We start from the raw sequence: 71,087 nt of genomic DNA on the forward strand, positions 1-71,087 counted from the left end.
AAAATAACTCCCTGTCACCCAAAACATTGAGAATCTCTCATCCTCTATATAATTCCATCTTAGATTCCTTGAGAAAGCTCAGAGCTGTGGGAATCCCTACCTTGTCAGGAGCCATCAGTAATATCATAGTCTACAACTATACTCAGGAAGGAATGGGTGGGGGAAAGGTAAATTGAAAAAATATGCATTCAATTCAATTAGTGTCTATTTAGAGCTTCTGGAAAAAGAAAAAAAAAACAGAACATGACACTAGACACTGCTGAAAATAAAAAGATGAATAAGACCCAGGCTTTCAATGAACCCCCAGCTTAGTAAGGGTGGAAAGCACATATACAATCAAATTGCAAGCTGATTGGGTGAGCTACTGGATATAGGAAGGGACACAGGAGTACAGAAAAAAGAAGGAGAAATCACATGACCCAGGTCTCAAAACACTCCAACCATAGGCCCACTCAGAGCTCTCATCTTTGCTGTCATTCTGCCCGAAACTTTTATTTCATATATCTACGCAACTTAGACCCTCATCACCCCCAGGTCTTGTTCAAGTTCACTGTCCTGTAGAGGCCTTTGCCAAACTTCCTTATTTATTACTTCTACCTTCCACATATCTGCCTCCCCTACTTAATATTTGTTCCTAGCCTTTATCACCATATAATCACTTATATTGTCCTTGCTTCTTTTGTTTATTGTCTGTTCTTCTCACTAAAACACAGACTCTGCAAGGACAGTGATTTATTTTTCTCTTTTCTTCCCCTTGAGGGAGATAAAAACAGAAAAAAAGAGTCTGATATACTGAGCTCAAATAATACAGCTATTTGAATATCAAGGGTTTGGGCGCCTGGGTGGCTCAGTCAGTTAAGCATCCGACTTCAGCTCAGGTCATGATCTCGTGGTTCGTGAGTTTGAGCCCCATGTTGGGCTCTGTGCTGACAGTTTGGAGCCTGGAGCCTGCTTTGGAATCTGTGACTCCCCCTCTCTCTTTGTCCCCTCCCCAGCTCATGCTCTGTCTCTGTCTCTCAAAAAATAAATAAACGTTAAAAAAAATTTTTTTTGAATATCAAGGGAAGAGGATTGGAATTTCTTCCACAGGTAATGGCGAACAAGAGAAAGTTTTGAGCAAATGAATGACATAATCAGATCGGTATTTTGAGATACAGCAATTATTACTCTTTGTCCGGGTCATTTAGCCGTGTCCTATTTCTTTGAAACCATTATTTGCTAAATCACTCTTGAGCAAAAACCTTTCTTTGAGTATTAGCCCTGATCATAATGGATTCGTGGCAGTTTACGTAAGCAGTACCCTCCAGCTCTGTTTCCAGGAGCACTGGTTCTGGCAGGTATTAAAAGGTGTTCCAAGAACCAGAGTTTCCAGCATGAAAAATACACTGTCAAATGCTATAAAATCAAGTCCTTTTCACAATATTCGCAATTTCCAGTTATTCTTTAAATTTTACTTGAGCACCTCCTACATGCCAGGGACTGATAGGAATACCAAGTGAAATACAGCTGGGAACAGTTTTGGGTCCTCCAGAGAACCACTGTGTAAAGAGAACCAGTCTGACATTGTTCAACAAACTAACATATCTGTGCCATAAAAACAACTACTAAGCTGAGAAATAACTTGCTAAGGTCTTTTGAAAGGTGCTATTTTAGGATACGTTTGAACATGAGAATCTGAAGACAGTACAACTTCCTCAAGGGAAGTATCCGCATTTCTACATGGCACCAGGGAACAGGTCACATTAAATCATAAAGGTTACTTTTTTAAATACACAACATAACATAACAACATAATGCAAGCTGACATAACATAACATAACATAATAATGTAACGTAACGGTTAACATAACACAACATAACATAACATAACATAACATAACATAACATAAGGGGCACTTTTTCCTGGATTAAACTGAATGTTTCCAAAATAAACTTTTGATTGGGCCAAATCAACTTTTTACCAAATTAGTATCAATTTAACCTCAATATGGTATTTATTTGACCATGAGAGTTGAAACCCTTGTTTCGGATGAGGAATGAGGAGGGCTGAGTTTTAGTCAGACGATCTGAAGAAAGTTGAAATTTGCTATTTTACTTTACTTTGTTTTAAAGATTTATTTATTTTTGAGAGAGAGCAAGCAGGAAAGGGGCAGAAAGAGACATCTGAAGCAGGCTCTGCACTGACAGCAGTGAGCCCCACACGGGCCCAAACCCATGCGCCATGAGATCATGACCTGAGTTGAAGTCAGGTTCTCAACCGACTGAGCCACCCAGGTGCCCCTGGTACTTTATTTGAACCACTTTTTGCTGCAAAAAATCTGTATGACATATTGTGTGTTTGTTTCTTTGTTTGGATAACTGTTTTATGTTACTGATTGTAACGTGCGTAAGGCTTTTAAAATCGAGAGATTCACGCTTATTTCTAGCTTTTGTTTGACTTTGTTCCGTGCATTCTACACTCTAGCAACCATCTTGCCTTGTGCAATGCCTTAAGAACGATAGGACCGCAGTATATGTTGGTTTTGTGGATTTATTCTGTTCTTTGGTTTTATTCACTTGGTACGTGTTCCTTTTCAGATTTTGGACTTTCCTGTACCTGTAAGGAATTGTGGCTGTTATTTTTCCCCAACCCAAAATGCTCAGTTTTCCTGGAAAGTATTTCCTTACCATGTGAAAATTCATCTTAGTCTTCTGGAAATTTCTTGCTACTTAATCTCCCAATTATTGATAATATATTATTATGTCATTACCTTGAATTCTTTATTAGTAAAAATTCACCACATTCAACTGTGAAAAATTTACTACGTCTCCTTTTCATTTTTGTACAGTGCTCCTATGTTAATTACAATTGCTCTAAATAAATTTTCACACTTGCAAACTTTCATTTGTAAAACACACCCGTTTCTTTTACCACAGCAGCCCTCTCCATAAAACCTCGAATGAATTCCCAAAATGTGTGATGGTAAAACTAAGCTTTATAGTCGTCCTCCAGCTATTTTCCGCTTCTTACCAAATATACTATTGATCCTTCAAACCAATTTTTCTGTCTTGAGTTCATGCTTTTGTTCTTCACCTGGAACATCATCAAATCTGGAACTCTCCATTTGTTTCCCCTTCTGAAAATTGCTTAACTCCCACGTTCTCTAATCTCCAATGAAAATTTCTCCAATGTGGGGGAAACAAAGTGTGAATATTAACTTTCATCCATTCACAAAAACAAACAAAAAAAATTAAATGGAAAATGAGCAATTTATTATCCCACTAGATACTTGGTAATTTATATTTATTAGATTGAATGTATCCAGTTCTATCGAACAGCCACATAAAAATCCAATGCCAGCATAATATTAATGGAAATTCCTTTAGTTCAAAGTCAGCGTTCATTACATGTGTACTTTAAAATGCGCATATAATTATAGTAGATTACATCATGGGCAAGAAATATTTAATAATTATAGATTTATGTAAATAAATACATTTAATTTTAAAAGAGGATGATTGCATTGAAAATAAATCGTATCTCCTTTGCACTTCTCTTCCGTCTCAGGATGAGCTCGTTTTTTCTCCCCTGTAGTCCTTACCCATCCACCAGTGTAGCATCCTACTTCGCTTCCACTTTTATTTCTTCCTGGCTCTTTCTTTGTCTGTCTCTTCAATCCCACCTTCTGCTGATTACTCCTCTCTAAGAGATTTTTAATGCTTGCGTGTTGTTCTGTTCTGTTTTGTTGACAAGCCAGTGACCTGTTCCCATTGTATATTTCTAATCCTCAGCTGTATTCCCCACCATTTATCACCTTTTTCAAACCCTTTTCAATACTATCCTCATTCTCTTTCTACTTTCCCTCTCAGAGCTTTTCTTCATTCACAGCTCTGCCTTCATGCTAACTGCTAACTCAACTGCGGGGAATCTTCCAAGATGCAATTCCTTGATCTTACTCCCTCGGTCTCTTCCTCTGAATTCTCTCATTAAATACCATTTTGCACTCCTAACACAGTCCTGACTCACAGAAGGTGTTCAATTAAAACTTAAGGGATAAATATGCATTTGAATAAATATTTTCTCCCAGGTGGACAGCTTTCAACAACAAATCCATACTCGTCACTTCCAAATTGGTAAGTCATGTACTCTCTCCTCAAACCTACAAATCTCAGCTAGAAAATTCCCTTCTTGGATGTTATCATAACCTCAAATCTGTGTTTCTAAAACCAGACACTTCTTTGCAACAACACTGACTTCTGAAAATATTTCTACCTGTTAGTAGCCCTACCTCTCCTGATGATTACCCAGGTGCAATATAAAATGCCACCTTCAGTCATTTGTGTCACTAAACCTAATCCTCTCCCACTGGGCGTGTCACTCTCTTACTGCAACCAGTCCCAGTCTCCTCACTCATGGATCTCCCAGTGGAACTTGTGGCTCCAGGCACTGAGGCCATCTTGCATTTCCCCACTCCCTTCTATCCTATGCATTGTTACTAATTAATATTTCCTATCACTGATTTCTTCTGCTTAAGGCTCTGGATTTCATACTGTGCTAATTCCAAATCTTCTGCCTAGATTTTCATAATATACCTCTTCAGCAACCATTCTAAACCTGTTCACTTCTCCAGGTCATGGTACTCATTGAATTATTTATTACATTCATACATACACAAGACACCAGTCATTTTCCAGCCCAGACAACTAATTTAATGCCCATTTTCATCTCTGCCTGGGTCCCCAGGTGGTTGCCCCATCTTGCGTGTTTCCTTCTTCTCTAATCTATCAGACCAGTTATTCAAGACCAGTTCAAGTTTCCCCTTCTACAGAATCTTCCCGTGATTACCAGAAGCCTCTGAACACCTGCCAACCTTCTTGTGTGTGTCACATAGCTGTGCCACTAATGCACTTGTTTGATTGCATTTGTTTGAGAGCCTGAGTTTCTGAAAATGTGGTTCATGGACCAGCAGCATCAACATCACTGGAGAACTTGTTAAAAATAAAAATTTCCAGACTCTACCCCAGACCTACTAAATTAGAAACTCTTATGGATGGGTCTCAAAAATCTATGTTTTTCAAGCCCTCTGAGTGATTAGGATACACACTGTCATTTGAGAACTAGTGCTGTGGATCAATCATCTAGTTGCCAGAGCAACATTTCTAGATAAAATAGCAGTGAGTGACACAAATGATTAATTTACCAAGCTTTTATTTTTTGAGAACATTCTGACCTGCTTAAAACAAGGCAAACGGTGATTAGCAATGTACTTTTTGTGATTCACAAAGCTCTAAATGATAATGGAAACAGTGCAATCATTCTTCTAAATCTAAAAGGTTTTGCAGCGAAGGTTAGTATTCCATGTTTCTTTTAACTTTTGCCTTGTTCTCCCCCAAAACTAGCTTTATCATGAAGCTCAAATTGGAACCTAAAGTATGAAAGTTATTGTTGAAAACTCAGTCTGGCTTCCACATACTTCAGAATATTTGGAAAGGTTTTAAGACCTAAACATTACATTTCAGTTAGCCCATCCACCACCCCTTAAGGATAACCTCATCTTTGGGGCTCTGAATAGGGGTGAGATCCAGAACAGAGACTGCAGACACTGAAGCCAAAGACCCCAGAGAGGCCATTACATGCTCAGAAGGTTTTATGGGTAATTTAGGGAACTCAGTGTTGATCGGTAATCTGCCCAAGGGTCGAAATTGTACAAAGGGAAGCCATGAATCCCAGAGACTAAGCAGTTAATTTCATTTACACTTAATTGATGGTATATTGGTCCTGGTTCTTCAGAGAAATAGAAACAATAGGAGATAGATAGGTAAGTAAGTAGGTAGGTAGGTAGATGATGTATATAGGCTATAATAGGGGGTATAAATGAAATATACACAATAGAAGAGATATACAGATGTATATATGAGATATAATAGGAGATATATACAGTATATGTAGGATACAGTAGGAGGTCTAAGAGACAGATTTGTTTTAAGTAATTGATCACATGATTTGGGGGCTGTCAAGAGCTTTGATGAAATCATCAAAGCAGACTGGAGACACAGGGAAGAGTTCATGTTGAAGTTTGAGTCCAAAGACAGTCTAGAAAATCCTCTCTTCCTGTGGTGGACTTCAGTCTCTTATGGCCTTCAACTGATTGGATGAGGCCCATTCACATTATGGAAGGTAATCAGCTTTACTCAAAGTCTAGTAATTTAAATGTTAATCTCATCTAAAAAATACATTCCCAGAAATGTCTAGACTGGTGTTTAACTGAACATCTGGGCTCCATAGCCTAGCCAAAGGGACCCATAAAATTAACCAGTGTAGATGGTACAATGCCTGAGTCCTCAGCAGTTGTTGTAGGGTAATTCAGGTTCTCTACGTATATTTAACAACAGAGGGACTCTTTTGAATTTAACCTCAATCAAATGGAAAACATGTATTTCCAGGTGGCAGTAAGGAAAAAAAAAAAACCAGATCTGGCTTTTTGGGGGGAAGTTCTCAATTCCTGGTCTGAGGCACAATTTTTCTCCAGCAGGCTTTGAGGTAATAGGGAAGCTTGTTTCAATTATGAAGGTGGACTAAACTTCCTGGGGAAGCTTTTATAACATGCCAACAGTCTCACTTCAGACCAATTAAATAAAAATCTCAGGGATGGGGTCCAGACATTTGCATTTAACAAAAGCTCTCTAGGTAAGCATGATGTGCATTCAGATTTGAGAATCATTTACCTAAACAAAAACTTCCTATGCCTGTCCTATGTACGCAATCATCAGGTGAATCTGATATCTTAATATTTGAGAAAAATGCCCAGTAAATAAAGGGTACAGGGGAGTGTGGTCAGAGCACGGAGTGGGAGGCCTAGGATAATATTATGAATTCATATGATCAGTTTAAAGGAGATAAAATGAAATTATATTAATTGATCTGAGAAAGATATTTGATAAAATTCAACACCCATTCATAATGAGAAAGTTATTGATAAAACTGGTGAAGAATATCTTTTTCAAAACAGGTTTTAGTTGGAGAGTATTTATCTTTCTTTAAACAAATTTTGACATCAAATCTGTTGTTGAAACCCTAAAAAATTCCCACAAATGAGTAAACAAGACAATGGTGTCCAAAATCACCACTGTTTCTTTTAGCATTACTAGGTAATAAAGGGAAATAATGAATGAGAACTAATACAATCTACAGATGAGTTGGCGATTGAGTCAGAAGCCACTCAAAAATATTGTAAATAAATATGAGCTTATCAAAAGAGTCAATTATAAATAAATAAATCCAAATAAATACCAATGAAATCTGGTAGAAAATATACTAAAAATAAGGGTGAAGTAAGGAGACCGAGGGTCACCCACTTACTTTATGCCAGGAGTTCCCAAACTTTAGTCTGTATAATGATCTCCTGAAGAGCTTGCTACAACAAGGTTGCTGGACCCCAATTGCAGGAAGGCTGATTCAATAGATCTGAGTGGGGCTTGAAAATTTCATTTCTAACAATTTCCCAGGTGATTCGAACACTACTGGTTTCATTTTATCTCCTTTAAACTAATCATATGAATTCATAATATTATCCTAGCAACCCAAGAAAGAATACCACTTAGTCAAGGGGCTTATAAAATGCAGTTGTAATTGTATTTGTTAATATTCTACATTTTTGCCTCAATAGTGAAGATACTATTTTTGTATTCTAGTTGACAAATTTTGAAACTTTCCTACCTTTTTCTATGATCTATAGATTATTCTAACTCTCAAAATTGTCTCTTCCTTAAAATCTTGTGTGGCTGTCTTTGCTGTCTGGATAACTCTAAGGAGTGGATGTTGCACAATTTCCTCAAGAATTCCATAGATATTAAACTACAAAGCTCCTATTTTAGCAATATTCAGAAATTCTAAGAAAATAATAGATTGTCTTCCACATCTATTTTTTTTTTATTTTTTTAAATGTTTATTTATTTTGAGAGAGAGAGAGAGAGCATGAGCAGGGAAGGGGCAGAGAGAAAGAAGGAGAGAAAGAATCCTAAGCAGGCTCTGCACTGTCTGCACAGAGCCCGACCTGAGGCTCAATCTTACGAACTATGAGATCGTGACCTGAGCTGATATCAAGAGTCTGATGCTTAACCAACTGAGCTACCCAGGTGCCCCACATATCACTTTTTATTCAGTCCTCAGTTGACCGATCCTACATCTTAAAGTAATTTTATTTTGTTTTGCTTCGCTTCTATCAAAGATACATTAATGATCTCCTTTCTGAATCTTTGTATATTTGAAAATCACTTACTAATATCTTGATGTATGGGACAATATTGAAGGAGGGAGTAAATTCTTGGCTTAGCAACTCTTTTCCTCAACATATTGTAATCAGTGTTCTACTTCCTTCTGGTATCCCAGCTGTGGAAGAGACATTGAAGAACAGAAATTGTTTTTGTTCTCTTCAGATGACATTTCTTCCGCCCAGTCCCATGTAGAAATCTCGGTTTATACGTGAAGTTTATTAGTTCCCACCAGTTATGCCTTGTTACTACCACTTTTCCTTCATTTTGGTGGGCACCTGCAGTGCTTATTATCAATAGATTTTATTTCTTTGGCTTACTGAAGTTTCATTTACTTTGAATACTTTTCTTTCTTATTTTGAATTGTTTTCTTTAGAAATACCACTTCAGGGGTGCCTGGGTGGCTCAGTCGGTAGAGCGTCCGACTTTGGCTCAGGTCACGATCTCACGGTCTGTGGGTTCGAGCCCCGAGTCGGGCTCTGTGCTGACAGCTCAGAGCCTGGAGCCTGCTTCAAACCCTGTGTCTCCCTCTCTCTCTGCCCCTCCCCCACTCTCACTTTGTCTCACTCTGTCTCTCAAAAATAAATAAATGTAAAAAAGAAAAGAAAAGAAAAGAAAAGAAATACCACTTCAGTTGATCTTGGAAAGCATCATCTCCTGGATAACATTTAATTGGACAGGTATCATCTTCTGACCACTTTCCTCCCCATGGCTTTTTATTTTGGATTCCATATATTTTTCCATGGCTGGCCTCTGTCACTGACATGGTTTTACTCCATATTAGTTATGTTTTTTACTAAGTTCATAGTTCTTTTAAAGATCTTTATTGATATTATTTCTTCCCTCTCTTTCCTGTCTCTGCCACTATCTTTTCTTATCTCAATATAGTAACAGTTAATCTTTTATTGAGTTAGTGTTCCTAAGATGTTTTAAAGTGTTAAGCAGTACACTTTGTTTTCTAGTATAAATCTTCAGAAATATTACTTCATGTACCTTTCCAGTAAGACATTCATCACCTTTGTTTTCACAAAATATTGACCCCAGTCCCATGCTGCTGTGTGCTTTTTAATCTCTTCAGAGAAAATTCATTCAAGGCTGTTATCTTTCATAAAGTCCCTGTTGTTTACCTGACGATATTCAAACACTTTTCACCTTCCTGTTTGGTTTGGAGGCTGCAATTCCACCACCATCTTGCACTGAATACTTTTCCTTTCTTTCAGTGCTTTGAAGTATTTCCAAATACACTAAAGACATATGTGGAAAAGTCTAGTGGTATTACGTGCAAAAGTTGAATTTTTAAATTAATGGAGAAACTCAGGAACCTTGTCAGAAACCACAAGCATATAAATATCTGGTCGAGGCAATTTGGTAGACCTCTGAGGGCAAATAACTCAAGTGATATCGCCACTGCAATCCTGCTCCCTCATCACACCAAATGTGTATGAGCTATTATCTCTTATCACAAAGGCTGCCAACATAAAATTCACAGCACAACAAATGAGAAGATCCACTGTTTCCCCTTGCAAGACCTACTGAGCATAGAGGTGCATGCATGCTGATTTTTAAGTGTCAAGAATTAAACAAAACTTGGGTTTGAAATGTTTGAAAATCAAAGTTTAATTTGACATAAACCAAATAAGCAATACCACAGTAGCTTGGGTTTATAAAAAAGAACACAAAGATTATAGCAAATAACTTAGATCTGATACATATTTTAAAATAGATTTCCTGGGGCACCTCGGTGGCTCCATCTGTTAAGCATCCAACTTCAGCTCAGGTCACGATCTCACAGTTTGTAAGTTCGAGCCCCGTGTCAGACTGTGCTGACAGCTCAGAGCCTGGAGCCTGCTTCTAGATTTGGTGTGTGTCTCTCTCTCTGCCCCTCATTCTCTCTCTCTCAAAAATAAATAAACATTTTTAAAAAATTTTAAAAATAAAAAAAATAAAACAGACTTCCTATGGCAAAGAAAGCTGGTTTAAGAAACTCATGCTAAGCTTCTGTTCCTAGAATATACTCGAGATCACAATGACACAGCAGAATCAACAAATATGAGAATTTTTTTCCTGAATGCATGAATTTTTATGTCTTCTAAAAATGAAATATGGACTCTAAGAACTGAAATCTTTTTGTTGATAAGCAAGTACTTAACATCAAAATATTTAGAAGTGACTTGCAAACTTGTATTGAGAGGAAAAGCATTTAAATACGAGGCCAAGGAAAGAAAGTGTATCTTAGAAGATCATGTCAACATATACAAAGTGTGTTGAAAGTCACAATATAGGAGAAAGATAAATGGCACCTTTGGTCACTGGTTGGTCTGTAGTCATAGCAACCAGACCTGTAGACACAGCAAGAGCAGGCTCCTTCCCACAGTCTTTTTTTTTTTTTTTTTTTAACGTTTATTTATTTTTGAGACAGAGAGAGACAGAGCATGAATGGGGGAGGGTCAGAGAGAGAGGGATACACAGAATCTGAAACAGGTTCCAGGTTCTGAGCTGTTAGCACAGAGCCCGACGCGGGGCTCGAACTCAAGGACCGACTGAGCCACCCAGGTGCCCCTCCTTCCCACAGTCTTAACAGGAGCTCAGGGGTGGAAGCATGAATGCATTCATTCCCCACCCCACCCCCTTCCAGCAACAGGTGTAGAAACTTTATTTGTATTCGTCAAGGGCAATGGGTAAATGGGAAATCTCTGTCCCTTTCCATCAATTTTATTATGGATTCTACAACTTTCCTTAAAAAATTTAAGTCTTAATTAAAATAAATGCACTTTGTTATCTACCTGATACAAATAATATTTTGGTAGTCTGATTTTTAAATCTTCTGGCTATGATGGAATTTGAATACCTGTTAATACATTTAGACGTTTATATTTTCCCTACATGCAATGTCTACTCATTTCCTCTGCCTAATTTTCTATTGGGTTTGTAGGCTTTTTGAATAATATTAAGACATTAACATTCATCTGTTATCTTCCGTTTTGCTCATCTATCTTTTTGTTCATAGCTTCTAGCTGTCTGCTCTTGGCAAAGGTATCCATTTTCTAAAAATGATATATGTATTCTCTTTGATTTTCTATTTTGCAGGGCTTTGTTGTGTTTTGTTATTTTTGTGTTTAGTCTTTAATCCTTGCAGAATATTTTTTAGGTAGTGTAACTGTAATTGAAGATGCACATTTATTGTTTTCTAGATGGATAGCCTGCTATGTGGGCTCTACTGTTAAATAATTTTTTACTGTTTTGTACGATAAACTTTATCACATATTACATATTAAAATGTACTTTTTATTTCTAAATTCCTTATTATATCTCTTTCTTCTATTTCCTATTCTTAAACCAAAATCATATTCTTCTTAATTTTTTTCTTGTTAAGTATTAGGGATATATTTTATGTACATTTAGAATAATCGTATTCAATGCAGAATCCGCTAGACATCTTAACTTAAATATTAATTTGGAAGATTTACATTTTATGATGTCTTCCCATTGAAGTTGAAATCCACATTTACATTTTTTCAGACTCTTTTCTTTAATAAGATATTCTATTATAGTGTCCTGCAAATAGGATTTTTCATCTTTCTTATTTTTTTCTGAGAATTTTATAGTTATGCTATATTATAAAAATTATTTTCACCATTTTATAAATCTAGTCAATTAGAAAATTGTTTTCAGTGTATTTTTCAGTGTCCATATATCTCACAAAATTCAGATTAATTTTCATACTTTTTGACTTTAGTATCTTGTGTTTAATCTGTACACAAGAATATAATCATCAAAAAGATCATCTTTCCCCAATGTTTTTGCCTGTTATTTTCTTCTTTCTCTATAACTGATGAGGATCATGATAGCTGCCAACTCTGTCTACTCCCTCATTTTAACTGAAATTGTTTTATTATTTGGCTGCTGTAGATAAAATACTTTTCATTGCTGTTGTTAAATCGCCTTACTATATTTAAATGGTTTTCCTAGTCGGCATTTTATTTCAAGTATTTTTTGGTAAGAATTATTTGATTATTTCAAAGACTTTATCTTGTTTAAGTATACAATCAGCACCAATACCCATAGCTTCTATGTCATTTGAACTATCTGGCTCTTGAGAAAGGGTGGGATATGAAAATTTCCGGAAAACAGCCCCATGCTCTTAAAAACCTCTGTGCTTTGATCAAGGGTATCTGCACTTTGTTTGCCACATAATACTAATTGCAAAAAAAATTCTGCATTTCCACCGCAGAAATATACTCATCTCACAGCATGTCCTCAATGACAACTTTTCATGATAAAATATGCAATTGTGTTTTAATGTCTAATTACATTGTTTTAAATCCCTGTTGCATTTCATCTCTTAGAGTGAATTTAACTTTCTGACTACTAGTGCTCATTCTCATGTCTTCAAAAGACCCCAAGTAGTAATTTTCTGACATTTTCAAATCCTTGTTTGTCAGCCTTTGCCACAATGTTTAAATTGCCAATATTTAAGAAACATGTGTTTTTCTATTTTAGAACCCTTTTTCCCCTTAGTTATGATCACTTCCCTTTCCCCCATCGCAAGATTGCAAAAAAAAAAAAAAAAAAAAAAATCGTTTTCCAAAAATTGGTTGTTCTGTTTTCAGAACTTGTCTTCCTAGAAAATTTTAATTCAAAATTGAAGCTAAATATGTTAAAGTGTAACATTTTTTATTAATACAAAATCTTTCTGGGTGCTTTATATTCCCCTTATGTATGGTCATGTCACCTACAGAAACAGTCACTAAGTATCATCCTATCTTCTCATTACGGAATACATGCTACTTCCTATACCTGAAATGGAATCAAGTTTTGATGGCCACCAGCCTTTGCCTCTTTTAAGAACTGGATTATATTACTCATCTCCAGGTTAATTCACAAATCTATATAATGTGGAAAACCTTTTGAAATCAGGGAGACCCAGATCGGAATCCTGGCTCCACCATTTATAACCTTAAGAAATGTCTTTTTTGTTTGTTTGTTTTTTCTTAAGAGAGAGAGAGCATGAGCAAGGAAGAGGGCAAAGGGAGAGAAAGAGAATTTTAAGCAGGCTCCACACTCAGCCTGAAGTCCTACATGGGGCTCGATCCCACGACCCTGGGATCATGACCTGAGCCAAAATCAAGAGTCAGACGTTCAAACAACTGAGCCACTCGAGCACCCCAGAAATGTTCTTAAGCTAATTGATCGTCAAGTGAATACATGTCTGATAGTATGTACCCCATGTATTTGTTCAATCTCTATTAATTGAACTTTAATGAAGAAAACACATACAACCAAATCCTGAGAAAACTGATTATCCTAATGCAAAACCAACTATACTGTGATTGAAGCATTATACAACAAATTGTTTCTCAGAATACTATAGTAATTCAATAAACATGGGGTAACATATATTCAATTCAGTAATTATGAAAGCCAACACTTATACCTATAAAACTTCTGGCTTGAAAACATTTTATGGTTTCAATATGTAAAACAATTGAGATCCTTATTTCAATTTTGGTATCACCAAAAACATTAACATCACAGGAAAACAGGTTATGTTGAGACTGTGACTGTCTTTTAATATATTCAGAATTTAAAATCTTGCAGCTGGGGAGTTAAGTGAATAAAAATGTTAATTATAAAATATCTATCACTAATTACGGAATATGTCTCAGAGGGTTGTGTGAATAAATGTATCAATTAATCTTTTAAAGATTTGATTACTGCTTTCTCTTTGCAACTTCCCATAGAGCAAAGAAATTCATTCTAACAAGTTTTTTATAATGGTTTATGTTGCGTGAATTGCCTTTGAAAATATTAAGTCTGAATCACCCCCACAATATTGGGAACATATTTTATCCACATTTTCATACAAAGAAATTGATTTTTAAGGAGAAATTACATTACTAGACCAAAGAAACAAAGCTAATAAGTAACAAAGTGCTATGTCATTCTGCATACTTACCGCTCGCAGATGATCAGTTCATCTGTCTTTGAATAGTTACAGTAATGATGTCTGTTTCTCAAGGCAACTGAACTGTTGTGACCCACATCATATCTCATAATCTCTCAGCAATCCACAATGAGTAGTTCTCGATATCCCTTCAAGAACTAGACTATTCATCATCATATTAATCCCTGACCACCGTCATGAATTCTTTTGCAAATGCTTTACTGAATCTGGTCTCTCTCTTTTCCCTGCTCTGGGGATCATCTGTACAAATTCACAGAAATCTGGAAATACTGACTCAAAGTGAAGGCTTCAAAGTGTACCTCAAATCAAAACGCTTCTTCCTGTTTCTGCTACAGAGTGGGGCATTATTTTTTTCTGGCTTTCCTGACCATATCATCCTCATTCAGGCTGCCTGAACCTCACTCTAATTTATTCTTTACTTATAGAATCACTAAATTTCAAAGTAGAAGTGAATGGAATGAATCAATTAATCTCATGTTCTGAATGCACAGCTTTGCTCACTTCTGCAATAAGAGGAGATCCAAACTCTTGAACAACTTCTGGGTAGGGATGCCTAGAAGTCTACCAATCACAGGGTACCTAGGTGGCTCAGTTGGTTGAGCGTGCGACTTGGTTTTGGCTGGGGTCATGAGTTCAAGCCCCACATTGGGCTCTATGCTGACAATGTGAAGCCTGCTTGGGATTTTCTCTCTCTCTCTTTCTCTCTCTCCCTCCCCCTCCCCCCTCTCAAAATAAATAAATAAACTTAAAAAAAAACCATTCCTCTAGCCATTAAAAACATTTCTTGTGAGGTCTATTTGTCTTTAAATTCTACCCATTGGCTCTACTTCTCTTTAGTAGAAACATGTACAATAAACCTAATTTTCTGCCATTACGATAAAAAGGCTTCTGAAATATACAGAGAGATATAAGTGAAGAGAGAACATCATAGAGAATCACAGACAGACTCTTACACATAAAAACAATATACAATAAAGATGTACCACCAGTCATTGACAAAGGATGGACTGTTTAACAGGTCATATTGGAGAAAATGGCTCAACACAGTGAAAAATAAAGCTGAAGCACAACATATAAAGATAGACTCCATGTGAATTAATTATCTAAAAGGAAAATGCAAAACTTGAAAGTAATAAAATGTGGAACATCTTTGACATAAAGGTAAAATAGGTCTTCTTAAATAAAGCTTCAAAATCACAAACCATAGAGTTAAAAATTTGTGTTCAGTTATGCACACTATGAACAAAGACAAATGACACTTTAGAATAGGCAATGAACTCCAACAAATCAATAAGAAAAAGACAGAAACCCCATTGAAAAAAATGGGCAAAGGATATGGAAGAAACAAACAAAGTTTGACACGTATTTGAAGTAATACAAAATATTCAAAGTTTTTAGTAATCAAAGAAATATAAATTAAAACAAGATGATATCACTTTCATTTATCAAATAAGTAAACATTAGAAGGTTAGATAATACCAAGTTTTAGCATAGATTTGAAAACATAAAAACTATAATTTTAGGGTTTTGAACTGGTGTGGACATTCTAAAAAGTAACCTGTTTTTTTCACTGCAAAGGCAACTGTCCACAAAACAAAGGCAACCCTCTGAATGGAAGAAGATACCTGCAAATAATATACCCAGTAAGGGGTTGATATCCAAAATACATAAAGAACACTACAACTCAACAAAAACAACAACAAAAAAAGTCTGATTAAAAAGTGTGTAGCACTGGATGTTGTATGAAAACCAATTTGACAATAAGTTTCATATTAAAAAAATAAAAATAAAATAAAACTAAGCAAATGCCAAAAAAATAAAAATAAAAATAAAAGAAATTAAAAAAAAAAAAGAAAGGAGTAGAGGACCTAAATAGACATTTTTCCAAAGAAAATGCACAGATGGCCAACAGACACATGAGAAGATGCTCGATATCACTAATTATCAGGGAAATGCAAATCAAAACTACAATGAGCTATCACCTCACACCTGTTAGAATGGCTAAAATCAAAAAGATCAGAAATGACAGATGTCGGCAAGGATATGCAGAAAAAGGAACCCTCATGCACCAGTGGTGGAAATGTAAATTGGTACAGCCACTGCGGAAAATGGCATGGAGTTTCCTCTAAAAAGTAAAAATAGAAGTTCCATATGACCAATCACTCCACTATTGGGTATTTACCCCCAAAAATGAAAACACTAACTAGTAAAGATATATGCACCCCTTGCTTATTGTAGCATTATTTATAATGGCCAAGACATAGAAGTATCCATTAATAGACAAATGGATAAGGAAAATGTGGAATCCATTTTAGATAGATAGATGATAGATAGAGGTAGATAGAAATAGATAAATGGAGATTTGTGTTTATAGCAGTTTGAGTTTGGACAGGGCACAACACAAGTTTGTCTTCTAGTTATAGAGGGTTAAGTTTATACTCCTCTGTTTATAACATGTTATTTGTCCACACTGGGCTCTTTTCTTTCTTTCTTTTTTTTAAACCTATTTATTCTCTGTTATTTTTCTTTTATTTTCATTCTCACTCTCATCCCTCATTTGCTGCCAGCCTGTATTTTATGTGCAACCATTTCATTTTATATAATACATTTTAAACTTATATAAATGACATACCTTTTTCTTTTTCCTTTCTTTTCCTTTTGCCTTTCCTTTTGCCTTTCCTTTCTTTTCCTTTCCTCAGATTGTGCCATTTGAGACAACACGGGTGGATCTCGAGGGTATGGCGCTCAGTGAAATAAGTCCGACTGAGAAAGACAAATACATGATTCCACTCATAAATGGATCTAAAAAATGAATAAACAAAAAGAAGAAGAATCAGAGCTACCAATATGGAGAACAAACTGATGGTTGCCAGAGGGGTTGGGCAAAATGGGTGAAGACGAAAGAGAGATATAGGCTCCAGTTACGGAAGGAGTAAGTCCCAGGAATAAAAGGCACAGCATGAGGAACACAGTCAATCATATTGTGATAGCAAAGTAATGGGACAGATGGTAGCTACATTTGTGGTGAACAAAGCATAATGTTTAAACGTGTCAAATCACTAAGCCGTACCCCTGAAAGTAATAAACATTGTGTGTCGACTCTACTCAAATTTTTAAAAAAGTAACCTAGCCATACACATACCACCTGCCCCGGCAATTCAGATCCTGGGTTGATTCTCATAAAATCCCACAAAGGAACACGTGTTTACTGATGCAATGTTATGGTAAAGGGGACCTGAGGGCAGTTGTGTGAATCACCGAGATATTGAATGAGAAAAATCGTGTACATGCACTACGTAGATCTTGTATATACATGGTACACAGAGTACCAGGCAGCAATAGAAATAACATTCTAAATGTACACACAACAGTAGAGATGGATCTGTCAACACAAATCATGCTGAGTGAAGGGAAAGGAAAGGAAAGGAAAGGAAAGGAAAGGAAAGGAAAGGAAAGGAAAGGAAAGGAAAGGAAAGGAAAAAGGAAAGGAAAAAAGGAAAGGAAAAAGGAAAGGAAAAAGGAAAGGAAAGGAAAGGAAAGGAAAAAGGAAAGGAAAGGAAAGGAAAGGAAAGGAAAGGAAAGGAAAGGAAAGGAAAGGAAAAGGAAAGGAAAGGAAAAAGGAAAGGAAAGGAAAGGAAAGGAAAGGAAAGGAAAGGAAAGGAAAGGAAAGGAAAGGAAAAGAAAGGAAAGGAAAGGAAAAAGGAAAGGAAAAAGGAAAGGAAAGGAAAGGAAAGGAAAGGAAAGGAAAGGAAAGGAAAGGAAAGGAAAGGAAAGGAAAGGAAAGGAAAGGAAAGGAAAGGAAAGGAAAGGAAAGGAAGGGAAAGGAAAGGAAGGGAAAGGAAGGGAAAGGAAAGGAAAGGAAAAAGACATGTCATTTATATAAACTTAAAATATATAATATAAAATGAAATGGTTGCATATAAAATACAAGCTGGCAGCAAATGAGGGATGAGAGTGAGAGTGAAAATAAAAGAAAAATAACAGAGAATAAATAGGTTTAAAAAAACAAGAAGGAAAGAAAAGAGCCCGGTGTGGACAAATAACATGATATAAACAGAGGAATATAAACTTAACCCGTTATAACTCGAAGACAAGCTTTCATTGTGCCCCTGCACAAACTCAAATCACTATAAACACAAATACCCATTTATCTGATTTTTTGCTTTCCCCGTCTTTTGTCCTTTTCCACTGATATTCAAGACCTATGGGGTTTTGGCACACACTGTTGGCTGACAGGCAGAACCTCTGTCAACAATTTCTTTTTCCTTACCCACCTTCAGCTGAGAGTGGCCACATGACACAGTAATGGTCCGTAGAGGTGTAAGCAAACGTCTTTTTATCTGGGAAGTGTTCCTCTCCCCCCCCCCCCAAAAAAAAATTTCTTTTTTTAAAATTTTTTTAATGTTTTTTTTTTTTTTATTATTTTTGAAAGAGTGAGAGACAGAGCACAAGCTGGGGAGGGGCAGAAAGAGAAAGGAGACACAGAATCCGAAGCAGGCTCCAGGCTCTGAGCTGTCAGCACAGAGCCAAATGCAGGGCTCAAACACACAAGCCATGAGATCATGACCTGAATTAAAGTTGGACACTTAACCGAGTGAGCCACACAGGCACCCCAAAGACAACATTTCTTTAAAAAGTCAATGCTGCTCACCTTTTGTCCTTCCTGCCTTTTCCTGAATGGAATACGAACATGACACTGGGCATTTACGGAATCCACTTATGGTTTTAGGGGTTTTTTTTTTTAATTTTTTTTAATGTTTTTATTTATTTTTGTGACAGAGAGAGACAGAGCATGAGCAGGGGAGCGGCAGAGAGAGAGAGGGAGACACAGAATCAGAAGCAGGCTCCAGGCTCTGAGCTGTCAGCACAGAGCCCGATGTGGGGCTCGAACCCACGGACTGTGACATCATGACCTGAGCTGAAGTCGGACGCTTAACTGACTCAGCCACCCAGGAGCCCCTTGGGGTTTTTTTTTTAAGTTTATTTATTTTGAGAGGAAGAGACTGCAAGGGGAGGGGCAGAGAGAGCGGGAGAGAGGAAATACCATGCAGGCTCCATGCTGTCAGTGCAGAACCTGACTCAGGGCTCCATCCAATGAACCATGAGATCACGACCTGAGCTGAAACCAAAAGTTGGATACTCTGGGCGCCTGGGTGGCTCAGTCGGTTAAGCGTCCGACTTCACCTCAGGTCACGATCTCGCGCTCCGTGAGTTCGAGCCCCGCGTCGGGCTCTGGGCTGATGGCTCAGAGCCTGGAGCCTGCTTCCGATTCTGTGTCTCCCTCTCTCTCTGCCCCTCCCCCGTTCATGCTCTGTCTCTCTCTGTCCCAAAAATAAATAAACGTCAAAAAAAAAAACAAACAAACAAAAAATAATAATAATAAAAAAGTTGGATACTCAACCCACTGAGCCACCCAGGGTCCTCCAATCAATAAACACACTTATCCAAAGTTGTGGTCTCCCATATTTCTAGGAGGACACAAACCTTGAAACCAATGATGGCTGTGATATAAAGAAAACCAGACTTCTCAGTAAATAAAAATATTTTATTAAGAAATTACTATTTTTGCTCCATTTTAGTATATTCCAGTTGGATAATCCTCCTGTGCTTGTACAAATAGCCACAGTACAGAGACAAATATATAAGAATTTATGATTGAAAAGTGATCAGAATAAGATCTTCTCTCTTCAGTGATGTGATGAAACTACTTGGTCTCCATCACCTGCAAAGAGCTTCTTCGAAGTGTAGGCAGGTTCTTGACAGACAATAATAATTCTTTGCTTTGCAATGAAGTTCATGGATGGGGAGATTTCCAATTGGACTTGGACTTGTAGCGATCGTTTCAAAGGGGCAGTACAAGAATATCATCTGTAGCAAAATGGTTAGTAGCCACAGCCATAGCCGCAGCCATAGCGGGAGCTGAACCCACAGCCGTATCCGCCTTTGGAGCCATATCCACAGCCAGAGCCAGAGCCACAGCCATATCCGCAGCCATAGCGGGAGCTGTATCCACAGCCATATCCGCCTTTAGAACCATATCCTCGGCCAGAGCCATAGCCACAGCCAGAGCCACATCCAGAGCCACAGCCAGAGCCACATCCAGAGCCACAGCCAGAGCCACAGCCAGAGCCACAGCCAGAGCCATAGCCGCAGCCATAGCGGGAGCCATAGCCACATCCATATCCACAGCCACAGCCAGAGCCACAGCCGCCACAGGAGTTTCCGTAGTAGTTACAACACATGGTGTTGGGAGGTGAGTTTTCAGTTGAGGTGTAGGAGGATATTCTGAAGTCTGGATACCACCTCCTCTTCCAGGACCTTTATATACTCCCAGGGATGTATGGCTCATACCTCACATGGGCTCTGCTCTCTCATTTTACAACTATTTGCCTAATATTAGCTCACCCTGTGTACAACAAGTTTATTTAAACGCCCTAATTTACTTGCTAAACTAGGAATTTTCTAAGGCTTTAAAACCAAATAAAGATACATTTCCTAAGCACCCCAAACATATAAGACCATAATTTTCACTTCTATAATTGCATTTCATGACCATGACATATCACATCACCAAAATATGTTTGACCTATAAATATAAGTTTGGTTGGGTTTTTTTTGTTGTTGTTCTTTCAATACCTCAGAAATCATCCACAAAACACAAAGTTCTACTCACTACTATTAATAGCCTCTGTACCATCATCATCATCATCTTCATCGCCATAATCATCATCATAGCATCTTGGTGTCTTTTTTACCCTTTCTTAGTATTTTGTTTTTTCCATCATAATCACTCTGAAGCACTTCTCATGGATTTTGCGCAAGCAATTAAATATTTCAACACGTTATAGCCTCGCCTGGAAACATTCTTATTCTCTCTGGAGGAGTGCGAGTCTATCCCAACCTTTTCCAGTCAGGTTATTACATTCTCTTCCTTTTTTTTTTTTTTTTTGTATTGTATTTTGTTGTTGTTGTTGTTTGTTCTTTTGTTGTTGTGGTGGTGGTGGTGGTTAAAATCCTGATGAGTACATTATTTAATATTTATTATTTAAACAGAGAGCAAACTTTTCCAAGGGTTTCAATTTAGAGCAAGAAAAATGCCTTGGTTCAACAACTTCTTTGTTAAAGTCCATTTCTTTAAAAAAAAAGTGTTTATTTATTTTGAGAGAAAGAGACAGACAGCAGGGGAGGGGCAAAGAGAGAGGGAGAGAGAGAATCTCAAGCAGGCTCTGCACTATTAGTGAGGAGCCCAACACAGGGTTTGATCTCACAAACTGTGAGATCATGACCTGAGCTAAAATCAAGAGTCAGACACAACCGTCTGAGCCACCCAGACACCCCTAACGTCCAGTTCTTAAACATAAGTCTGTTCATAAGTTTTCTCACACTGCTCCCATCTTTGTACTATCTATCCATACTTCCCACTAACATGTAGCCACTCAATAATTAATTCTTCCAGGCTCTGCAATATTTTTTGATTTTCTTCTCACCTGTCTTCTCTGACAAACAATATTTTAATTATGATATTTACCTGTACTGCTTTTGTTGGATGCCTTTCATCATGGCATTAATAATAGTGACCTTTCCATGGTATTTATTATTCATCCTTACTTTTAATTTGATATCCTCTTTTACCACCATTTCCCTTATGCATGGGCTTCTGGTCCAGGACCTCTCTCTCATTAACAATCTTTCCTTGCTTTTCCCTAAGTTTTGGGCTTCTTGTGGCTACTTTATCCTACATCTTTGCTTTTCACCTTATACACTATTAAATCTTATCTGCTGCCACTGATTTGACCACTGTAAACACACAGATGACTCCTAAAACTAAAGACCTCTATATCAGTCTGATTCTAATCAGGAGACAGAAACCACATAGTAGGATAAACAGAAATTTTAATGTGAAACAAAATTATTAAACCATGATAAAAGAGTAGCTATACGATATGAGGAAATTCTATATGGTACCCTAAGAATGTGAGAGACTACTCAAAAAATTTAAAAAAAAAACTTGAAAAGATTAGTTCAGCCCACTAGAAAGCAGAGAAGTTCACCGGTTTGGCCAGACCAGGGTAGTTCCGCAGTCATTGACCAAGCAGGAGACAACTCTTTCTGGAACGCAGATGGAAAACAAGCAACCGATGGTGTGGGCGTGTAGAGGGCCTGGGAAGCTCTGGGATACAGGCAGACGGGGGATGGGGAATTCCTGTAGAGGGAATCTGGGTGTCTTTGAGGGCAGGAGGTCAACAGGGATTCGTGGAGGAGAAGTCTTCAAGGTACAGGTTTCCATACAGAGGGGAGCCAATAAAGATTCTTGTCAGTCTGAGGCTCCGGCATCACTGAGGATCCCTCACATCCTCAACTCTTGACTGAGTAGAGCTTCCCCAGATGTCTTCACATCCACACTACCGAACACCCTCCCCTTCCCTCCAGTGCTGCACCCAAAAAATTCAGAACCACTTCCTCGTGCAATGTCCCAACACCCCCCGCTACTGAGAAAGCTTCATACCATGCTCACAGCAAAGAAAAAAAAATGCCTAAAGGAATCCCATGTATTATCACAGAGCATCTACTGAAGGGGAGTTTGAAGCTGAGAGGCAGTAAATTGATGACTGGTACATGTCTCCCCCAAGTTTCAGAGGCTCTGTAATAGAAATAGCTTTCCATGGCAAACAGATCGATTCCCTTTCCGGCTGAGCCACTTGCTAACAATTTGACCAGGGAAAATGTCCTCAGATTTGTGAGCCTCCGTTTTTATAACCTCTAAATTGGAACAAAAATAACTACATGTATTTAAAATTTTGTCAAAATGTCTGTAGAAAATATATAGGAGATACAAAGAGTATAGCACAGATCCTGATGTATAGTGGAGACTCAATACATTCTACTTTTCCTTTCCCCCTTTCTTTGATCCACATACAAGGATTCCCAAATAACAGCAGCTTTTCAAATACCTACATTTACTTATACCGATATATTTATTGTACTAAAATTTTAAGATGTTGTGTAATGTTGCTCTGGTTTCAAGTGCATCTGTGTTAATTAATGTTTTCCACAATAACTTTTCAAAAGTGACCCAACTCCCTCAGAAAACAAACTACCATGCAATTGGCCTCAGTGCATCTTGTTGGGTGCATTTTAAATCATATTTTTATAAACATGTAGTATCAAACCATACATCACAGGGCTTGGCTTCATAGCATATTTTGAAGATCAGTGATCATAAACATCTATTGAGGTTACAGTCCCCTCCCTTGGGAATAGGCCTATGTATTTAATAGGGAGAAAGTAAATTTCTGCGCTCCCAGAGTTCCAGAGTTTACTATGGAAGAGTAAAGTCAGGTGCTGCTTGGCGGTGTGACCATACTGCAGCTGAATGTTTCAAGAGTGATGAGTAATGTGTCGTTGTACGGGGGCTCCTCCTGATTCACGAGATTATACTCTAAAAGTTCTATGAGAATCACACTGACAGCAAATATACTTTTTCCCTCTTTCCCCTCTTCCTGCTTAGATGTCAATTGAATCTGAGTCAAAATGTGATTTGGTCCAGCTCCTCCCACACGACTAGGCAGTATTCGCTACTGTAAAATGCTTTATTGGCTGAAAACATTCCTTTTCCAGTTGTCTGTATGTGAGCCGTGAAACCATTTGGTGAAACTATCAGATTGTGAATTTAAAATGTCATTTAACAGAGACTGACACTCAGAAGGGTTCAGTGCCAAATTAAAATTGCATTTCCATGTTTGCTTGATGTGACATATAATCTGTACTATTGTATTACATAATAATATAATAGGGAGATACAAGTAACCTCTCTTTTAATATTTTCAGTGTTGGGGAACTCTCAATTTATTGTTTCAAACAATCTCATTTTATTGTGAAATCTCTTTTTGTTAGTAGTTTCTATATGATTCAAATCTCTCAGAATCCTCCATGGAAAATTCCTAGTGTAACTTAAGATCCTTGCAAATGCCATATTTCTTTTCCCTACTCCTCCCTAGTATTTTCCCCCATGAAGTCTGTAATGCAGGCTTTGGTTAATATGGAATATTTCTATCTTACTTTGTCTAGTTTTTTTTCATGTTTATTTTTTTCTTTTTATTTTATGTATTTTTTTTATTTTAAATTCCAGTATAGTTAACATATAGTGTTATATTAGTTTCAGGTTTGCAAAATAGGGATTCAACAATATCAGACATCCTCCAGTGCTCATCACAAGTGTACTCCTAAACCCCCATCACCTATCTAACCCACCCCACGACCCACCTCCCATCTGGTAACCATCAGTGTATTCTCTATAGTTAAGAGTTTGTGTCTTGGTTTCTCTCTCTCTCTCTTTTCTTTTTCTAATTTGTTTTGTTTCTTAACTGTCTCTGCACAGTCAAGGAAACCATTGACAAAACTAAGAGGCAACCTACTAAATGGGAGAAGATATTTGCAAATGACATAGCCATTTAAGTGTTAGTACCCAAAGTATATAACGAACCTATGCAACTCAACACCCAAAAAGTAAATAATCCAATTAGAAATGGGCAGAAGACATGAACAAACATTTCTCCAAAGAAGGCATCCAAATGGCCAACAGTCACATGAAAAGATATTCAACAACACTCAGCACCAAGGAAATGCAAATCAAAATCACAATGAGATATCACCTCACACCTGTCAAAATGGATAAAATCAAAAATACAAGAAACAACAAGGGTTGGTAAGAATGTGGAGGAAAAGGAACCCTCTTGCATTGTTGTTGGGAATGCAAACCGGTGCAGACTTGTCTAGGTTTAAGCTTCTGCTGATACTACAGCCTTACTTTGCTAATATGGTTACTATTGCCATATTACCTCAGCCTCATGCCTTGTCTCCTTCCTATAGGATAAGGTAATAAAATATATTCATTATCTCTGGCCATCTTCCAAATCTATAAAAAGTTTTTCATTTCACTTCTCTCCTATCATTGTTAAGAACATTACCACTTTTTTCAGTGACTCTGATTCTATGCCTTGCAGGCATTGTTTACATTATAGGATCAACACTTTTTAAAAATTAGAATAGGATGAGATGTTAAGAGTCAGCTGAATAACCTCTCTGACACCAAAATCCATTTTTGCCTGTTATGTTTTAAAACTGTCACATATTAAGATGTTAGCCTCCTTTTAATTCCATACATGTTCATCTAATTCTGGTTCCTGGAGCCAGGAAACCAATATTAATCTCTCTTCCATGTAACAAATATTTTAAAATATGGGAAGAAAATGGTGGTGTCAACACAAAGTGCTATGAGGTCCACACTTGTAAGTACCCCCTCTCATAGCCTCTTCCTCCCTTCCCCCCGTCTCCAAGCTGCCCTTACAAATTTCCAAGTCCAGACCAGAGACTATACCCCCTTCAATTATTCCAACATGCTCCAAACAAGATACCTTTCTTCCATTCTTCCATAGTCCAATCCACACACGCGCAAACATGGAAATGGTGTGAATTTGTGTTTAGTATTGATATGAAAGATGGAAAAAAGACAGAAAGGAAAGACGTTGCAAAGACAAGAACAAATGGCTGGATAAACCAATAAGTATCTTAAAACAAAATCCAAGCAAATCTTAACACCTTATAACACAAGGCTTTGCGTGACCTGGCCTCTGCTCACCTCTCCAGTCTAGATGGTTTCTGCTCTCCTGTCCCCAGACCTTACAGTCCCTAAGCATACTAACCTCCCATCTGCTGAGAGCTTTGCGCCTGTTCTCCCTCCTGCCTCCAACATTCTTCCCCTTATTCTAGCATCTATCCATTTGCCAAATATCAGCCTACTTGTCACTTCTTCAGACTTTTAACCTGATCTTCCTATCTGAAACAGCACCATATTATTTTTTTAACTGGACTTCACATTTTATTTTATATTTTTCTAAGGTGGCTCCACGCCCAGCGTGGGGCTGGAACTCACCACCTCAAGGTCAAGAGTCACATGCCTACCAACTGAGCCAGCCAGACACCCCTGGACTTTACATTTTAGAGCAATTTTATGTTAACAGCAAAATCAAGCAGAAGGTTCAGCTCACACAGTGGTTGCCCAACCTTCCAGGGAAGCCACAAATACTAACGTCGGTGATGAATCTGGCCCAAAGTATTCAATAACTTTCAGGAACAAGTGAAATTTCTGTATTGAAAAAATATACTTTTATCCCACATATGGAGTTTTTATGCTCATGGACAATACAAAACCATAGAATAGGATAACCAAGAATTTACATTTTGAACATAACCAGAATCAAATCTTCTGTCTTCATGTAACATTATGGAAACATTCATAATTCCTCAATAACAGGTTCTCTGAAGTAAACACAGGTGGTATCCAATTCTTACTTGCATGTAGAGATAATAAAATGAAGCATCTTTTAGGGAAAAATGTTAATCTTGAAATATTCTTCAGAGGCATACAATATTCTAGATATTCTAGGACGATGTTCTAGCAGCAAGAAAAACAGCATTTTCTGTAGCAAAATGGTCAGCAGGTACAGCAGCCACTTCCATAGCCACAGCCATATCTGGAACCATAGCCACAGCCACAGCCAGAGCCATATCCACAACCATATCCACAGCCATAGCCACAGCCACAGCCAGAGCCATATCCACAACCATATCCACAGCCATAGCCACAGCCACAGCCAGAGCCATATCCACAACCATATCCACAGCCATAGCCACAGCCACAGCCAGAGCCATATCCACAACCATATCCACAGCCATAGCCACAGCCATATCTGGAACCATATCCACAGCCAGAGCCATATCCATAGCCACAACCAGAGCCATATCCACAGCCACAGCCAGAGCCATATCCACAGCCCCTGTAAGAGTTTCCATAATAGTTGTAACACATGGTGGCAGAGGGTGAGGTTTCTGTTGAGGGAAAGAGTGCTTCCAAAGTTTGAATGTCACCTACTACCCTGGAACCTTTATATACTGACAAGGAAGGGCCAGGGCATGTAATGAATTTTGTGATTCATGCAATAAATATTTATTTAATATCTAGCATGTATAAGTCACTCCTGTCAGTTGATAATGAGAGGACTTGATCTTTTCACAGCTATAGCATCTATCTTAAATGAAACAATTATTATAGACTCCAGTTTTATTGGGAAACCATGTTTGTTTTTTGTCCCCCCAGAATTGTCTTGAGCCAATTACAAATCTGTCGAGAAAGTTTCCATCAATTATCCAATCATCTGAGCACATGATTCCAACGATATATGTAACAAGGCTCTGTGGAGGGTAGCAAAGTTTAGGTTTGGAAATATGACTATTAAAATAAGCTTGACTAATTACATTGACTAGCTTACTAAATACTACATAGGGGATTTCATTGGAACTTAATGCTGCCCAATTCAGAACCTCAACATTCTATGTTGTAGAGTTCCTATGAATCCAAATACCCATGCATATGATATTCTGATAATTTTACCCCAAGAGCCATTCCTCAATAAATTTTTATCAACTCCAGGTATTCATTTAGTTCAAACAGAACAACACACACACATACAAATACCCTTTAAAGACTGTTGAGGCTCACCTGGGTAGCTCAGTTGGTTAAGCATCCAAGTCAGCAACTTCAGCTCAGGTCATGATCTCATGGCTCGTGAGCTCATGCCCCATGTCAGGCTCTGTGCTAACAGCTCAGAGCCTGCAACCTGCTTCAGATTCTGTGTCTCCTCTCTCTGTCCCTCCCCCACTCATGTTCTCTCTCTCTCTCTCTCTCTCTCTCTCTCTCTCTCCCTCTCAAAAATAAGTAAACTTTAAAAAAATGTTAAAAAAAGACTTGAAATTTTTGCAAATCACAAAATTTCCTTCAGACATTTTAATCTATGTGACCCCAATAAAATTGTGAAAGAGGTAGATAACTTGTAATATGGAAATTGGAGTACAAAGAGGTTTAGGAACCTTACCGAAAGCTCCACAGTTAATACATTACAAAGATCAAGTGTCTGTTCTTCGTTTCATTACATCAAGTGTCCCTTTCTACTCATTAGAGGCTTAAACACTTATTGTTTCTTATGGTGACCCATTTCGCTGTGAAATTACTGTTATAAAATCGCCACACGCTTTCAAGTCTCATTATTCCCAGTGTCACTTTGGGTCCTAGGTAAAATTTATTTCAGTGTTGTGTTCACAAGCCAGTCTCCTCAAGTATGTCTGAGAGCGCCTCTCAACCTTTCTTTCACTTTCTCTCTATAGCGGTCTACTCTTAATACCTACTGGTATGACTGTCTCCTAATCTCTGTTGATATACAGAAATGCTATAGAGGTCACCCAAGTCAACCACACCTCTTACCAGATAATTTAGAGAACAGTAGAGAAAGCCTGTTGTAAATTATCACACACACACATACATGTGAGTGCCCACGCAAATAGCACCTCAGGACAATATACACTTATTCTTACCAGTCTAAGTGGATCAGAAGTCTAAGCACAGCCTACCTAGGATCTCTGTTCGGGTTTCATGATATTACACTCAAAGTATCAGCCAGGACATCTGAAAAATCTCTTTCTGTGAAACTTGAGTTTCCAGATTTAGCCAGTATGCCCCAAATATTGCATGAAACATACTAAAGAGTTATCTGGTTTTCATCTAAAATTCAGATTTATTCATCTTGAGTTTTATCTTCTAACCCCAAACATAACATAATCACAGGAATGCTATCCCATCATCTTTGCAAAGGTAAAAGGCAAGTTACAAGACCTGCTCACACTGAAGAGGAGGGAAGCATACAAGGATGCATGTCATTAGAGGTCACCTTTGAATTCAGCCTACTGACACCTGTGAATTTATTCCTTAAGTCCAACTAGTGATTACATTTCCTCCAGCTTTGATGATATCTATTGCAATAAGGCTCTAGGCTATAGACCTTTCCTGAAACGTATTACATCTTTTTTCCCCTGTTCAGAGGCTATTTCCCTTTATGATGGACCAACTTCTATTCATCTTTCATATTTCAGCTAGAAGTTTCTCTCTCTTTCAGAAATATGCCTGACTCTTCTTTGTTTATTCTTTGTCTTGGCCTCTCTTCTGTTTTATCCTTCTGTATTTTTCAAACACCTTTGTTATAATTATACTATAGCAATATTCTGATCTTTGTAGCTTGTAGGGTTTTGTGTATGTGTCTTTTCCACACTTTTAGAAAGTGGGGCAAAAATATTTTAATTCTCTGTCCATAGAACATAATGAAATGTCCCTTATTAGGTACTCAACAAATGTGTGATGATTAAGACTACTCATTCCTCTAATTTATAAGAAGTGATCTATTTCTTCCAAGGAGAATAATCTATCATCATCCTCTTGTGTCCTTCTTTTTCCCAAGCCTGCAATTTCTTTCAAGATTCAAGGAATACTGGGACGCCTGGGTGGCTCAGTCAGTTGAGCATCTGACTCTTGGATTTGGCTCAAGTCATGATCTCATGGTTCAGTGAGTTCAAGCTCTGCATTAGGCTCTGCATGGACAGCGTGGAGCCTACCGGGGATCCTCTCTCTCTCTCCCTGTCTCTCTTACCTTCCCCACTCCCACTGTCTCTGTCTCTCTCAAAATAAATAAATAAACTTTAAAAAAAAAGATTCAAGGAATATTAAGAACACTGAATTTATTTAACCATGGGTGAATTTTGACTCCAGTTCTAACAGTCTTTCTGCCTCCCAAATGAAAATAGGATCTCTCAATCCAAAACATATTACATCTGGCTTCTCCCCCTAGATTTGGCAACATAAAAGTTTGTGGTCCTGTATTTTCCTGGTATTAGCGTCACCATTATCACAATCAGGTCTCAAAGCTCAAATCCATTTCTAACCTATAGCATCCTACAATAGAACAGGAAATGGATATGTAACACTGGTTAATTCTACCTCTCCCCCAAAATAACCCTAGTAATAGGGTTTTAGATCTATCCCGTGATAGAGCACCTAATGAGGGAATCACTCTTGTTTCAGATGGTGTCACATTGAAAGATCTCTTGTGTTGAGAAATTTGTATGTTATGATCACCCATTCACCCCACCCTGATTAGTGTCTCTGGAAAGACACGGAACACATCTGTAACGTTAGTCTTATTGATTTTGCTATACCAGTCTTTCAGATATATAACTGCATATACTACCCTGAATTCCGTACCATTCTATGTGCAAAGAAAAAATACATACTTTTTAGATATTACCTTCTCTAGGATTTTCTCCCATCTTCTTCACTGATGATGTTTAAGATCTTATAGGTTCTACCTTCACAAAGTCCCTGATGCTCATCTGTTCCCTTTCATTACCTATACTACCATCTAAACTCAGGTTCATTTAACCAGTCCCCAGGTCATTTCTGTACCTAATTATTGAGCCTTCTTTCCCTCCCCTTACAGCCCATTTTTTTCACCAGCATCATTTTCCCAAAGCAGATTTTCTTTTTTTTTTTTTTAATTTTTTTTTCAACGTTTTTTATTTATTTTTGGGACAGAGAGAGACAGAGCATGAACGGGGGAGGGGCAGAGAGAGAGGGAGACACAGAATCGGAAACAGGCTCCAGGCTCCGAGCCATCAGGCCAGAGCCTGACGCGGGGCTCGAACTCACGGACCGCGAGATCGTGACCTGGCTGAAGTCGGACGCTTAACCGACTGCGCCCCCCAGGCGCCCCCCAAAGCAGATTTTCGAGGTGTGTGTGTGTGTGTGTGTTGACTACATGAGTGTGGTTAACACGGAAAGAGTGAAATGGATAGCTCCAGGATCATGAAACACAAATGCTTAAAAACAAACCTTTGAGTAAAATGAAGTAAGAACACATGACTCAGCCAAGAAGGTTCAATATTTTAGGGATGAAATACAAGATATGTAATATTCAGTATGTCATGGATACTGACCAGTCATAACGGAAGCCGGACATACATAACCGGAACAAAGAGTTTAGCATGAGCCCTGTCAATCTCTGAGGAGGTCACAGAAATAATACACAAAAATATGTCAATGACATGTATGACAGAAAAGATACACAAACTTGGGAGGAGCAGTAAAACGTGTTTTATTTGGAAATCATCACAATAGAGAAACATAGAATAAGAAGATAACAAGTTTAACCTTGGACAATGGCAAAAATGAGGTCTTCCTTCCAAAAACAGAATAACTCAGACCCCCTCAATTACAATGAAGACTTTCAAGAAGACAGTCAATTTACTGCAGACTCTGACTACTCTCTTCATTCAGATCTGGTGTGATTATGGAACACTGGCTTGGAATAATCGTCTTAGAGAAAAAGATGTATTTCAGTTATGTTCTAGCAGCAAGATGAATAACATCTTCTGTAGGAAAATGGTCTGCATCCACAGCAGGCAGAGCCATAGCCAGACTTGTATCCACAGCCATATCCACAGCCACTGCCAGAGCCGTATCCACAGCCATAACCACAGCCATATCCAGAACCACAGCCACAGCCATAGCCACAGCCATGGCCACAGCTACCACATGAGTTTCTATAGTAGTTGCAACACATGGTGGCAAGAAATGGAGCTTCAGTAGTTCTTTAGAAGAGCAGATGGAGGTTTCTGGAGTCTGAATGTCATGTCTTGCCCTGAGACCTTTATATACTACTAGAAAAGGGCGGAGCACACAACACAGACTTTGTAGCCACATTACCACAGCAATTTCATTTTTAAAAAGCTCATCATTTTAAGGACAACAACTTTTTTCAGGTAGTTATGGCCAGGATTTGGCCCTAACTAGTCACGAGAATTATAGGAAAACAGACGTAACCCTCGTATTATAGGTCTGTGGAATGTTAACAAACCTAATTTAGATTTTCACTCCAGGGGGCACTAGCCCTCCTGCAATTCCAGATAAACATACATGGGCACTGAGAGACGCTCCAGCATCTCCTCTCAGGTTCAACAGGAAAGCATCGTGGCTGGAAGTGAGAGGCAAACAGCAGGAGTATTAGGTGACACATTTTCCAGTTATATCTACAAGAAAGTGGAGGGAACCCAGGTAGAATGGCTACTACAGTGTGGCTGGAGCAAGAGACAGGTGAGGAAATCTAAATTAGTATAAATCAGGGATCTGATGCAAAATATCAAAATAAAAACCACCATTATTTTATCCAATATAATATAATCCACTCTATTTAAGACATTTTTCAGTATGACATATATTTTTAAATGTTTATTACTTATTTTTGAGAGAGAGAGAGACAGAGTGTGAGCAAGGGAGGGGCAAAGAGAGAGGGAGACACAGAATCCAAAGCAGGCTCCAGGCTCCAAGCTATCAGCACAGAGACCAATATGGGGCTTAAACTCATGGACCACTAGATCATGACCTGAGCCGAAGTCAGGCATTTAACCAACTGAGCCACCCAGGTGCCCCAATATGACATATTGTTTTGAAATATCTGCCACTTGCATTGCCAAAATTTTATCTTCCCCACATTCTACTGATTCATTAAAACACAGCTTAGACTATACCCTGTATAGGAAGCATTCCTGAAGTACATGTATTAAACATAATTCCTCTGTTCTTCCATAGTTTACCTTTATTGTGGTACTGAATATGTTGTATTAGCATGCTGTGTTTTAATTATCTGATTCCCTTCATCGATTGTGTGTTATTTAAGGCCAATAACTGTCTTTATTTTCTGTGAATCTAAAGAACTAGGTAACTCACTAACTGTTGAATGAGAGTCTATGAGATTTCTTCCACCTGTAAAATTATTGTTATTTTAATGGATAGGATGTTATATAAGAAAAATAATTATTAGAAGAACAACAATAATTATTATTAACATTTGTATTTCTTTCTATAGCTTTTGAGTTACACTCAGATTTATCACTTCATCTGAATCTGACAAAAACAACATAAAGTAGGAAATTGTGGTGTGCATTTTTACACATGTTCCAGATGAGAAAAAGGAGGCTGAGGATACTTAAGTCTTGCCCAAGGATGATAAGTTATTTAGGGGTAGAGTTGAATTCTCTCAATCCTCCCTATAACATAAAAGCTAGGACAGGACCCATGAATTTTTTTTCATGAATTATTGTTTCCTTCAGTGTTTCAAAAGCAAAATATTCACTTTGTCTGACTGAGATTGCCAGTATTTTGCAACTTTTCTCTTACACTTCTGTCATCTGGATTTTCTTTCTTTACGATCTTCCCCTCACAGCCAAAGCAGACAACTCAGCCCCCTCTCAGACCTGCTCCAGGACTCCTCTTAAGTACCACATGGTGGTACTAGGACTGTCCCTCTGCATCTGCAATCTCTGTCTACTGAGAGTACGATCTTCATAACATTTTGTAAGTCAGCATTTAAGTAGAAATGACGGTAACTTTTCTAGACATCTCAAATTTTAGTCAATATAGATTAAAAGCATCTGGATCCACAAGTACGATGTCAAAATTAAAACCTGAAACATTATAGATTGCCTTCTAATTATGACTGTCCCAATTTTCATAATTCTTTCCACTAAAACATATTCAACATTGGCTCCATTCCTGAAAACTCCATGACCCTTTGACATTTCACATCACCTGCTTTCTAAACCATCTTTAGTATGATCGTATTTACCCTCATCATTCCATTGATTCTTTTTCCAGACAGTGACTAAACAATTAATTTTACAAGAATTTTTGAAGACCTACATCATGCAAGTGCTATTCTAGGGCATAGGGTATTGAATAAAAAGTATGTATCTAGAGCTCAAGGATGAGTTCTGTGCTTTAGAAACTCTAGGGAGAGTGAATCATCATTTCCATTAGACCATTCTTTATGTTTCCACCTCATGCTACATGAAATATTAGATTGTATTCAATGTTTGCTCTTCCTTCCCCGTTAGCTCTTCAATATGCTGCAACCAATACCTATGGTTATCACCTCCCCCTTAATAAAAGCTTTTTTTATTATAGATCTCACCCCCTCTGCCAAATCGAATGGAAACTTCTCTACTAATAGAACTTGATACAAAAAAAAAACAGGACCCAATCATCAGAAAATAAACTACTTTACTAATACCCATTAATTTGTTATGAAAAGTACATTGACAAACACAATGTCAATTTACTTGGCATCAAAACATATGTCAGAGTTCATAACTATGGAATGCATGTATGATAGATGTACAGAACATCTACCTTGGGAGTTTAACCTATGTATCTGACATGAGAATATTGGGATTATGGATTAAAATTCTGGAATTATCAAAATGCTGCCAATATTAATAGATATAATATATAAGGTTGAGCCATATACAAAGTTTTAGATTAAAATGGTTAAATGTCAGCCACTTCACTATGAGCAACCTAATAATAAATATAATAACAAAAATGTACTGCATTCTCACAGTGGTAGAGTTTTGCATATTTTATTCATTTTGTACTTTCAACAATCCTGACTTAGCACTCTTTTAGCATTTTACCTCTGAATATACTGAGGCTCAGAGGTGTTAAATAATATCAGCTAATAACTGATGTAGCTAAAGCACAAGTAGTGTGACTCTGGATCCTGGACCCTTAATCACTATCCACACAATTTTCTCCTTGGAAGTGTAATCATTGGGATGGCCTTGAGGAAATGATATTTTGCAGAAGGAGAATGTAGTTAAATCCAGCGTTTCATGCAAGGGGAACGTAGATACCAACTTAAGATAAGCTCTAAAGATTTCTGGACATAAAGAAATACTGTAACCCCTCTTACTGATTTCTGTGGAGTTTTATTTTTCTTTTTCAGGTTTATAAATAATACATCCACATTTTAAAACTTTCAAAAAAGTAAGTTTATTCTCAATAACAAGAGGCATGTGGGCAGTGGCCTGCCATTTAATTGTGTAATGACCTCTGCTGAAGGTAGGGGGTCTGATTTGCAATTTCCGTGATGTAAATATTCTTAGCATGACTAGTTTCAGATTAAATAGCTTACAAAATTCCTCGAAGTCTATATCATCTCTTGATACTCTAATAAATTAACTTTCATGTTTACAACTTAAATCAATATGCCACTTCTTTTGTGTTTGGGGTAAGGCAGGTATCCATCTTTTCTTTATCTTAAACAGTAAATTGATTAATCCCATTTACTGAACAAACTATCTCAAATGAAAACCTTGTTACTAAGCACCCCTGAAGTCTTTAGCACTGGCTATTGTGGTCTTACTTCCCCAGAATGATCTACTCCCTATACCTTGATAACAGGTGGACAAACATGGCTTCCCTTCTAGGCCAAAGTCCTCACTGGCCAGCTTGTTGTGACTTTATAGAACCAAACTGTACAATAGGAATTATCATTAAACACATACATTTTAGAATTTTCCAGTAGCCACATTTTAAAAAAATAAAAAGAAACAGATGAATTGATTTTATAGCATATTTTACTTAACCTAATATATTCAAAATATTATAACAATATTGAACTAATATTTTTTAATTATTTGATATATAGTTTTAATTCTTTTTTATACCAAGTCTTTGAAATCTAGTGTGTACTTTATACTTCAATGCATTTCATTTTGGACCAGCCATATTTCAAGTGCTCAATGGTCATATCCCTCTAGTGGCTACCATCTTGGACAATGCAACTTAAGAGAATCTCAGAATTCCTATATGGGTGTAATACTGATTATAAGCTTTCCAACAGAGGTTACTACTTAAGCAGTAAGCTGTCAACTTATTCATTTCTTTTTAAAATTCCTCTTCCTTCAATTTTATTTTCCTTCACATGTAGCAGATCAATTTCAACTCTTCCTTCATGGCTTTGCTCATATGTCATTCTCCTTTAGAAGCAATATCTTGTCTAGTACTCCTTTTATACATTATGACTCATTTTGTCTTCTCCTTTGAATTCTTCCTCACCATCTCTATAACACCTATAAACATGCATGCTATAATGTGAATGTATGATTTATTATTTTGTATCCAAATGAATATCTTTAATTATTGGAAGAAGGAACTGTGTGTTCTTTGTGCCTCTGTCCCCAACATCAATCATAACATGTAGCTGGATCATGGATGTTAAAATTTGTTAAATTACCAAAAGAAAAAATGCCTGATTTTATAATTTAGTACATCAACAATATGCAATAGCTCATCAAAGAAAAAGATCTTGAGTCTCTTCATGAAGAACTTTTAATGCTTAAATCATTTCCTGATTATAAGAAGTAATCACTTTTATCAATGGTATCCATTTCCTCCATTATGTGACCCAATGTCTGAAGCCATATCTTCATTTTTCCCAGCCTTCCCTGATGAATAGTACACACACACACACACACACACACACGAACTATCTCTGATTTTATCAACCCTATCTCTCTTTTACAATTTTAATTTCCTCATTTACTCAAGATGAGAGTCATAATTATTTTGGGTTTTTTTTTATTTTATATAAAAGAGTATTTTAATTCTTATCCTTAGGAACTATAAAGAATATACATGATTTGGAAATGAGACTGTACCAAACAATGGCCAAAGAAAAATCATCCACGCTATGCCTTTTCTTTGGTATGGTCACTCAGAAATACGTTATCAGCTATGATTGCTGTTGCTTGTCACCTCACATTAATTTTATCCGTGTATTCGCCATAATCTACTGTCCCTTACATGTAAATTCCGGACCCCTTTTTCACATACTGGTATACCATATCTCTGAGGCCTGGTTGGAATACTGATATTCTGCACCATCTTGTCTTTTGACTGACATCACCCATTTGGTATATTCCAGTCTCCCCTGACCACCACATCTCATTCGTCGCTAGAGAAAATATTGTGACCAGGTTTTTCCCTTCCACCTGTCTCATGATGGGGTCCTGACCCACCCACCCACTTTTCCTACAATTTAGTCTTTGGTCTTCCCACCTAGCAAAGAACTTGTGGTTCCCTCCCTCTCTCACCAACTGTGACATTCTACACAATTGTTTGTTGACTAAGAGAGTCACAATATTTGTCATTTGAACATATATTTAATGTTATTTCGTGAAGACTGTTGTTTGGATATGTAGATGACCTTATAATACTTAAAAAAATCGTATCCCCACATTTTTAAAAATGTCTGTGATGACAAAGGCCATATGAAACAATGAGTAGATTTTCAACCACAAGCAATCATTAGAAGTAGCTTCTCTTCTTTGTAAGACTAAATGTATATTATGCAAAGCAGTCAGTCCTCAGCTCCGACTAACAAATGTTCCATCACTGAAAACTGTCCAACTCTTGAAAGCACCCCGGTTTTCTCATCAGTAAGACACATTATATGCTGGGTATAGCCTCACTCCAGGGCTGACCTTGATGGCAGAACCATCTTCCTTGGAATTGGCCATGTTGTGGAGTCTCCAAACTCCAGGAACCTCAGATTCACATTTTGTGAAGTGACCTTTGTCATGGGGATGAGTCAGTGAGTCATTTTTCACTGCTGGTTGAAATTGAGTCTGAAAGGACATTTTTTATTGTAAGATCTACATGTTAGAGTTCTGGAAAGGCATATGAGGAAAAACCCTGAAGTCAGACCCCAACAAACTCGTAGGCTCTCAAACTCAGAAAGGACTGGGCTTTTCATCCCATTCTTATCTGCTCAAAGACACTCAAAGACATCTGCACCGAGTAGGGCACTCAAAGACTAGACACTCAAAGCACTAGTCCTTGTACTTTCAAACTGGTTGTTATGGCACCACTGATCATACCCAAAACTTAATGAATTTCTCTTTCCTTTTACACTTCCTACTGTCCTTTCTAGACTTTCTTACAACTGCCAAAATTTCAGATGACACAAAACTTCAAAATACTGCCCAGAACTGTATCCAATACTTCAAACTGCACTCTCTTCCCCAGGAGGCTGTTTTATTTCCACCATAACAATCATCCATTTAAATTTATTTTAATTATGGGCACCTGGGTGGCTCAGTCGGTTGAGCATCTGACTTCGGCTCAGGTCATGATCTCACGGTTCGTGAGTTCAAGCCCCGTGTGGGGCTGTGTGCTGACAGCTCAGAGCCTGGAGCCTGCTTCAGATTCTGTGTCTCCCTCTCTCTCTGTTCCTCCCCCGCTCAGGCTCTCGCTCTCTCTCTCTCTCTCTCTCTCCGTCAAAAATAAATTTTAAAAAAACATTAAATTTATTTTAATTCTTACTTTTCTTTTTATTATCACCTACTAGAATGTAAACACTCTGACAGCAGGAAACCCGTCTACAATGTTGGACCTGTATCTTCAGTGTGTAAGACAGTTCCCTTTCAAAAATATTCAAAACTATTTGCCAGTTAAGTGACTAATATCAGTTTCACAAACTCAATATATGCAAACAAAAGTGTTTGCACTTGCATCAAAATGCAGATGACATGATACCACATTTTTATTCTACTTATCCTTTCCTTAGTTATTCATCCATCACCTGAGTCTACTTCCAATTTCTTTTTTTTTTTTTTTTTTTTTAACGTTTATTTATTTTTGAGACAGAGAGAGACAGAGCATGAATGGGGGAGGGTCAGAGAGAGGGAGACACAGAATCCGAAACAGGCTCCGGGCTCTGAGCTGTCAGCACAGGGGCCCGATGCGGGGCTCGAACTCACGGACGGCGAGATCGTGACCTGAGCCGAAGTCGGCGCTCAACCGACTGAGCCACCCAGGCGCCCCTCCAATTTCTCATTAATCCTGGGAACTCTCTTCCATTCCATTTATTCTTTAAGTGCTCAAGCCACACCTCCGCTCCTTTGGGCTTCTGTCACAGCCTCCTGAAGAGATGACATCCCACCTCATCTTTCCCCTTCACCTGCATTCTAGATACAGTGTGATTCTCAGGACTCAGTTCTGAAATACTGTGTGAGGGCTGAGTATGAAGGATGCAAGAAATAGGTGGAGAAGACATTATCTCTGATGTACATAAGAGAAGAAATGCTTGTATTGTACCAAGGAGAAAAGTCGAGGGTTCGTGAAATATATTGTCAGCTGGATTTCAAGAGACACCATAACACCTCAAAAAAAGGAGTAATTCACAGGCAAGAACACAGAGATGTGTTAGAAGCAAAGAACCATTTTTATTGAGAATAAGGGATTTGCCCAGCTGTGGAATGTTAGGATCATTGCCACAGTCACAAAACAGAATCCAGATTAAGGGAGTAAAGCCCAACATATGGAAAACAGTAAGATGATACTACACAGCCACAAGATGCCACCCTACAAATGTTAGTGGTGGTCAAATCTTCTACAAAGCATGCAATTTCTTAGATATAGAAGTCTTGGGGTATGGATTCTTGAATCAGCCTTCCCTTAAGGCGTGTCATTTCAGAAGCAAGTGGGGTTTGAACAGTGATGTTCTAGCAGCAAGAAGAATAACATCTTCTATAGAAAAATGGCCGGTAGGCACAGCAGCTGGAGCCATAGCCATAGCCACAGCCATATCCAGTGCCATAGCCACAGCAGGAGCCATATCCACAGCCAGAGCCACAGCCGTACCGTGAGCCATATCCACAGCCATATCCAGTACCATAGCCACAGCCATAGCCTGTTCCATAACCACAGCCATAATAGGGGCCACATCCACAGCCATAGCCATATCCGCAGCCATAGCCACAGGAGTTGCCGTAGTTGCAACACATCTTGTCAAGAGAAGAGAATTCACGTTGGTTGCGAGAGGATGTGGTGAAGTGCATGTCTTCTACTAGCCTTGGACCTTTATATACTGCCAGTAATTGACAGAGCATGCCATTCATCCCCTGACTTACCCAACAAATATGTAAGCAACTATGCTGTGCCAGTAACTGTCAACAATCAGTAATGCCTTGGGTAAAATAAACTGTTTATTTGGGGGTGACTCTCATTTTATTTAAAGAGCAACAATTTTTTTAACTTTATTTATTTTGAGAAATAGAGCATGAGCGGAAGAGAGGCAGAGACACAGAGGGAGAATCCCAAGCAAGCCCCGCTCTGTCAGCGCAGAGTCCAATCTCATCAACTCAAGAACCATGAGATCATGACTTGAGCTGAAATCAAGAGTCAGATGCTTACCAGACTGAGCCACCCAGGTGACCCTATGTAGAGGCAGCATTTTCATTTACTCTGCCAAAGAATTATCTCAGTAGCATCATGTAATCTACATAGAACAGATACCAAACTTCACAACCTCCTATCTTTTAATATATTTCATATAACAAGTTCAGGGGGAATTTAGGAAAATTTTGTCCCTCTTGATCTCTCCTCCTTCTCAAAACATCTACCTCTGCCCTTGGGGAAGGAAATAACTCCCAACTCCTTTCTGGAATCATCACAACTTCTTGGCAGGCTTCTTGCATCCAGATACCTACTGTATATGCCTACTGTCTCCTTGTGGGAGAAACCAGGGATGATGATAATATCAGGGCACAGAACAACCCCCAACAACATTGAAAGATCTAATGTCAGATGTCAATAGTGCTGAGATTCAGAAACCTTGGTTTATAACATCGCATCTATAAATTACGTTCTTTCTTTTTTTTTTCATTTTTTTAATGTTTATTTATTTTTGAGAAAGAGACAGGGGAGCAGAACAGGGGAAGAGCAGAGAGAGAGGGAGACACAGAATCTGAAGCAGGCTGCAGGCTGCGAGCTGTCATCACAGAGCCTGACGCGGGGTTCAAACTCACAAACCGCAAGATCATGACCTGAGCTAAAGTCGGAGGCCCAATGGACTGAGCCACCCAGGTGCCCTAGGTTCTTTCTTTATTGCTGTCTAAGTCCAAATATTCCTTTCTTCTCAACTAAACCAAACAACTGACCTTTCCATCAGCAGATGTGTAGTTAAAAAAAAAGTTGTTTACTTTTTGTTTGTGATGTTTTTGGTTATTTTTGTTGTCTAAGTCACTATTTTCAGATTCAGGCACAATCCAAAATTTAACTTTTTACTATAACAGCTATGAAATCCGTGTTGGAAGTACAAACTCAGGAAGATTATTCCTTCTACTCCACTTTCAAATTTCAACAACAAAGTAATGAGTGCCAACAAGTCCTTTATCAAGTGCTTTCAACAGAGATTTTTCATAAAGCTGCTGATTTTCTTTTCTGAGAACTTTAATTATTAGACATTTTTCCTTCAGTTAAGAATACTTCCAACTGATTTTTCTTATACTGGTCACTGGTCTGTTTGATTACTCTGCTATGTGTCATCACTAACAAGAAGCTTAAAGAAAACATATCCCATGCAATTGTTCTTTACCTTTTATTTTCTCTCCTTTTCTGTCAGTCTTGAAATTCGAAATGACAAATTCTAATGCAAAGCTTCCCTAGAATAGACATGTTAATTTTCAAAAACCCACTTTCTGGTCACAATATGCCTCAGCTATTGAAAATCATTCCTATATTTATTGCATTATTTCTAGTACATTTCCATTCAGATCTCTGGATACTGATCCTAACAGCAGAAAAAAAATCTATATTTTGTACATCTCTGAGTCACAAGTTCTAAGTAGAGTGCCTGGCATGTAATTTGAAATCAATCAATATTTCCACCGATAAAAACAGATGCATTAAAACAAAATATGTTCTAACATTGGAGTGTTCCCATTTTACTCAAGCTGAAACTTTCAAATGTTCTGTGACTAAGAGAGTCACAAATTTCACATTTTGAGGATATGTGTTAGCTTACAAAGACATATTTCCAGAGGCATAAATTATCTTAAATGTTTCATAAATGATCGGCACTTCACTACACATGTAAATTTTGATATACATGCCTAATTAATAATATTCTGCCCTCCTCCAGAAAGTATTCAATGACAAGGAACATAAATGAAACCATAAGTTAGATGTTCAGTGAACTTCATTATTAGAATTCTCTACCCATCTTTGTAGGGTTTCCCCACTCATATTGACCCAAAGGACAGTCAGTCCCCAGATCTGATTTAAAGATGTTCCATCTGTGAAAAATGCCCAACTCTTGAAAGAAACCATGTCTCTTCATCAGCAGAACACGTTATATCCTGGGCATAGCCTCACTCCAGGGCTGACCTTGATGGCAGCACTATCTTCCTTGGAATTGGCCATGCTGTGGAGTCTCCAAGCTCCAGGTACCTCAGACTCAGACTTTATAATGACCCTTGTCATGGAGATGAGTTAGTGAGTCACTTTTCACTGCTGGCTGAATTTGACCCTGAAAAATATTTTCTACTGTAGGATCTAAAGGTTAGAGTTCTGGAATGGCACATGAGGAAAGGACATTGAAAACAGACCCCAACAAACTAGTAGGTTCTCAAACTCAGAAAGAACTGGGCTTTACATCCCATTCTTATATCTGTACCAAGTAATGCCGTAAATGCTACCATTAAAGCACAGGTCCTTGCTTTTTTCAACTGAAAATTGTGGCAGCACTGATCATACCCAAAACTTAATGAATTTCTTTTCCGCCCTTTTTATTTAGTGCTCTCCTTTCTAGTCATTCTGTCAACTTGGATCAGTTCATTTGACACAAAACATCAAAATACCTCCCTGAACTATCTCTCCAATATTTCAACCTTCATTGTCTTCCCCAAGAACCTGTTTTATTCCCTCCAAGCAAATTATGTGTCTAAATTTGTCATAATTAATTTGTAAAATATTTATTAAAACCAACAAAATGTATACACTCTGAGGGTAGGAAATTCATCTACAATTTTTCTACTGTGTATTCAGTGTGTTGGATGGTTCTCTTTCAAACACATTCAAAAGTATTTGTCAATTAAGTAACTTAAATCAATTTCCTCAAACTCAATTTATGCTAACAAATATATTAGCAAATCCATCCAATTCAGATGATATGATATCATGCTTTTCTTCTAACTTACCCTTTCTTTGGTTCTTTACACTTCAGCTGAGGCAGCTTCCAATTTCGCAGAAATACCAGAAACTCTCTCTTCCATCACATTCATCCTTTAAGTGATCAGGCCACACCTCCTTTCCCTTGGGCTTCTGTCACAACCTCCCAAGAGGTGCCATCCCTCCTCATCCTCATCTTTTCCCTCCACATCCATTCTACCTACAGTGTGATTTCCAGGACACAGTTCTGCAATACTGTGTGATTTGTGTTGGAGTGTTAAGGATATGAGACTTAGGTGGAGAAGACATTATATTGATGCATGTAAGAGAAGAAATACTTCTATGATATCCAGAAAGAGACCCGGGTACATGAAATATATTGTCAGCCCAATTTTCAAGACCGGCCATAACACCTCAAGATATGAGGCTTTCTCAAGAGGGACTAGAGACATTTGATAGAAGGAATGAAACATTTTTATTGAGAATAAGGGGATTGCCCAAATGTGGAATGTACGGATCCACGCCACAGTCACAACACAGAATGCATACTAAGGGAGTAAGAACAACACTTTTTGGAAAACTGTTGGATGATACTCCATAGCCTCAAGCCACAAGATGCCATGCTACAAATGTTACTGGAGGTCACATCTTCTATGACACATGCAATGCTCTCGATATATAAATCTCGATATATAAATATATATCCTTGAATGAGCCTTCTCTTAAGGCATGTCATTTCAGAAGCAAGTGGGGCTTGGACAGTGATGTTCTACCAGCAAGAGGAATAACATCTTCTATAGCAAAATGGCTGGTAGCCACAGCAGCTGGAGCCATAGCCATAGCCACAGCCATATCTGGTGCCATTAACACAGCCATACCCTGAGTCATAACCACAGCCATAACGGAGGCCATAACCACAGCCATAATAGGGACCACATCCACAGCCATAGCCATATCCGTAGCCATAGCCACAAGAGTTGCCATAGTTGCAACACATCTTGTCAAGAGAAGAGACTTCACGTGGGTTGCGAGAGGATGTGGTGAACTGTGTGTCTTCTACTAGCCTTGGACCTTTATATACTGTCAGTAATTGGCAGAACATACCATTCATCCCCTGACATACCCAACAAATATGTAAGCACTTCGGGTATGCCACTCACTGTCAACAATCAATAAATGTCTTGGGAAATGTGACCTCATTCTGTTGGAGTCTCCAGTAATATTTAAAGAACAGCATTTTAATTTGCTCTGCCAAAGAATTCTCTCACTAGAATCATGTGCCATACGTAAAACTGGTACCCAACTTCACAACTTGCTGTCATTTAATTTACCTTATGTATCATCGTTGAGGGACATTTAAGAAAATTTGTTCCTCTTGATCTCTCCTCTTTCCTAAACTATCTACACGTCCCCATAGAGAAGGAAATAACTCCCATCTCCTTTCTGGAATGATTGCAAATTTTTGCCTGCCTTCTCACACCCAGATACCTACTGCAGATATCTACTAGCTCCAAATGTGATAAACGAGGGTGATGCTAATTCTAGCCAACAGGATAAAGCCCAACAACACTGGAACATCTGCTGCACAATGCCAATAGTGTTGAGATCTAGAAACCTTGGTTTGCAACCTCACATCTATATATTCTCTCTTTACTGGTGTCTAATTCCAAATACTTCCTTTTTTCTTAACTAAACCCTTTATCCAATCATCCCATTACCAGACATGAAGTCAGAAAGAAATGAAGAAAGGAAGAAAGAATTAAAGGAAGGAAGGAAGGAAGGAAGGAAGGAAGGAAGGAAGGAAGGAAGAAATTAGAAAGAAAGAAATAATAGAAAGAAAGAAAGAAAGAAAGAAAGAAAGAAAGAAAGAAAGAAAGAAAGAAAGAAAGAAAAGAAGGAAGGAAGGAAGGAAGGAAGGAAGGAAGGAAGGAAGGAAGGAAGGAAGGAAGGAAGGAAGGAAGGAAGGTGTCCCTGTTTTTTGTTTGTATGGTTGTTTCTTGGGATGTTTCTGCTCATCTTGGGTGTCCTGGCTTTATATCAATCACCTTTCCATGAATCTGGCAGAATCCAAATTTGTATTACTTTTTACTGTGACAACTATAAAATCCAAGCTGGAAAGGAGAACAAACTCAGGAAGATCATTCCTTCTACTCCACGCTAAAATTTCCCATCAAAAAATGTGTGACATCCAGTCTTTTACTCAATGCTTTCAACTGGGAATTTCATAAAACTGCTGATTTCCTTTCCTGTGATCATTCCTTGGTTGACAGTATTTCCTACTACATTTAGACTGGTCTATCTGATCACTCTGCAATTCACCCCTTACCAGAATTTAAGGAAAATATACCTACTACAATTGTTCTTTAGATTAATTTTTTCTACTTCTCTACCATTCTTGAAATTCACAACTATAAGCTCTAATGCACAAAATCCCTAGAATACACACTTTACTTTTCTAGCATGCTCTTACTTGTCACAATACTCCCGAACAATTGGAAAAGTTGTCTAGCTTTCTTGCAGTATTTCTAGTATTTTTCCATTCAGGTTTCTGAATACAGATGCATAATGGCAGAAAAAAAACTCTTTTATTCTGTGCACCCCTATTTCCTGATGAAGTAGAGCCGGGCACATAATTTGAATTCCATCAATATTTCCCCAGTAAAGAAATGCATTAAAACAAAAAAGTGTTCAAGTGTTGGTGTACCATTAGAAGTTATAAGATAATTCTATGTATTATCACAATGTTCTCATTCCAATCTACTCTTTCCATCCTGAAAGTCTCAAAAGTGTTTAACTAGTGAGACTCAAATATCACATTTTGAGGATACTTGTCAGTTTATGAACACCTTGTGACAGATGTGCAAGTTATCTTATATACCTAATAAATTTTCGACCCTTTATGGATATGTAAATTGTGATATAAAAGCCTAACTGATGATGTTCTTCCCTCCTTCAGAAAGCCTTCAAAGACAAGGAACAATATGGAACAATGAGTAGATTTTAACAAACTGTAATTATTAGAATTCCTTTCCCTTGTCTGTGGTATTTACCCAACCTTGACTAACCCAGATCACAGGCAGTCCTCAGAACAGACTTAGGATGTTCCATATTGAAAACTTCAAACCCTTGACAGAAGCCCTGATCCTTCCACAGCAGGACACTTAATATCCTGGGCATAGCCTCATGCCAGGGCTGACCTTGATGGCAGGGTTATCCTCCTTGGAATTGGCCATGTTGTGGACGGAGGCTTTTAGCTCCAGTGTCCTCAGACTCAGACTTTCTGCAGTGGCTTTTGTCATGGAGATGAGACAGTGAGTCATTTTTTCTGCTGGTAGAAATTGAGTCTGAAGACACTTTTTTCTGATGTATGCTCTGTTAGAGTTCTGGAAGGCACATGAGGAAAAGACACTTTGGCAAGAACCCAACACAATTGTAATCTCACAAACTCCCAATCTATCCCTTGCTTTTTTCCACTACAAATTGTGGCACCACCAACCAAACTCCAACCTTCATGAATTTCTCTTTCCCTTTATACTTACAACTGTTCTTTCTAGTATTTCTTTCAAATGGCATCAGTTCATTCGACACAAAATGTCAAAATACCTCCTTGAACTATCTCTGCAATCCTTCAGCCTGCAATCTCGTCCCAAGTAAGATGTTTTATTGCCTCCATAAGGATGATCTCTCCAAATTAACTTCAACTAATTCCTACTTATTTTTAAATATAGCCATTAGAATGTCAACACTCTGAGAGCAAGAAAGTACTCCACAATTTTCCTCCTGTATCTTCAGTGTGTAAGATAGTTCCTTTCAAAAGCATTCTAAACTATTTGTGAGTTAAGTAACTGAAATCAATTTCCTCACTCTCAATATATGCCAACAAATACATCCGGACTTCCATTAAATTACAGATGATACAATACATCTTTCTTCTAAATTATCCTTTCCTTAGTTCATTAGACATCCAAGTCCATTTCTAATTTCTCATTAATCTGGAAACTCTCTCTTCCATTCCATTCATCCTTGAAGTACTCAGGCCACACCTCCTCTCCTTGGAGCTTGTCTCACAACCTCCAAAAGAGGTAACATCCCTCCTTGCCTTTCCCCTCCACCTCCATTCTACAGAGAGTGTGGTTTCCAGATGAAAGTTCTGAAATACTCTGTGATTTGTGTTGAGTTGTGAGGGCCTGGGCATGAGGGGTGCAATGCACAGGTAGAAAAGGCATTTTCTCTGATGCACATAAGAGAACAAAGGCTCCCATTATATGAAGGAAGAGCCCTCATGTTCATGAAATATATTGTCACCTAGATTTTCAAGTGGAGTCATAATACCTCACAAAAGGAGTAATTCATAAGCAAAATCACAGAGATATATTAGAAGCAAAGAATCAGTTTTTATTGAGAATAAGGAATTTGCCCAACTGTGGGGTGTTAGGCTTGTTCCCACAGTCAGATGACAGAATCCAGAGTAAGGGAATAGAGACCAACATTTAGAAAACAGTCAGATGATACCACACGGCCTTGAGGCACAAGATACCATTCTAGAAATGTTGCTTGGAGGTGAGAGCCTCTGTGAAGCATGCAATTTTGTGGATATAGAAAATGTGAGGTATGAATCCATGATTCAGCCCTCTCATTAGATGTGTCTTATTTAGAGGACAATGGGGTGATGTTCTAGCAGCAAGAAGAATAACATCTTCTATAGCAAAATGGCTGGTAACCATAGCAGCTGGAGCCATAGCCACAACCACAGCCATATCCAGGGCCATAGCCACAGCAGGAGCCATATCCACAGCCATATCCACACCCAGCGCCACAGCCATACTGGAAGCCATTTCCACAGCCATAACCCATTCCATAGCCACAGCCATAGCCAGGTCCATAACTATAGCCATAATAGGGGCCATAGCCATAGCCATAGCCATAGCCACAGCCATAGCCACAAGAGTTGCCGTAGTTGCAACACATCTTGTCAAGAGAAGAGAATTCACGTGGGTTGTGAGAGGATGTGGTGAACTGACTGTCTTCTGCTAGCCTTGGACCTTTATATACAGTCAGTAATTGGCAGAACATACCATTCATCCCCTGACATACCCAACAAATATGTAAGCACTTCTGGTATGCCACTCACTGTCAACAATCAATAAATGTCTTGGGAAATGTGACTTCATTCTGTTGGAGTCTCCAGTTCCATTTGAAGAACAGCATTTTAATTTGCTCTGCCAAATAATCTCTCACTAGAATCATGTGCCATACATAAAACTGGTACCCACCTTCACAACTTGTTGTCATTTAATTTACCTTATGTATCATGGTTGAAGGACATTTAGGAAAATTTTGTCCTCTTGATCTCTCCTCTTTCCTAAGCTATCTACCTGTCCCCATAGGGAAGGAAATAACTCCCATCTTCTTTCTGGAATCATTGCAAATTTTTGCCTGCCTGCTCACACCCAGATACCTACTGCAGATACCTACTAGCTCCAAGTGTGATAAACGTGGGAAGATGCTAATTCCAGTCATCAGAACAAAGCCCAACAACACTGGAACTTCTGCTGTACAATGCCAATAGTGTTGAGATATAGAAACCTTGGTTTAAATCTCACATCTCTATATTCTCTCTTTATTGGTGTCTAATTCCAAATACTTCTTTTTTTTCTTAACTAAACCCTTTATCCAATCATTCCATTACCAGACATGATAGAAAGAAAGAAAGAAAGAAAGAAAGAAAGAAAGAAAGAAAGAAAGAAAGAAAGAAAGAAAGAAAGAAGAAAGATAGGAAGGAAGGAAGGAAGGAAGGAAGGAAGGAAGGAAGGAAGGAAGGAAGGAAAGAAGGAGGGGAGAAACGGAGGTGTCTCTGCTGTTTGTATGGTTGTTTCTTAGGATATTTCTGCTCATCTTGGTTGTCTATGCTTTATATCAATCACCATTTTATGAATCTGGCAGAATCCAAAATTTGCATTACTTTTTACTGTGACAACTAAAAAATGCAAGTTGCAAGGGAGTACAAACCCAGAAGGATCATTCTTTCTACTCCTCGCTAAAATTTCCCATCAAAGAAATGTGGGACATCCAGTCTTTTCCTGAATGCTTTCAACAGGAAATTTCATAAAACTGCTGATTTCCTTTCCTGTGATCTTTCCTTAGTAGACATTTTTCTTTCAGTTGACAGTATTTCCTACTACTTTTAGACTGGGGTATGTGATCCCTCTGCTGTGATTCATCCTTTACAAGGAGTTTAAGGAAAATATGCCCACTACAATTGTTCTGTAGCTTAATTTTTGCTACTTGTCTACCATTCTCGAAATTCACAACTATAAGCTCTAATGAACAAAATCCCTAGAATACACACTTTGCTTTTCTAACACTCTCTTTCTTGTCACAATACTCCTGACCTATTGAAAAAGTTTTCTAGCTCTATTGCATTATTTCTAGTACCTTTCCATTCAGGATTCTCAATACAGATGTATAATGGCAGAAAAAAAAATCTCTTATTCTGTGCACTCTTCCTTCCAGATGAAGTACAGCACTGCACACAATTTGAATTCTGTCAGTATTTGTCCAATTAAAAAATGCATTAGAACAAAACCGTGTTCAAATGTTGGTGTGCCATTTAGAAGTTATAAAATAATTCAATATATTATCGCAATATTCTCATTCCATTCAACCCGAAAATCTCCAATATTCTTGGACTAAGAAAGTCTCAAATTTCACACCTTAAAGATAGTTGTGTGGGGGTTGCTGGATGGCTAGTTGATTAAGTGTCCAACCTCAGCTCAGGTGATGATCTTATGGTTTGTGTGTTCAAGCCCCGCGTAGTGCTCTGTGCTGACAGCCTGGAGACTGAAGCCTGATTCCGATTCTGTGTCTCTTTCTCACTCTGCCCCTCCCACGCTGACACTCTGTCTCTCAAAAAAATAAATAAATAAATGAAAAAAAATCCAAATAAATAAATAAATAAATAAATAAAGTTGTCTGTTTGGGAACACATAGTTCCGTATGTTCTTCTATGCCTTATAAATAACCAGAAATTTACTAGATATGTAAATTATAATATACGTGCCTAATTGATGATATTCTTCCCTCCTTCAGAAGCCTTCAAAGACAAGGAACATAATGGAACAATGAATAGATTTTCATCAAACTGTAATTATTAGAATTCTTTTTCCTGTTCGTAGGATGTACCCATCCTAGACTAACTCAGAGCACACTCAGTCATCACATCAGATTTAGACTATCCCATGTGTTCCAGATTTAGACTATCCCATATATTCCATCCCTTGAGAGAAGGCTTAATTCTTCATCAGCAGGACACTTAATATACGGGGCATAGCCTCCATCCAGGGCTGACCTTGATGGCAAGGCCATCCTCCTTGGAATTTGACAGAGTTTAGAGTCTCCTGGCTCTAGGATCCTCACACTCAGACTTTGTGCACTCACCTTTGCCATGCATATGAGTCAGTGATTGGTTTTTCACTGCTGGTTGAATTTGAGTCTGAAATACATTTTCTATTGTAGGATCTAAAGGTGAGAGTTCTGGAATGGCACCTGAGGAAAGAACACTGAAGTCAGACCCCAACAAATGGAAGGTTCTCAAACTCAGAAAGGACTGGGCTTCTCATCCCATTCTTGTATACGCACCAGGGAAGACACTAAAGGACACCATTAAAGCCCTACTCCTTTCTCTTTTCAACTGAAAATTGTGGCACCATTGATCATACCCAACACATAATGAATTTGTCTTCCCCTTTCTGCTTGGTACTGCCCTTTCTGGCCATTCTTTCCACTTGATCAGATCGTTTGACACCAAACATCAAAGTACCACCCCGAACTATCTCTCCAATATTTAATGAACCTTCATTCTCTTCCCCAGGAAGCTGTTTTATTCTCTCCAAGCAAATTATGTGTCTAAATTTGTCATAATTAATTTGTAACATATTTATTATCACCAACAAAATGTAAACACCCTGAGAGTAGGAAATTCATCTGCAATTTTTCTACTATGTATTCAGTGTGTCGGATGGTTCTCTTTCAAACACATTCAAGAGTATTTGTCAGTTAAGTGACTTAAATCAATTTCTTCAAACTCAATTTATGCCAACATATATATTAGCAAATCCATCTAATTCAGATGATATGATACCACGCTTTGCTTCTAACGTACCCTTTCCTTGGTTCTTTACACTTCAGCTGAGGGAGCTTTCAATTTCTCATGAATGCCAGAAACTCTCTCTTCCATCACATTCATCCTTTAAGGATCAGGCCACACCCCCTTCCCCTTGGGCTTCTGTCACAACCTCCCAGGAGATGCCATCCCTCCTCATCCTCGTCTTTTCCCTCCACATCCATTCTACCTACAGTGTGATTTCCAGGGCACAGTTCTGCAGTACTGTGCTAGAGATATGAGACTTAGGTGGAGAAGACATTATATTGATGCATGTAAGAGAAGAAATGCCTGTATGATATCCACAAAGAGACCCGGTACATGAAATATATTGTCAGCCCAATTTTCAAGAGAGGCCATAACACCTCAAGAAACGAGGCTTTCTCAAGGGAGATTAGAGACATTTGATACAAGGAATGAAACATTTTTATTGAGAATAAGGGATTTGCCCAAATGTGGGATGTTTGGATCCTTGCCACAGTCACAACACAGATTCCATACTAAGGGAGTAAGACCAACACTTTGTGGAAAACAGTTAGATGATACTCCATAGCCTCAAGCCACAAGATGCCATGCTACAAATGTTACTGGAGGTCAAATCTTCTATGACACATGCAATGATCCCGATATATAAATCTTGGGGTATAGATCCTTGAATGAGCCTTCTCTTAAAGCATGTCATTTCCGAAGCAAGTGGGGTTTGGACAGTGATGTTCTAGCAGCAAGAAGAATAACATCTTCTATAGTAAAGTGGCCAGTAGCCACAGCAGCTGGAGCCATATCCACAGCCAGAGCCACAGCAGGAACCATATCCACAGCCATATCCTGAGCCATAGCCACAGCCATAACGGAGGCCATAACCACAGCCATAATAGGGACCACATCCACAGCCATAGCCATATCCGCAGCCATAGCCACAGGAGTTGCCATAGTTGCAACACATCTTGTCAAGAGAAGAGAATTCACGTGGGTTGCGAGAGGATGTGGTGAACTGTGTGTCTTCTACTAGCCTTGGACCTTTATATACTGTCAGTAATTGGCAGAACATACCATTCATCCCCTGATATACCCAACAAATATGTAAGCACTTCTGGTATGCCACTCACTGTCAACAATCAATAAATGTCTTGGGAAATGTGACTTCATTCTGTTGGAGTTTCCAGTTATATTTAAAGAACAGTATTTTAATTTGCTCTGCCAAAGAATTCTCTCACTAGAATCATGAGCCATACATAAAACTGGTACCCACCTTCACAACTTGTTGTCATTTAATTTACCTTATGTATCATGGTTGAAGGACATTTAGAAAAATTTTGTCCTCTTGATCTCTCCTCTTTCCTAAACTATCTACCTGTCCCCATAGGGAAGGAAATAACTCCCATCTTCTTTCTGGAATCATTGCAAATTTTTGCCTGCCTGCTCACACCCAGATACCTACTGCAGATACCTACTAGCTCCATGTGTGATAAACGTGGGAAGATGCTAATTCCAGTCATCAGAACAAAGCCCAACAACACTGGAACTTCTGCTGTACAGTGCCAATAGTGTTGAGATCTAGAAACCTTGGTTTAAATCTCACATCTCTATATTCTCTCTTTATTGGTGTCTAATTCCAAATAATTCCTTTTTTTCTCTACTAACCCTTTATCCAATCATCCCATTACCAGACATGAAGTCAGAAAGAAAGGAAGAAAGGAAGAAAGAATTAAAGGAAGGAAGGAAGGAAGGAAGGAAGGAAGGAAGGAAGGAAGGAAGGAAGGAAGGAATAAGAAAGAAAGAAAGAAAGAAAGAAAGAAAGAAAGAAAGAAAGAAAGAAAGAAAGAAAGAAAGAAAGAAAGAAAAAAGAAAGAAAGAAAGGGAGAGAGACAGAGGAAGGAAGGAAGGAAGGAAAGAAGGAAGGAAGGTGTCTTTGTTTTTTGTTTGTATGTTTGTTTCTTGGGATATTTCTGCTTATCTTCGTTGTCTAGGCTTTACATCAATCACCATTTTATGAAACTGGCAGAATACAAAATTTGCATTATTTTTACAGTGACCATTATAAAATCCAAGGTGGAAGGGAGTACAAACTCAGGAAGATCATTCCTTCTACTCCACGCTAAAATTTCCCAGCAAAGAAATGAGTGACATCCATTCTTTTCCTGAATGCTTTCAACTGGGAATTTCATAAAACTGCTGATTTCTCTTCTTGTGGTCATTCCTTGGTAGACATCTTTCCTTCAGTTGAGTGTATGTCCTACTACTTTTAGACTGGTGTATCTAATCACTCTGATGTGATTCAACCATTACAAAAATTTTAAGGAAAATATAGCCACTACAATTGTTCTTTAGCTTAACTTTCTCTACTTGTCTACCATTCTTGAAATTCACAACTCTAAACTCTAATGCACAAAATCCCTAGAATACACACTTTGCTTTTCTAACACCCTCTTTCTTGTCACAATACTCCTGACCTATTGAAAAACTTTTCTAGCTCTATTGCATTATTTCTAGTACCTTTCCATTCAGGTTTCTGAATACAGATGCATAATGGCAGAAAAAAACCTCTTTTATTCTGTGCACCCCTCTTTCCAGATGAAGTAGAGCCTGGCACATAATTTGAATTCTGTCAATATTTCCCCAGTAAAGAAATGCATTGAAACAAAAAGGTGTTCAAGTGTTGGTGTGCCAGTACAAGTTATAAGATAATTCTATATATTATCACAATGTTCTCATTCCATTCAACCTTGAGTCTCAAATGTTTTTAAGTAGTGAGTCTTAAATCTCACATTTTGAGTATAGTTGTCAGTTTATGAACACCTTGTTCCAGATCTACAAGTTATCTTATACCTGATAAATTATCGACCCTTTCTGGATATGTAAAGGGTATGGATATCCATACCCTCTATGGATAGGGATATGTAAACGCCTAACTGATGATGTTCTTCCCTCCTTCAGAAAGCCTTCAAAGACAAGGAACATAATGGAGCAACGAGTAGATTTTAAGAAACTGTAACTATTAGAATCCCTTTCCCTTGTCTGTAGGATTTACCCACCCTTGACTAACCCAGAGCACAGGCAGTCCTCAGAACAGACTTAGGATGTCCCATATTGAAAACTTCAAACCCTAGACAGAAGCCCTGATCCTTCCACAGCAGGACACTTAATATCATGGGCATAGCCTCATGCCAGGGCTGACCTTGATGGCAGGGTTATCTTCCTTGGAACTGGCCATGTTGTGGATGGAGTCTTTTAGCTCCAGTGTCCTCAGACTCAGACTTTCTGCAGTGACTTTTGTCATGGAGATGAGACAGTGAGTCATTCTTTCTGCTGGTAGAAATTGAGTCTGAGGAGACTTTTTCTGATGTATGCTCTAACTGTTAGAGTTCTGGAAGGCATATGAGGAAAAGACACTTTGGTAAGAACCCAATACAATAGCAAGCTCGCAACTCCCAAACGCCCTTGCTTTTTTCCACTACAAATTGTGCACCACCAATCATACCCCAACCTTCATGAATTTCTCTTTCCCCTTTATACTTACAACTGTTCTCTCTAGTATTTCTTTCAAATGGCATCAGTTCATTCGACACAAAATGTCAAAATACCTCCTTGAACTATCTCCTCAATCCTTCAGCCTGCAAACTCTTCCAAAGTAAGAAGTTTTATTGCCTTCATAGGGATGATCTCTCCAAATTAATTTCAACTAATTCTTACTTGCTTTATATATAGCCATTAGAATGACAACACTCTGAGAGCAAGAAAGTACTCCACAATTTTCCTCCTGTATCTTCAGAGTGTAAGATAGTTCCCTTTCAAAAACATTCTAAACTATTTGTGAGTTAAGCGACTGAAATCAATTTCCTCACTCTCAATATATGCCAACAAATACATCTGGACTTCCATTACATTAGAGATGATACAATACATCTTTCTTCCAAATTATCCTTTCCTTGGTTCATTAGACACCCGAGTCCATTTCTAATTTCTGATTAATCTGGAAACTCTCTCTTCCATTCCATTCATCCTTGAAGTACTCAGGCCACACCTCTTCTCCCTGGAGCTTGACTCACAACCTCCTAAAGAGGTAACATCCCTCCTTGCCTTTCCCCTCCACCTCCATTCTACATAGAGTGTGATTTCCAGATGAAAGTTCTCAAATACTCTGTGATTTGTGTTGAGTTATGAGGCCCTGGGCATGAGGGGTACAAGGCACAGGTAAAAAAGGTATTTTCTCTGATGCACATAAGAGAACAAAGGCTCCCATTATATGAAGGAAGAGCCCTCATGTTCATGAAACATATTGTCACCTAGATTTTCAATGGAGTCATAATACCTCACAAAAGGAGTAATTCATAAGCAAAATCACAGAGATATATTAGAAGCAAAGAATCATTTTTATTGAGAATAAGGAATTTGCCCAACTGTGGGGTGTTAGGCTTGTTGCCACAGTCAGATGACAGAATCCAGAGTAAAGGAACAAAGACCAACATTTAGAAAACAGTCAGATGATACCACACGGCCTTGAGGCACAAGATGCCATTCTAGAAATGTTGCTTGGAGGTGAGAGTCTCTGTGAAGCATGCAATTTCGTGGATATAGAAAATGTGAGGTATGAATCCATGATTCAGCCCTCTCATTAGATGTGTCTTATTTAGAGAACAATGGGGTGATGTTCTAGCAGCAAGAAGAATAACATCTTCTATAGCAAAATGGCCGGTAACCATAGCAGCCGGAGCCATAGCCACAACCACAGCCATATCCAGGGCCGTAGCCACAGCAGGAGCCATATCCACAGCCATATCCACAGCCAGTGCCACAGCCATACCGGGAGCCATATCCACAGCCATAACCCATACCATAGCCACAGCCATAGCCAGGTCTACAACTACAGCCGTAATAGGGCCCATAGCCACAGCCATAGCCATAGCCACAGCCATAGCCACAGCCATAGCCACAGGAGTTGCCGTAGTTGCAACACATCTTGTCAAAGAAGAGATTTCACGTGGGTTGTGAGAGGATGTGGTGAACTGTGTGTCTTCTACTAGCCTTGGACCTTTATATACTGTCAGTAATTGGCAGAACATACCATTCATCCCCTGACATACCCAACAAATATGTAAGCACTTCTGGTATGCCACTCACTGTCAACAATCAATAAATGTCTTGGGAAATGTGACTTCATTCTGTTGGAGTCTCCAGTTCCATTTGAAGAACAGCATTTTAATTTGCTCTGCCAAATAATCTCTCACTAGAATCATGTGCCATACGTAAAACTGGTACTCACTTTCACAACTTGTTGTCATTTAATTTACCTTATGTATCATGGTTGAGGGACATTTAGGAAAATTTTGTCCTCTTGATCTCTCCTCTTTCCTAAGCTATCTACCTGTCCCCATAGGGAAGGAAATAACTCCCATCTTCTTTCTGGAATCATTGCAAATTTTTGCCTGCCTGCTCACACCCAGATACCTACTGCAGATACCTACTAGCTCCATGTGTGATAAACAAGGGAAGATGCTAATTCCAGTCATCAGAACAAAGCCCAACAACACTGGAACTTCTGCTGTACAATGCCAATAGTGTTGAGATATAGAAGCCTTGGTTTAAATCTCACATCTCTATATTCTCTCTTTATTGGTGTCTAATTCCAAATACTTCTTTTTTTTCTTAACTAAACCCTTTATCCAATCATTCCATTACCAGACATGATGTCAAAAAGAAAGGAAGGAAGGAAGGGAGAAATGAGAAAGAAAGAAAGAAAGAAAGAAAGAAAGAAAGAAAGAAAGAAAGAAAGAAAGAAAGAAAGAAAGAAAGAAAGAAAGAAAGAAAGAAAGAAAGAAAGAAAGAAGAAAGATGGAAGGAAGGAAGGAAGGAAGGAAGGAAGGAAGGAAGGAAGGAAGGAAGGAAGGAAGGAAGAAATGGAGGTGTCTCTGCTTTTGTTTGTATGGTTGCTTCTTAGGATATTTCTGCTCATATTGGTTGTCTATGTTTTACATCAATCACCATTTTATGAATCTGGCAGAATACAAAATTGGATTACTTTTTACTGTGACAACTAAAAAATCTAAGCTGCAAGGGAGTACAAACCCAAAAGGATCATTCCTTATACTCCTCGCTAAAATTTCCCATCAAAGAAATGTGGGACATCCAGTCGTTTCCTGAATGCTCTCACCTGGGAATTCCATAAAACTGCTGATTTCCCTTCCTGTGATCTTTCCTTTGTAGACATTTTTCCTTCAGTTGACAGTATTTCCTACTACTTTTGGACTGGGGTATGTGATCCCTCTGCTGTGATTCATCCCTTACAAGGAGTTTAAGGAAAATATGCCCACTACAATTGTTCTGTAGCTTAATTTTCACTACTTGTCTACCATTCTTGAAATTCACAACTCTAAACTCTAATGCACAAAATCCCTAGAATACACACTTTGCTTTTCTAACACCCTCTTTCTTGTCACAATACTCCTGACCTATTGAAAAACTTTTCTAGCTCTATTGCATTATTTCTAGTACCTTTCCATTCAGGTTTCTGAATACAGATGCATAATGGCAGAAAAAAACCTCTTTTATTCTGTGCACCCCTCTTTCCAGATGAAGTAGAGCCTGGCACATAATTTGAATTCTGTCAATATTTCCCCAGTAAAGAAATGCATTGAAACAAAAAGGTGTTCAAGTGTTGGTGTGCCAGTACAAGTTATAAGATAATTCTATATATTATCACAATGTTCTCATTCCATTCAACCTTGAGTCTCAAATGTTTTTAAGTAGTGAGTCTTAAATCTCACATTTTGAGTATAGTTGTCAGTTTATGAACACCTTGTTCCAGATCTACAAGTTATCTTATACCTGATAAATTATCGACCCTTTATGGATATGTAAAGGGTATGGATATCCATACCCTCTATGGATAGGGATATGTAAACGCCTAACTGATGTTCTTCCCTCCTTCAGAAAGCCTTCAAAGACAAGGAACATAATGGAGCAATGAGTAGATTTTAACAAACTGTAACTATTAGAATTCCTTTCCCTTGTCTGTAGGATTTACCCACCCTTGACTAACCCAGAGCACAGGCAGTCCTCAGAACAGACTTAGGATGTCCCATATTGAAAACTTCAAACCCTTGACAGAAGCCCTGATCCTTCCACAGCAGGACACTTAATATCATGGGCATAGCCTCATGCCAAGGCTGACCTTGATGGCAGGGTTATCTTCCTTGGAATTGGCCATGTTGTGGATGGAGACCTTTAGCTCCGGTGTCCTCAGACTCAGACTTTCTGCAGTGACTTTTGTCATGGAGATGAGACAGTGAGTCATTCTTTCTGCTGGTAGAAATTGAGTCTGAAGACACTTTTTTCTGATGTATGCTCTAATGTTAGAGTTCTGGAAGGCACATAAGGAAAAGACACTTTGGTAAGAACCCAACACAATAGTAAGCTTGCAACTCCCAAACTGTCCCTTGCTTTTTTCCACTACAAATTGTGGCACCACCAATCAAACCCCAACCTTCATGAATTTCTCTTTCCCCTTTATACTTACAACTGTTCTTTCTAGTATTTCGTTCAAATGGCATCAGTTCATTTGACACAAAATGTCAAAATACCTCCTTGAACTATCTCCTCAATCCTTCAGCCTGCAAACTCTTCCAAAGTAAGAAGTTTTATTGCCTTCATAGGGATGATCTCTCCAAATTAACTTCAACTAATTCTTACTTGCTTTATATATAGCCATTAGAATGACAACACTCTGAGAGCAAGAAAGTACTCCACAATTTTCCTCCTGTATCTTCAGAGTGTAAGATAGTTCCCTTTCAAAAACATTCTAAACTATTTGTGAGTTAAGCGACTGAAATCAATTTCCTCACTCTCAATATATGCCAACAAATACATCCGGACTTCTATTAAATTATAGATGATACAATACCACATCTTTTTTCTAAATTATCCTTTCCTTGGTTCATTAGACACCCGAGTCCATTTCTAATTTCTGATTAATCTGGAAACTCTCTCTTCCATTCCATTCATCCTTGAAGTACTCAGGCCACACCTCCTCTCCCTGGAGCTTGTCTCACAACCTCCAAAAGAGGTAACATCTCTCCTTGCCTTTCCCCTCCACCTCCATTCTACATAGAGTGTGATTTCCAGATGAAAGTTCTGAAATACCTGTGATTTGTGTTGAGGTGTGAGGGCCTGGTCATGAGGAGTGCAAGGCACAGGTAGAAAGGGCATTTTCTCTGATGCACATAAGAGAACAAAGGCTCCCATTATATGAAGGAAGAGCCCTCATGTTCATGAAACATATTGTCACCTAGATTTTCAATGGAGTCATAATACCTCAAAAAAAGGAGTAATTCACAAGCAAGAACATAGAGATATATTAGAAGCAAAGAATCATTTTTATTGAGAATAAGGAATTTGCCCAACTGTGGGGTGTTAGGCTTGTTGCCACAGTCAGATGACAGAATCCAGAGTAAAGGAATAAACACCAACATTTAGAAAACAGTCAGATGATACCACACGGCCTTGAGGCACAGGATGCCATTCTAGAAATGTTGCTTGGAGGTGTGAGCCTCTGTGAAGCATGCAATTTCCTGGATATAGAAAATGTGAGGTATGAATCCTTGATTCAGCCTTCCATTAGATGTCTCTTATTTAGAGGACAATGTGGTGATGTTCTAACAGCAAGAAGAATAACATCTTCTATAGCAAAATGGCCGGTAACCATAGCAGCCGGAGCCATACCCACAGTAGGAGCCATATCCACAGCCATATCCACAGCCATACCGGGAGCCATATCCACAGCCATAGCCCATACCACAGCCACAGCCATAGCCAGGTCCATAACTACAGCCATAATAGGGGCGATAGCCACAGCCATAGCCATAGCCACAACCATAGCCATAGCGATAGCCAGGTCCATAACTATATCCATAATAGGGGCCATAGCCACAGCCATAGCCATAGCCACAGCCATAGCCACAGCCATAGCCACAGGAGTTGCCGTAGTTGCAACACATCTTGTTAAGAGAAGAGAATTCACGTGGGTTGTGAGAGGATGTGGTGAACTGTGTGTCTTCTACTAGCCTTGGACCTTTATATACTGTCAGTAATTGGCAGAACATACCATTCATCCCCTGACATACCCAACAAATATGTAAGCACTTCTGGTATGCCACTCACTGTCAACAATCAATAAAAGTCTTGGGAAATGTGACTTCATTCTGTTGGAGTCTCCAGTTCCATTTGAAGAACAGCATTTTAATTTGCTCTGCCAAATAATCTCTCACTAGAATCATGTGGCATACGTAAAACTGGTACCCACCTTCACAACTTGTTGTCATTTAATTTACCTTATGTATCATGGTTGAGGGACATTTAGGAAAATTTTGTCCTCTTGATCTCTCCTCTTTCCTAAGCTATCTACCCGTCCCCATAGGGAAGGAAATAACTCCCATCTCCTTTCTGGAATCATTGCAAATTTTTGCCTGCCTGCTCACACCCAGATACCTACTGCAGATACCTACTAGCTCCAAGGGTGATAAACGTGGGAAGATGCTAATTCCAGTCATCAGAACAAAGCCCAACAACACTGGAACTTCTGCTGTACAATGCCAATAGTGTTGAGATATAGAAGCCTTGGTTTAAATCTCACATCTCTATATTCTCTCTTTATTGGTGTCTAAAACCAAATACTTCCTTTTTTTCTTACCTAAACCCTTATCCAATCATTCTATTACCAGACATGATGTCAAAAAGAAAGGAAGGATGAAGGAAGGAAGGAAGGAAGGAAGGAAGGAAGGAAGGAAGGAAGGAAATGAGGGAGGGAGGAAGAGAAAGAAAGAAAGAAAGAAAGAAAGAAAGAAAGAAAGAAAGAAAGAAAGAAAGAAAGAAAGAAAGATAGATAGGAAGGAAGGAAGGAAGGAAGGAAGGAAGGAAGGAAGGAAGGAAGGAAGGAAAGAAGGAAGGGAGAAATGAAGGTGTCTCTGCTTTTTGTTTGTATAGTTGTTTCTTGGGATATTTCTGCTCATCTTGGTTGTCTACACTTTACATCAATCACCATTTTATGAATCCAAAATTTGCATTACTTTTTTCTGTGACAACTATAAAATCCAAACTGGAAGGGGGTATATACTCAGGAATCATTCCTTCTCCTCCTCGCTAAAATTTCCCATTAAAGAAATGTGGGACATCCAGTCTTTTCCTGAATGCTTTCAACAGGGAATTTCATAAACCTGCTGATTTCCTTTCCTGTAATCTTTCCTTAGTAGACATTTTTCTTTCAATTGACAGTATTTCCTACTACTTTTGGACTGGGGTATGTGATCCCTCTGCTGTGATTCATCCCTTACAAGGAGTTTAAGGAAAATTTGCCCACTACAATTGTTCTGTAGCTTAATTTTCGCTACTTGTCTACCATTCTTGAAATTCACAACTATAAGCTCTAATGAACAAAATCCCTAGAATACACACTTTGCTTTTCTAACACCCTCTTTCTTGTCACAATACTCCTGACCTATTGAAAAAGTTTTCTAGCTCTATTGCATTATTTCTAGTACCTTTCCATTCAGGTTTCTGAATACAGATGCATAATGGCAGAAAAAAAAAAGTCTCTTATTCTGTGCACCCTTCTTTCCAGAGAAAGTACAGCCTCGCACATAATTTGAATTCCGTCAGTATTTGTCCAATTAAAAAATGCATTAGAACAAAGCCGTGTTCAAATGTTGGTGTGCCATTTAGAAGTTATAAAATAATTCAATATATTATCGCAATATTCTCATTCCATTCAACCCGAAAATCTCCAATATTCTTGGACTAAGAGTCTCAAATTTCACACTTTAAAGATAGTTGTGTGGGGGTTGCTGGATGGCTAGTTGATTAACTGTCCAACCTCAGCTCAGGTGATGATCTTACAGTTTGTGAGTTTGAGCCCCGTGTAATGCTCTGTGCTGACAGCCTGGAGACTGAAGCCTGATTCCGATTCTGTGTCTATTTCTCACTCTGCCCTCCCCCACGCTGACAGTCTGTCTCTCAAAAAAATAAATAAATAAATGAAAACAATTGAAATATATGAATAAATATAAATAAAGTTGTCTGTTTGTGAACACATTGTTCCATATGTTCTCTATGCCTTATAAATAACCAGAACTTCACTAGATATGTAAATTATAATATACATGCCTAATTGATGATATTCTTCCCTCCTTCAGAAAGCCTTCAAAGACAAGGAACATAACAGAACAATGAATAGATTTTCATCAAACTGTAATTATTAGAATTCTTTTCCCTGTTTGTACGATGTACCCATCCTAGACTAACTCAGAGAACACTCAGTCATCACATCAGATTTAGAATATCCCATGTGTGATAATTCCATCCCTTGAGAGAAGACTTAATTCTTCATCAGCAGGACACTTAATATATGGGGCATAGCCTCCATCCAGGGCTGACCTCGATGGCAAGGCCATCCTCCATGGAATCTGACAGGGTTTAGAGTCTCCTGGCTCTAGGATCCTCACACTCAGACTTTGTGCACTCACCTTTGCCATGCATATGAGTCAGTGATTGGTTTTTCACTGCTGGTTGAATTTGAGTCTGAAATACATTTTCTATTGTAGGATCTAAAGGTGAGAGTTCTGGAATGGCACCTGAGGAAAGGACACTGAAGTCAGACCCCAACAAACGGAAGATTCTCAAACTCAGAAAGGACTGGGCTTCTCATCCCATTCTTGTATACGCACCAGGGAAGACACTAAAGGATACCATTAAAGCCCTACTCCTTTCTCTTTTCAACTGAAAATTGTGGCACCATTGATCATACCCAACACATAATGAATTTCTCTTCCCCTTTCTGCTTGGTACTGCCCTTTCTGGCCATTCTTTCCACTTGATCAGTTCGTTTGACACCAAACATCAAAGTACCACCCCGAACTATCTCTCCAATATTTAATGAACCTTCATTCTCTTCCCCAGGAAGCTGTTTTATTCTCTCCAAGCAAATTATGTGTCTAAATTTGTCATAATTAATTTGTAACATATTTATTAACACCAACAAAATGTAAAAACACCCTGAGAGTAGGAAATTCATCTGCAATTTTTCTACTATGTATTCAGTGTGTCGGATGGTTCTCTTTCAAACACATTCAAGAGTATTTGTCAATTAAGTGACTTAAATCAATTTCTTCAAACTCAATTTATGCCAACATATATATTAGCAAATCCATCTAATTCAGATGATATGATACCATGCTTTTATTCTAACGTACCCTTTCCTTGCTTCTTCACACTTCAGCTCAGGCAGTTTCCAATTTCTCATGAATACCAGAAACTCTCTCTTCCATCACATTCATCCTTTAGGCCACACCCCCTTCCCCTTGGGCTTCTGTCATAACCTCCCAGGAGGTGCCATCCCTCCTCATCCTCGTCTTTTCCCTCCAGTTCCATTCTCCCTACAGTGTGATTTCCAGGGCACAGTTCTGGAATACTGTGTGATTGTGTTGGAGTGTTAGGGATGTGAGATTTAGGTGGAGAAGACATCATATCGATGCATGTAAGAGAAGGAATGCTTGTATGATATCCAGAAAGAGACCCAGGTACATGGAATATATTGTCAGCCCAATTTTCAAGACAGGCCAGATCACCTCAAGAAATGAGGCTTTCTCAAGAGAGAACAGAGACATTTGATAGAAGGAATGAAACATTTTTATTGAGAATAAGGGATTTGCCCAAATGTGGGATGTTCGAATCCTTGCCACAGTCACAACACAGAATCCATATTAAGAGAGTAAGACCAACACTTCATGGAAAACTGTTAGATGATACTCCACAGCCTCAATTCGCAAGCTGCCATCTTACAAATGTTACTGGAGGTCAAATCTTCTATGACACATGCAATGATCCCGATATATAAATCTTGGGGTATAGATCCTTGAATGAGTCTTCTCTTAAGGCGTGTCTTTTCAGAAGCAAGTGGGGCTTGGACAGTGATGTTCTACCAGCAAGAGGAATAACATCTTCTATAGAAAAATGGCCGGTAGCCACAGCAGTTAGAGCCATAGCCATAGCCACAGCCATATCCACAGCCAGAGCCACAGCAGGAGCCATAGCCACAGTCATACCCTGAGCCATAGCCACAGCCATAACGCAGGCCATAACCACAGCCATGATAGGGACCGTATCCACAGCCATAGCCATATCCACAGCCATAGCCACAGGAGTTGCCGTAGTTGCAACACATCTTGCCAAGAGAAGAGAATTCACGTGGGTTGTGAGAGGATGTGGTGAAGTGCGTGTCTTCTACTTGCTTTGGACCCTTATATACTGTCAGTAATTAGCAGAGCATGTCACTCATGCCCTGACTTACCCAACAAATATGTAAGCAACTGTGCTGTGCCAGTCACTGTCAACAATCAACAATGTCTTGGGCAACGTGAGCTCATTATTAAGGAGACTCCAGTTTTAATAAAAACAGCATTTTATTTCATTCTGCCAAAAAAACATTTCTCAGTAGAATCATGGACTCTAAGTAGAACCAAAATCCATGTTCACAATCTCCAATCATTTAACAAGAAGGCTGAGGGATTTTAAGGAAATATTTCTCCTTCTTGATCTCTCCACACTTGTAAAACATCTACCTCTGTCCAAAAGGAAAGAAAAATTCATCTTCTTTCTGGAATCATTGCAATATCTTACCAGGCTTCTTGCACCCAGATACCTGCTACAGATATCTACTGGCTCTGTGTGGTAAAAGCTAGGGATGATGCCCATTTCACGACACAGAAAAGTCCTCAATGCCATTGAAATTCCTCATGTCAAATGGCAAATGTGCTGAGATCGAGAAACCTACCTTTGTAGCCTCACATCTATAAATTAGATTCTCTCTTTACTCGTGTCTATGTCCAAAGATTCCCCTTCTTCTTAACTAAACTGAAAGTCCAACCCTTTCATCACCAGACATACAGTGGCGGGGGGTGGGGAATGTTGTTTATTTGTTTGTGATGCTTTTGCTTACCTTCATTGTCCAGGTCACTATGTTCATATCCAGGCAGAATCCAAATTTAAACTACTTTTCACTGTAACAACTATGAAATCCTAGTTGGAAACGAGTACAAATTCAGGTATCATTTCTTCTACTCCACACTCAAATTTCAACACCAAGAAATGAGTGTCATCCAGTCCTTTATTGAATGACTTCCACAGGCATTTTAATAAAACTGCTGATTTCCTTTTCGGAGAAGTTTCATTATTACATATGTTTCCTTTGGTTGAGAATATTTCCTACTGTTTTTTTTCTAATATTGCTCATGGGTTATCTGATCACTCCACTATGTGTCATCCCTAACAACAAATTCAACACATATATCCCCTTACAAATGTTCTTTACCTTTAATTTTCCTACTTTTCCATCATTATTGAAATTCAAAACCATAAATTCTAATGCACGAGTTCCCTGAAATAGACATGATACTTTTTAAACACCCACTCTCTGGTCACAATACCCACGAACTAATGAAAAACACTTCCTATCTTTATTGCTTTATTTCTATACACTTCCATTAAGAGCTTGGGACACTGATGTTTAATGGCAGAAAAAAATCTTTTCTTCTGTGTGTCCTTGAATCATCGGTTAGCTCTAAGCATAGCGCCTGGCACATAATCTCAACTCAATATTTCTGCCAATAAAAAACAGACACACTAAAACAAAACCATGTTCAAACGTTGGTATCACTTAGAATCTATAAGAATGTGAATATATGTCATAATGTTCTCAATTCATTCAAGCCGAAAGTCCCAAATGTTCCATTGCTAAAACAGTCACAAATTTCACCTTTTGAAGATATCTGTTAGTGTTCAAAGTCATTTCTACAGATATACAAGTTATCTCATATGCCTAATAAATAATAAACTCTTTACTAGAAATAGAAAGTATGAGATACGTGCCTAATAAATACTATTCTGCCCTGTTATAGGTAGTGTTCAATGAAAAGGAACCTAATGAAACCATAAGTTCTATGTTCAACAAACTGTAATGATTGGAATTGACTTCCCCTGTGTATACAATTTTCTCACCTCTGATTTATCCAGAGCACAGTCAGTCCCCAGAAATGACTTACAGATGTCCCATCTGTGAGAATTTCCAGCTCTTGAAAGAACATCTCTTTCCTCGTCAGTAAGACACATTATATCCTGGGTGTAGTTTCCCTCCAGGACTGACCTTGATGGCAGAGCCATCTTCCTTGGAACTGGCCAAGTTGTGGAGTCTCCAGAACCAAGGGTTCTCAGACCCAGACTTTGTGCAGTGACCCTTGTCATGGAGATGAGACAGTGAGTCTTTTATTCTGCTGGTTGAAATTGTGTCTGAAAGACAATTTTTTTATAGGATCTAAATGTTAGAGGTCTGGAAAGGCACATGAGAGAAACACACTGAAATCAGAATCCAACAAATTAGAACGCATTCAAACTCAGAAAATCAACTGGAAATATTAATTTCATTTTATATCTGCTCCATTTAAGACACTAGCCATTGTCTTTTTGCTCTAAAACTCGTGGTACCACTGATCATACCCAAAACCTTATGTATTTCTCTTTCTACTTTACATTTACAACTGTCCTTTCTAGTATTTCTGGAAACTGACATGAGTTCATGTGACAGAACATGTCAAAACACATCCTTGAACTAACTCTTCAATACTTCAGTCTTCTCAAGGATGCTGTTTTATTCACACCATAGGAATTATCTCTCTAAATTTATCTGAATTAATTCTTCTTTTTGTGTTATTAACCTACTAGAATGAAACCACTCTGACAGCAAGAAATTCACCTATAATTTTTCTACTGAGCCTTCAGGGTGTGTGACAGTTCCCTTTCAAAAACATTCAAAACGATTTGGAAATTAATTGACTTAAATCAATTTCCTGAAACTCAGTATATGCCAACAAATGTATTTGCACTTCCATCAAAATGCAGATCATACAATATCACGTTTTTCTTTTGCTTCTCATTTCCTTAGTTTCTTACATCTCAACAGAGGCAGCTCCCAATTTCTCATTAATCCCAAAAATTCTCTCTTCAACCCCATTCATCCTTGAAGCACTCAGGCCATACTTCCTCCCCCTTGAGCTTGTGTCACAACTTCCCGAAGAGGTGTCCTAACTCTTCCTCTTACACCTCCAGCCTTCAGCTCCATTTTAGATACGGTGTTACCTCAAGGACATAGTTCTTACACAGTGTTATTTATGTTGCAGTATTATGGATACAAGAAATAGGAGAAGACATTATCTCCGATGCACATAAGAGAAGAAAGGCTTATATTATATCTAGGAAGAGACCCAGGTTCCTGGAATATATTGTTGCCCGAGTTTCAAGAGATGCCATACACCTCAAAAAGGAGTCATTCATTAGCAAGAACACAGAGATTAGTTAGAAAAAAAATGAAACATTTTTATTGAGAATAAGGGATTTGCCTCAATGTGGGATTTTAGATATGTTGCCACAGTCTCAACACAGAACCCAGAATAGAAGTAAAGACTAACATTTGGAAAATAGTCAGAGGATACCACATAGCCTTTAGCCACAGGATGCCTTCATACAAATGCAAACTAGAGGTCACAATTACCGGAAGTATGCAATTCATTGGATATAGAAATCTTGGGGTATAAATCAGTGAATCAGCCCTCCCTTAAAGCGTGCCATTTCAGAAGCAAATGTGTCTTGGACAGTGATGTTCTAGCAGCAAGAAGAATAACATCTTCTATACCAAAATGGCCAGTAGCCACAGCAACCAGAGCCATAGCCACAGTCACAGCCATATCTGGTGCCATAGCCGCAGCAGGAGCCGTATCCACAGCCATATCCACAGCCATAGCCAGGTCCATAACTACAGCCATAATAGGGCCCATAGCCACAGTCATAGCCATAGCCACAGCCATAGCCACAGGAGTTGCCGTAGTTGCAACACATCTTGGAAGAGATTTCACGTGGGTTGCAAGAGGATGTAGTGAACTGTGTGTCTTCTACTAGCCTTGGACCTTTATATACTGTCAGTAATTGGCAGAACATACCACTCATCCCCTGACATACCCAACAAATATGTAAGCACTTCTGGTATGCCACTCACTGTCAACAATCAATAAATGTCTTGGGAAATGTGACTTCATTCTGTTGGAGTCTCCAGTTATATTTAAAGAACAACATTTTAATTTGCTCTGCCAAAGAATTCTCACACTAGAATCATGGGCCATATGTAAAACTGGTACCCACCTTCACAACTTACTGTCATTTAATTTACCTTATGTATCATCGTTGAGGGACATTTAGAAAAATTTTGTCCTCTTGATATCTCGGGATTCCTAAGCTACCTGTCCCCATAGGGAAGGAAATAACTCCCATCATCTTTCTGGAATCATTGCAAATTTTTACCTGCCTTCTCACACCCAGATACCTACTGCAGATACCTACTAGCTCTATGTGTGATAAACGAGGGAAGATGCTAATTCCAGTCATCAGAACAAAGCCCAACAACACTGGAACTTCTGCTGTACAATGCCAATAGTGTTGAGATCTAGAAACCTTGGTTTGTAACCTCACATCTCTATATTCTCTCTTTATTGGTGTCTAATTCCAAATTCTTCCTTTTTTTTCTCAACTAAACCCATTATTCAATCATTCCATTGCCAGACATAAAGTCAAAAGGAAAACAAGGAAGGAAGGAAGGAAGGAAGGAAGGAAGGAAGGAAGGAAGGAAGGAAGGAATTAGAAAGAATGAAAGAAAGAAAGAGACAAAGAAAGAGAGAGTAGAGAGAAAGAAAGAAAGAGAGAAGAAAGAAAAGAAAGAAAGAAAGAAAGAAAGAAAGAAAGAAAGAAAGAAAGAAAGAAAGAAAGAAAGAAAGAAAGAAAGCTGTCTCTGTTTTTTGTTTGTATGGTTGTTTCTTGGGATGTTTCTGCTCATCTTTGTTGTCTACTCTTTACATCAATCACCATTTTATGAATCTGGCAGAATCCAAAATTTGCATTACTTTTTACTGTGACAACTCTAAAATCCAAGCTGCAAGGGAGTACAAACTCAGGAAGATCATTTCTTCTACTCCACGCTAAAATTTCCCATCAAAGAAATGTGTGATATCCAGTCTTTTACTGAACACTTTCACCTGGGAATTTCATAAAACTGCTGATTTCCTTTCCTGTGATCTTTCCTTTGTAGACATTTTTTCTTCAGTTGACAGTATTTCCTACGACTTTTAGACTACTCTATCTGATCACTCTGCTCTAATTCATCCCTTACCAGAAGTTTAAGGAAAATATACCCACTACAATTGTTCTCTGGCTTAATTTTCTCTACTTTTCTACCATTCTTGAAATTCACAGCTATAAACTCTAATGCACAAAATCCCTAGAATACACACTTTGCTTTTCTAACACCCCCTTTCTTGTCACAATACTCCTGAACTAATGGAAAAGTTTTCCAGCTTTCTTGCAGTATTTCTAGTAACTTTCCATTCAGGTTTCTGAATACAGATCCATAATGGCAGAAACATAATCTCCTCTTCTGTGCACCCTTCTTTCCAGATGAAGTAGAGCCTGGCACATAATTTGAATTCAGTCAATATTTCTCCAGTAAAGAAATGCATTAAAACAAAATCGTGTTCAAATGTTGGTGTGCCATTAGACGTTATAAGATAATTCAATATATGATCACCATGTTCTCATTCCATTCTACTCTTTCCGTCCTGAAAGTCTCAAAAGTTTTTAACTAGTGAGACTCAAATATCACATTTTGAGGATACTTGTCAGTTTATGAACACCTTGTCACAGACGTGCAAGTTAGCTTATATACCTAAAAAATTTTCGACCCTTTATGGATATGTAAATTGTGATATACATGCCTATCTGATGATGTTCTTCCCTCCTTCAGAAAGCCTTCAAAGACAAGGAAAATAATGGAACAATGAGTCAATTTTTAACAAACTGTAATTATTGGAATTCCTTCCCCTGTCTATAGGATTTACCCACCCTTGACTAACCCAGAGCACAGGCAGTCCTCAGAACAGACTTAGAGTGTTCCATATTGAAAACTTCCAACCTGTGACAGAAGCCCTGATCCTTCCACAGCAGGACACTTAGTATCCTGGGCATAGCCTCATGCCAGGGCTGATCTTGATGGCAGGGTTATTTTCCTTAGAATTGGCCATGTTGTGGATGGAGTCTTTTAGCTCCAGTGTCCTCAGACTCAGCCTCTCTTCAGTGACTTTCGTCATGGAGATGATACAGTGAGTCATTCTTTCTGCTGGTAGAAATTGAGTCTGAAGACACTTTTTTCTGATGTGCACTCTAACTGTTAGAGTTCTGGAAGGCACATGAGGAAAAGACACTTTGGTAAGAACCCAACACAATACTAAGCTCGCAACTCCCAAACTATCCCTTGCTCTTTTCTACTACAAATTGTGGCACCACCAATCATACCCCAACCTTCATGAATTTCTCTTTCCCCTTTATACTTACAACTGTTCTTTCTAGTATTTCTTTCAAATGGCATCAGTTCATTCGACACAAAATGTAAAAATACCTCCTTGAACTATCTCCTCGATTCTTCAGCCTGCAATCTCTTCCCCAGTAAGATGTTTTATTGCCTCCATAGGGATGATCTCGCCAAATTAATTTCAACTAATTCCTACTTATTTTTAAATATCGCCATTAGAATGTCAACACTCTGAGAGCAAGAAAGTACTCCACAATTTTCCTCCTGTATCTTCAGAGTGTAGGATAGTTCCCTTTCAAAAACATTCTAAACTATTTGTGAGTTAAGTGACTGAAATCAATTTCCTCACTCTCAATATATGCTAACAAATACATTCAGACTTCCATTAAATTACAGATGATATAATACCACATCTTTCTTCTAAATTTTCCTTTCCTTAGTTCATTAGACATCCAAGTCCATTTCTAATTTCTCATTAATCTGGAAACTCTCTCTTCCATTCCATTAATCCTTGAAGTACTCAGGCCACACTTCT

The 71,087-nt window shown here is 38.4% G+C and overlaps 10 protein-coding genes across 11 annotated transcripts; all 10 read right to left on the reverse strand.

Moving 5' to 3' along the window:
* Positions 1–19,758: 19,758 nt before the first annotated feature.
* LOC131512764 (keratin-associated protein 21-1-like) lies at positions 19,759–24,425 on the reverse strand. Its single transcript, XM_058731848.1, has one exon. It carries the CDS (start codon positions 20,455–20,457, stop codon positions 20,098–20,100), a length of 360 nt encoding a protein of 119 aa, XP_058587831.1. The 5' UTR covers positions 20,458–24,425; the 3' UTR covers positions 19,759–20,097.
* Positions 24,426–25,304: 879 nt separating this feature from the next.
* On the reverse strand, positions 25,305–31,716 carry LOC131512763 (keratin-associated protein 21-1-like). 2 transcript variants are annotated; one of them, XM_058731847.1, is made up of 2 exons: positions 31,577–31,716; positions 25,305–26,811 (listed from the first exon to the last, which is right to left on the reverse strand). In XM_058731847.1, the coding sequence occupies exons 1-2, from the start codon at positions 31,714–31,716 to the stop codon at positions 26,709–26,711; spliced, it is 243 nt and encodes an 80-aa protein (XP_058587830.1). In that variant the 3' UTR covers positions 25,305–26,708. The 2 variants fall into 2 exon arrangements, with proteins under 2 accessions (XP_058587830.1, XP_058587829.1); XM_058731846.1 differs by lacking the exon at positions 31,577–31,716 and having other exon boundaries at positions 25,305–27,087.
* A 7,480-nt stretch (positions 31,717–39,196) lies between these two features.
* Positions 39,197–39,818, reverse strand: LOC131511488 (keratin-associated protein 6-2-like). Its single transcript, XM_058729136.1, has one exon. It carries the CDS (start codon positions 39,779–39,781, stop codon positions 39,500–39,502), a length of 282 nt encoding a protein of 93 aa, XP_058585119.1. The 5' UTR covers positions 39,782–39,818; the 3' UTR covers positions 39,197–39,499.
* Positions 39,819–43,403: 3,585 nt separating this feature from the next.
* LOC131511489 (keratin-associated protein 21-1-like) lies at positions 43,404–43,981 on the reverse strand. Its single transcript, XM_058729138.1, has one exon. The coding sequence runs from the start codon at positions 43,942–43,944 to the stop codon at positions 43,717–43,719; it is 228 nt and encodes a 75-aa protein (XP_058585121.1). The 5' UTR covers positions 43,945–43,981; the 3' UTR covers positions 43,404–43,716.
* A 3,267-nt stretch (positions 43,982–47,248) lies between these two features.
* On the reverse strand, positions 47,249–47,946 carry LOC131511490 (keratin-associated protein 21-1-like). The gene has a single exon (XM_058729139.1). It carries the CDS (start codon positions 47,913–47,915, stop codon positions 47,622–47,624), a length of 294 nt encoding a protein of 97 aa, XP_058585122.1. The 5' UTR covers positions 47,916–47,946; the 3' UTR covers positions 47,249–47,621.
* A 3,616-nt stretch (positions 47,947–51,562) lies between these two features.
* Positions 51,563–52,087, reverse strand: LOC131511492 (keratin-associated protein 6-2-like). Its single transcript, XM_058729141.1, has one exon. The coding sequence runs from the start codon at positions 52,049–52,051 to the stop codon at positions 51,824–51,826; it is 228 nt and encodes a 75-aa protein (XP_058585124.1). The 5' UTR covers positions 52,052–52,087; the 3' UTR covers positions 51,563–51,823.
* A 3,368-nt stretch (positions 52,088–55,455) lies between these two features.
* LOC131511491 (keratin-associated protein 21-1-like) lies at positions 55,456–56,125 on the reverse strand. Its single transcript, XM_058729140.1, has one exon. It carries the CDS (start codon positions 56,062–56,064, stop codon positions 55,759–55,761), a length of 306 nt encoding a protein of 101 aa, XP_058585123.1. The 5' UTR covers positions 56,065–56,125; the 3' UTR covers positions 55,456–55,758.
* Positions 56,126–59,454: 3,329 nt separating this feature from the next.
* LOC131511493 (keratin-associated protein 6-2-like) lies at positions 59,455–60,136 on the reverse strand. The gene has a single exon (XM_058729142.1). The coding sequence runs from the start codon at positions 60,096–60,098 to the stop codon at positions 59,757–59,759; it is 342 nt and encodes a 113-aa protein (XP_058585125.1). The 5' UTR covers positions 60,099–60,136; the 3' UTR covers positions 59,455–59,756.
* Positions 60,137–63,979: 3,843 nt separating this feature from the next.
* Positions 63,980–64,352, reverse strand: LOC131511494 (keratin-associated protein 6-2-like). Its single transcript, XM_058729143.1, has one exon. It carries the CDS (start codon positions 64,313–64,315, stop codon positions 64,070–64,072), a length of 246 nt encoding a protein of 81 aa, XP_058585126.1. The 5' UTR covers positions 64,316–64,352; the 3' UTR covers positions 63,980–64,069.
* A 3,198-nt stretch (positions 64,353–67,550) lies between these two features.
* On the reverse strand, positions 67,551–68,057 carry LOC131511495 (keratin-associated protein 21-1-like). The gene has a single exon (XM_058729144.1). The coding sequence runs from the start codon at positions 68,035–68,037 to the stop codon at positions 67,804–67,806; it is 234 nt and encodes a 77-aa protein (XP_058585127.1). The 5' UTR covers positions 68,038–68,057; the 3' UTR covers positions 67,551–67,803.
* Positions 68,058–71,087: the final 3,030 nt, after the last annotated feature.

The sequence above is a fragment of the Neofelis nebulosa genome, chromosome 5, assembly GCF_028018385.1.
Source record: "Neofelis nebulosa isolate mNeoNeb1 chromosome 5, mNeoNeb1.pri, whole genome shotgun sequence".
Lineage (NCBI taxonomy): Eukaryota > Metazoa > Chordata > Mammalia > Carnivora > Felidae > Neofelis > Neofelis nebulosa.

Bases quoted from the DNA above. Each gene is read 5' to 3' on its own strand.
- LOC131512764 (XM_058731848.1), bottom strand. From the start codon at position 20,457: ATGTGTTGTAACTACTACGGAAACTCCTGTGGCGGCTGTGGCTCTGGC.
- LOC131512763 (XM_058731846.1), bottom strand. From the start codon at position 27,083: ATGTGTTACAACTATTATGGAAACTCTTACAGGGGCTGTGGATATGGC.
- LOC131511488 (XM_058729136.1), bottom strand. From the start codon at position 39,781: ATGTGTTGCAACTACGGCAACTCCTGTGGCTATGGCTGCGGATATGGC.
- LOC131511489 (XM_058729138.1), bottom strand. From the start codon at position 43,944: ATGTGTTGCAACTATGGCAACTCTTGTGGCTATGGCTACGGATATGGC.
- LOC131511490 (XM_058729139.1), bottom strand. From the start codon at position 47,915: ATGTGTTGCAACTACGGCAACTCTTGTGGCTATGGCTGTGGCTATGGC.
- LOC131511492 (XM_058729141.1), bottom strand. From the start codon at position 52,051: ATGTGTTGCAACTATGGCAACTCCTGTGGCTATGGCTGCGGATATGGC.
- LOC131511491 (XM_058729140.1), bottom strand. From the start codon at position 56,064: ATGTGTTGCAACTACGGCAACTCCTGTGGCTATGGCTGTGGCTATGGC.
- LOC131511493 (XM_058729142.1), bottom strand. From the start codon at position 60,098: ATGTGTTGCAACTACGGCAACTCCTGTGGCTATGGCTGTGGCTATGGC.
- LOC131511494 (XM_058729143.1), bottom strand. From the start codon at position 64,315: ATGTGTTGCAACTACGGCAACTCCTGTGGCTATGGCTGTGGATATGGC.
- LOC131511495 (XM_058729144.1), bottom strand. From the start codon at position 68,037: ATGTGTTGCAACTACGGCAACTCCTGTGGCTATGGCTGTGGCTATGGC.